This window comes from Bos taurus, chromosome 6 (genome assembly GCF_002263795.3).
Source record: "Bos taurus isolate L1 Dominette 01449 registration number 42190680 breed Hereford chromosome 6, ARS-UCD2.0, whole genome shotgun sequence".
NCBI classification, from domain to species: Eukaryota; Metazoa; Chordata; class Mammalia; order Artiodactyla; family Bovidae; genus Bos; species Bos taurus.
This window is the reverse complement of record NC_037333.1, coordinates 112,158,749-112,223,194: the sequence shown is the minus strand read 5'-3', so window position 1 is coordinate 112,223,194 and position 64,446 is coordinate 112,158,749. Positions and strand designations below refer to the sequence as shown.

The 64,446-nt window shown below is 46.5% G+C and overlaps 1 long non-coding RNA gene across 1 annotated transcript; it reads right to left on the bottom strand.

The window, feature by feature from the left end:
• Positions 1-18,348: 18,348 nt before the first annotated feature.
• Positions 18,349-39,211, bottom strand: LOC132345554 (uncharacterized). Its single transcript, XR_009494972.1, has 2 exons — positions 38,664-39,211; positions 18,349-32,146 (listed from the first exon to the last, which is right to left on the bottom strand). It is a non-coding gene; the product is annotated as an uncharacterized lncRNA (long non-coding RNA).
• Positions 39,212-64,446: the final 25,235 nt, after the last annotated feature.

The window sequence follows — 64,446 nt, the reverse complement described above, 5'->3', positions numbered from 1 at the left end:
GTTAACAGATACAAACTACTCTATGTAAAGTAGATAAGCAACAAGGCCTTTCTGCATAGCACAGGGACTGTATATTCAGTTCAGTTCAGTCGCTCAGTCGTGTCCAGCTCTTTGCGACCCCATGAATCGCAGCACACCAGGCCTCCCTGTCCATCACCAACTCCCGGAGTTCACCCAGACTCACGTCCATCGAGTCGGTGATGCCATCCAGCCATGTCATCCTCTGTCATCCCCTTCTCCTCCTGCCCCCAATCCCTCCCAGCATCAGAGTCTTTTCCAATGAGTCAACTCTTCGCATGAGGTGGTCAAAGTACTGGAGTTTCAGCTTTAGCATCATTCCTTCCAAAGAAATCCCAGGGCTGATCTCCTTCAGAATGGACTGGTTGGATCTCCTTGCAGTCCAAGGGATTCTCAAGAGTCTTCTCCAACACCACAGTTCAAAAGCATCCACTCTTCGGCGCTCAGCTTTCTTCACAATCCAAGTCTCACATCCATACATGACCACAGGAAAAACCATAGCCTTGACTAGACAGACCTTTGTTGGCAAAGTAATGTCTCTGCTTTTGAATATGCTATCTAGGTTGGTCACAACTTTCCTTCTAAGGAGTAAGCGTCTTTTAATTTCATGGCTTCAACAGAAAAAGTAAATACACATACCGAAAGCGGAGTGGATTACAGAGAAATGTTCATGGGCAGATTCTTATGTGTCCATGGACCTAGGGATGGTCACACTAAGTGACATAAGCCAGACAGAGAAAGACAAATACCATGTCAGACCACTTATATGTGGAAATATAAGTGGAAAGTAATACCCACGAACTTATTTGTGAAGCAGAAACAGACTTGGTGAAACAGCAAACAAACGCGTGGTTACCAAAGTGGAAATGGGGAGGGAAAACTTAGGAGTCTGAGATTAACATACACACTCTACTCCAATCCTTTGGCCATGTGATGCGAAGAACTGACTCCTTGGAAACGACCCTGATGCTGGAAAGACTGAAGGCGGGAGGAGAAGGGGATGACAGAGGATGAGCTGGTTGGATGGCATCACCGACGCAATGGACGTGAGTTTGAGTAAGCTCCAGGAGTTGGTGATGGACAGGGAAGCCTGGCGTGCTGCAGTCCATGGGGTCGCAAAGAGTCAGACACGACTGAGCCACTGAACAAGAACATACATACACAATAAGCAGTAAGGACCTGCTGTATGGCACAGCGAACTCCACTCAGTATCTTGTCATGACATATAATGGAAAAAAGAATCTGAAAATATATATATGTATCTGTATTCCTGATGTACTTAGCTGTACACTTGAAACTAGCCACGCTGTAAATTACGCTTCCATAAGAAAGTAAAATAAGGAATACCAGACTCTGGGTGGCCTGCAGAGGAACGTCCACCAGGAGTCCCCCCGTCTGTGAGCAGAGAGTGGACAGGGAGTCCAGGCGGTGGAGAGCGCGATGGAGACAGCAAGCGGGTTCTCATCAGCTGCTCCGCCTTCCGTGTTCACCCCCATCCCTGCCCCACAGAGCTCACCTCGGGCGGGCGACGGTGGACGTCAGCCCCGCGGGAAGGCAGAGAGAGACAGTGAGGGGATGGAGGTGGGGCTGTGTCTCCCCCGCGGCCCCATCTCCCGGGTCGCCAGGGCCCCTGCGCCTAAACCCGCCCCCGCCGCCTCCGGCCCCAGGAGCCTCGGACGTCCCGGGATGACCCGTGCGCGCGCGTGCTGTGGTCCTGGGCGCTGGCCCTCAGGCGCTGGGCCCCGTGAGCCCTGAGCAGCCCGGGTCCTTCCCCGATGCTGTGTCCTTGGCTGTCCTGTCGGCGTGCTTTCTGCTGGCCGCTCACCTGGTTCACGCGCAAGCAGCAGCGTCTGTGAGTCAAGGGGGCAGGAGGCAGCAAGATAGAAGGAGCATAAAAGTTTGATTTCAGGGAGGCGGGCGTGCAGGGCTTGAGGAGGGGGAAGAATCGCGGTGCGGGGGCGCTGTTCTTCCTTCTCTGCTGCACTGTTAGCCTCCTCATGCTGCACTTCGGCACAAATGATACAGAGTGATGCAATAAATTGACTCGTCAACTGATGCATCACTTTAGTTATTGATTCCCAAACGATGATGCAAAATGATATACGTGCAAAACTGATAACAATGATGTTTAAACGATAAGGCTCTTTAAAGGACAAGAAGGAATCAAAAATGACAAATTGGTAAGATGATTTTTAAATGATTTAAAAAATACAAAAAGAATAAAAGGAACTGGTAAGGGTAAGAACAACTTTCTAACACCATACACAAAAATACACTCAAAATGGATTAAAGATCTAAACGTAAGACCAGAAACTATAAAAGTCCTAGAGGAGAACATAGGCAAAACACTCTCTGACATAAATCACAGCAGGATCCTCTATGACCCGCCTCCCAGAGTAAAGGAAATAAAAGCAAAAATTAACAAATGGGACCTAATTAAACTTAAAAACTTTTGCACAACGAAGGAAACTATAAGCCAGGTGAAAAGACAGCCTTCAGAAAAGGAGGAAATAATAGCAAATGAAGCAACTGATGAAGAATTAATCTCAAAAATATACAAGCAGCTGCTGCAGCTCAATTCCAGAAAAATAAATGACCCAATCAAAAAACGGGCCAAAGAACTAAGCAGACATTTCTCCAAAGAAGACATACAGATGGCTAACAAACACATGAAAAGATGCTCAACATTACTCATTATCAGAGAAATACAAATCAAAACCACAATGAGGTACCATTTCACACCAGTCAGAATGGCTGCGATCCAAAAGTCTACAAGCAATAAATGCTGGAGAGGGTGTGGAGACAAGGGAACCCTCTTACACTGTTGGTGGGAATGCAAACTAGTACAGCCACTATGGAGAAGTGTGGAGATTCCTTGCAAAACTGGAAATAGAACTGCCTTATGATCCAGCAATCCCACTGCTGGTCATACACACTGAGGAAACCAGAAGGGAAAGAGACACGTGTACCCCAGTGTTCATCGCAGCACTGTTTATAATAGCCAGGACATGGAAGCAACCTAGATGTCCATCAGCAGATGAATGGATAAGCTGTGGTGCATATACACAATGGAGTATTACTCAGCCATTGAAAAGAATACATTTGAATTAGTTCTAATGAGGTGGATGAAACTGGAACCTATTATACAGAGTGAAGTAAGCCAGAAAGAAAAACACCAATACAGTATACTAACACATATATATGGAATTTAGAAAGATGGTAACGATGACCCTGTATGCGAGACCACAAAAGAGACACAGATGTATAGAACAGTCTTTTGGACTCTGTGGGAGAGGGAGAGGGTGGGATGATTTGGGAGAATGGCATTGAAAGTTGTATATTATCATATGTGAAACGAATCGCCAGTCCAGGTTCGACGCATGAGACAAGGTGCTCGGGGCTGGAGCACTGGGATGACCCAGAGGGATGGGATGGGGAGGGAGGAGGGAGGAGGGTTCAGGATGGGGAACACGTGTACACCCGTGGCAGATTCATGTCAATGTATGGCAAAACCAATACAATATTGTAAAGTAACTGCCTCCAATTAAAGAAATTAATTGTTTAAAAAAGAACAATTTTAAAATATTACTGTGACTCAAAATGATAAAAATGACAAAAAATATGGTTAGACTGTGAACTGGAATGATAAAAATATCAATACAAAAAGATGAAACAAACAATTAGCTGTTGCCAAACATGATTTAAAAATCAGAATCATTCAAAAATTAGTAAGATGACAAAAGACGCTAAAATGACATTAAAATGGTAATGATTTAAAGTGGAAAAAAAAACAAAAAAAGTTTAAAAATAATATATAAGACATAAAAATGATTTAAAAATAGGAATGGGGTCTTCCCTGGCGTTCAAGTGGTTAGCACTCTGAGCTTTCACTGTAGTTGCCAGGGGTTTTATCCCCGGTAGGGGAAGCAAGACCCCACAAGCCACGTGGTTGGCAAAAAAAAATTAGAAATAAATGAGTATTTAAAAAATAAAGATTTAATATGATAAAAATGACAAATGTTGATAAAATTATTTTTTAAAAAATGATTTGAAATGACAATACAAAGATTTAAAGGAATTTTTAAGCGATAAAATGACTGAAAATGATTATAATGAGAAAAAGACTGTAAAAAGATTTTGATAGAAATAGGCTTTAAAAATAGATTTAATACGATAAAAATGACAAATGTGACAAAACGATGTTTAAAAAGTAATTTGAAATGATGATACAGTAAAGATGAAAAGAAATGTTTAAGTGATAAAATGACTTTGAAAAATGATTATAATGAGAAAAATACTGTAGAACGATTTTTAAATAATTAAAAATAATAAAAATGCCAGACGGAGGGATGTATGTACACCGTGTGGCCGAGTCACATTTTGCTGTACAGCAGGAGCTAACACATATTAACAGAAGAGGGGAGACTGAGGGAACTGCGCGACATCATTTCATTCATATGAAGCTGAAAACTTGGAAACCTACGTGACCTGTTTAGGGCTCAATATATAAGTCATCACAGTAGCTCAGGCCACATTTTTAAAACATAACAGCATGAAGTAAAATCCTTACACATTATTAAGTGAAAGAAACACAATAAGAAATTCATGCTTACAAAGAAAAACTACATATCTCTTATTTGTAAAATGTATATGCTTCCCTCATTATAAGAGCATGTAAATAAAACCAAATACTAATTTTTTACTCAAAAAAATATTTTGAAAGGGTTGAGAAGCAGCAAATCTGCTCAATCCGTTTAGGCTTCAATAAACACGTGATCACAGTAGCTAAGGCAACACTTTTTAAAATATAACAGGATAGAGAGAAAAACCTAATGTATAGTTAAGTTAAAGGAACAGAATCAGAAATGCACGCTTACAAAGAAAAAGTATTGTCATATTTCTTATCTGTAAAATGTATATGCTTTCTTCACTGTAGTAGAATATAAATAAAACCAGATACACATTTTTTAATTAAAAGATAAATCAATAAAAATGAGTAAATGATGCTAAAATTTATAATCATCCCCCAATAAATAAAGCAAACAGAAATAGATACTAAAATGATTTTTAAGGGACTGAATTAGACATTTTGCATCCTGTATTCCTGTGGACAGTGATAGTCATATAATAATATTTATTACATTTATTATTAATATAATTATTAATATCACATATTAATAAATAATAAGCAATTACAGAGTAAACCCCCAAAAGAAGAGAAAATCACCCCCAGCTCAAGACTTACCTGCATTTCCTTTGAACAAGATAAAAAACACAAGGAGAGGCCGGGGAAATTCACTCACAGGGCAATCTCACAGTTGGTTTTTGTTAACACATGGTAATGTATCTGTTTCAATGCCACGCTCTCAAACCGTCACAGCCTCTCCTCCAAATCCACCAGAATTGAAAAAGACACATCTGTGCTTGAGCTCAGTCGTGTCTGACTCTGTGAGACCCCCCCCCTGACTGTAGCCCCCACTGGACTGCTCTGTGCATGGAGATTCCCCAAGGCAATCATACTGGACTGAGTTGCCATGCCCTCCTCCAGGGGATCTTCCCGACCCAGGGATCGAACCCTGGTCTTCTATCATTGCAGGAAGATTCTTTACCATTGGAGCCACCCGGGAAGCTGAAAAGAGAGACACGGCCTGCAACGTTCAATGCACCTCTGTTTGCAACAGCTGTGACGTGGAGGCAACTTTTTCTTTCTGTACACTTTTCTTAATACAGCTGCCTTTGCTCATGGGTGCTGAGTGGATGGAGTTTGACGTCCCAGTGTGCTTGCCTTTTTTTTTTTTCTCCTCTTGGGTATCTATCCAGGGCACGTTTGATTTTTCTAGGAGCTCTATGGATGGTCTTGGGCTGGGAGGTTTCCCAGGAGGCAGAATGTGGGCTGGGATTCAGCGGGTATTTGGGGAGGGGGCTGCAGACAGCCCAGGCAGCTCAGTGGGGCGGGTTAGACTTTACTGCTCAGGAAACGCAGCGTTCTGTAAAGCCAGTGGGAGCAGCTGGCCGTGGGGCCAGGGGACTCCTCGTCCACCTCCCCTGGGGGGCTGGTGGGCCTGGATTCCAATCTGCACTGACCTCCTGCTTCCACGGTAGCCAGTGGGCTTAAGGAGGTAGCTTCAGTCACCAAATTGACTGTCACTCACTCGTGTCTGCCTCTTTTCAGATCCCATGGACTGCAGCCCGCCAGGCCCCTCCGTCCATGGGGATTCTCCAGGCAAGGATACTGAAGTGGGGTGCCGCTTCCTCTTCCAGGTCATCTTCCCAGACCAGGGATTGAACCCAGGTCTCTCACACTGCAGGCAGATTTTTTACCGACTGACCCACTGGGGAAGCCCAGTCACCAAAGCCAGAGTCAAGTACAAACTGCCCCTTACCACAGATGCTGGCCATCTAACTTCACAAGGATTAGACCAAGTGTTGCTGCAGCTGTTGACCTTCCACACCCCCTGAAGGGACCTCAGGGCGGACAGTAGAAGGCCAGGTCCTCAGATAGATATTTTCAGGAGCCCATTCTTTCAGAAGCCAGTTCTCATATCTCCTCCTACCTAGAGAAGCCCTGAAACCATTAATAGTGATAACTATTCCTCGGGACTAGAAGAAGTCCCTGTTCAGGCACCACTTGTCGGGGTCCAGCCCCGGGGGATCCAGGGAAATTTGAAGGAGAGACGGCTTCCGCGATCAGGATACAATAGCTTTAATTAAATATTAATTAGAGATATAAAGAGTAATAGAATAAAGATAGCTCAGTAGGAAAATTCAGTGGAGAAAAGAGGCCGAATAACTTGCTTTATGTGGAAAGCTAATAAAATTCTAAGGCAAAGAATTTACATCACCTACGTAGGCCGCAGGTGTCCTCCCGTTCTCCCAAAGGAGAGGAGACACTAAGGCCTCCTCGGTCAGATCTTAGAAGCCCAGACATAATTAGTAGGCTTGACGAGCCTCCAAGTTTCAGATGCAGATTCAGCCAAAAGGTGAGAGAAAAAACGACATGGAGAGACCAGTCTTTTGAGGAACTGATCCCATTTTTTATTTTTTCAGGCTGTTTTTATACACTGAGATGTTATACAAAAGTCATGTGGGGTCAACAGTCCTGACTTTTATCAAAGTCAGGTGCTTCAAACAAATGCATACAGAGGTCTTAGGGGTGTTACATCATCTTCTGGCCAGGGGGCCTGCTGACAATTTATGACCCTCTCCTTGTGACAGCGGTCAGTCAACCAAAACACTTATTTTTCCAGGGGTGATTATTTTTAAAACAGATGCCACCTTCCGAAGGTACCAGATTAAGTTACATTCCTATAAGGTGGGGGTGTAGTGGGTTTTATTTAAAGAAAAAAATTGCTTAGCTTAAGGTCCAACGTGATTAATATCAAAGATTAATACTTATTTTTTCCATATATTCATTAATGTGTATAAAAACAGGGGATGTAGAGATTTAACAGTAAACATTGGCTCAACAAATAAAAAACCCTTCACCAATACAATTTTTAATCAGCCCACTATACTTATACTAATAGTTTTCTAACTTCTCTAAAAAACCTATTTTTAAAAGGTTTAAAACATCTCATGCCTCTCATGGTTGAGAGGCTGTGAACAATCACATGTGGCCGGACAAGCCTGTCAGGAAGGCTAGAGAACCTTCAGAGAAGTTTGTAGGTTAAAACACTCTTGTCATGCCCAGGAGTTTTGATTAACTGGAGCTCTAAGTTAACTCCTTCTCCGAAAGAGGTGGTGGGGGACAGCCCCCCGGAAAGTCAGAGGTGTAGGTGAGAGCACAAAGTAGTAAAGTAGGCAGACTCTGGTTTTGGGGGTAGGTGCTCGAAAATTTCCAAGGGGACTCCTGAGGCTCGATCCCACCTTTGCGTATGTCAAGCCTCCTTCCTCATGACCTTTGCCATGGGCGGAGGTCCTCACGCTAGCGCCCGACAGTCGATGAGATCAGCAGAAACCTTTTTGCAAAATATTACCCCTTTGATTGCACAAACTCCCCATTTGGCTTCCCTGGTAGCTCAGACGGTAGAGAATCCACCTGCAATGCAGGAGACACGCGTTCGATCCCTGGGTTGGGAAGATCCCTTGGAGAAGGGCATGGCAACCCACTCCAGTCTTCTTGCCTGGAGAATCCCATGGACAGAGGAGCCTGGCGGGCTGCAGTCCAGGGGATCGCAAAGAGTCAGACATGACAGAGTGACTAAACCACCCCCGTTTACCAAAATCACATCTGTATTAACTTTTCCCCTCCCTGCCTCTTTGGAGCAGTTTCTCAGAGCTGTCTGAGGTGCTGTCTCCCCGGCCGCAGTCCTCATTTCGTACCCAAGTCAAACTTAACTCACAGCTCTCACGTTGCACTTGTTTTTTTAAAGTCCATGCCAGGTCCTGGCAGCTGGGATCTGGGTGGCGAGGCTGGGGACCGGGGCTGAGGGGCACAGCAGGGCAGTGGACCTGAGAGGCATGAAGGCTCTGCAGACACGGGGAGGGGCTGGGTTGGCTCCTAGAGACAGCAGGTTCCCAGCGGGCTGGGCGAGCTTCCCACTGAGTCACGGAATGAGGTCGGAGCTGAGCTTCGCGTGCTGGGCTCTGACAGTCCTGCATGGCTCTCTCAAGCCTGCTGCTACGGACAGCTTCAGTTCAGTCCAGTAGCTCAGTCATGTCTGACTCTCTGCGACCCCATGGACCGCTACGGACAGCTTCAGTTCAGTCCAGTAGCTCAGTCATGTCTGACTCTCTGCGACCCCATGGACCGCAGCATGCCAGGCCTCCTTGTCCATCCCCAACTCCCGGAGCTTGCTCAAACTCACGTCCATCGGTCCAGGTCCCTTCAAAGTTCATATGTTGAAGCCCAAACCCCCAGAGCAGCTGTATGTGGGGCAAACAATACATTCAAGTGAAAAGAGGGAATGCCTCTTACACTGTTGGAGGGGTTGTAAATTGGTTGCAGCCACTATGCAGAACACGATGGAGGTTCCTTAAAAAACTGAAGACAGAACTACTGTGTGAGCCAGCCATCCCACTCCTGGGCAGGTACCCAGAGAAGAATCATAATTTGAAAAGACACATGCACCCTAGTGTTCATAGCAGCCAGGACATGGAAGCAACCCAAGTGTCCATCAACAGAGGAATGGACAAAGAAGATGTGGTACATTGACACAATGGAATATTACGCAGCCATGAAAAGGAATGAATGCCCTTTGCAGCAATGTGGATGGAACTAGAGATGATCATATGAAGTGAGGTCCAATAAGTCAGAGAGAGAAGCGGAAGTATTGCGTGACATCACTTATACGGGGAATCTAAGAAGAAATGGAGAAGGGAATGGCAACCCACTCCAGTATGCTTGCCTGGAGAACCCCATGGGCAGAGGAGCCCGGCGGGCTACAATTCATGGGGTCGCAACTAAGCCATCACCAAGAACAAATAATACAGATGAACTTACAAAAAAGAAACAGACTCACAGATGTAGAAAATGAACATATGGGGGTAAGGATATGGGGAAGGGATAGTCACGGAGTTTGGGATGGACATGGACACACTGCTGTATTTAACATGGAGAACCAGAAAGGACCTGCTGGACAGCACAGGGAACTCTGCTCAATCCTCTGTAATAACCTTACGGTTCCCAGGGGGGAAGGATGGGGAAGGGATAGTTAGGGAGTCTGGGATGGACATGGACACACTGCTGTGTTTAACATGGAGAACCAGCAAGGACCTGCTGGACAGCACAGGGAACTCTGCTCAATGTCATGTGGCAGCTTGGATGGGAGGGGAGTTTGGGCAGAATGGATCCATGTATACATATGGCTGAGTCCCTTTGCTGTCTACTTGCAACTGTCACAACATTTTTAAAATCAGCTGTACCCTAATATAAAATAAAACATCCACATAAAAAATAAATACAAGGATTGTGCTCCATCTTCTGAAATTTTTTCCAGTAGCATTTTCTGCAATGCTATTCCCTTAATCCCATTTTCTTTGGGCAGGATTAAATCCTTGCTGTTTGCAAGACTAATTTGAATTTTTGGCAGAAAGACCCAGATGTCTCTTTCTGGTCAACACTGAGCCGGCTTTGCACACAGCCCTTGCTAGGAGTCAATGCAGAGCCAGCTCTCCAGGCATTTCTGATGAGCCGTCCTGGCCACTGGAAGGTCAGTGACAGAACTGTTTCCATGTATTTCCCAGCTGGCATTTTGCATAAACATCCTACAAACTGAGGGTTTTGTTTCTCCAACAACATCAGCTCTGCGCTTTCTCAGAATTTCAGGGCCGTGTTCTGGGTCACAGATAGACTGCAGCTCGCCTTGGTGATATCAAGATGGTCCCTCCCAGGGTGTGGGGAGAAGGCAGTCCTCCTGCAGTGTTGTGGGAATCTAAACTGGTGCAGCCATGATGGAGAAAACCATGAAGGTTCCTCCAAAAACTAAAAACGGAGCTACAATATGGCCCAGCAATCCCACTTCTGGGCATATTTGTGGAGAAAACTATGGTTCAAAAAGACACATGCACCCCTATTTCCACAGCAGCACTATTTGCAATAGCCAGGACGTAGAAGTGACCTAAGTGTACACCAGTAGAGGAACGGATAAAGAAAATGTGGTACATATATACACAGTGCAATATTACGCAGTCATAAAAAAAGGACTAAATGGTGCCACTTGCAGCGATGTAGATGAGCCTAGACAGAGTCACAGTAAGTGAAGTACGTCAGACAGAGAAAGACAAATACACATTATCACTCATGTAGAATCTAAAATAAGACAAATCTACAAAACAGAAGCAAGCTCGTAGATATAGAGAACAAATATGATTACCAAAGGGGAAAGGGCTGAGGAAGAGGTAAATCAGGATTTGGGGATGAACAGAGACTTTATGTAGTGGAATGAACAATGCAATCAACGAGGACCGACTGGGGTTCCTAGGGGTCCAGTGGTTAAGACTCCTCACATCTACTTCAGGGCGCTGGGGTTCCATCCCTGGGCAGGGAACTAAGATCCCACCCACTGACAGTGAGCAAAAATGTTTGTTGCTTCAGTAGCTAAGTTGTGTCCATCTCTTTTGTGACCCCATGGACTGCAGCCCGCCAGGCTCCTCTGTCCATGGGATTCCCCAGGCAAGAATACTGGAGTGGGTTGCCATGCCCTCCTCCAGGGGATCTTCCCGACCCAGGGATCAAACCTGAGTCTGTTATGTCTCCTGCACTGGCAGCCTGGTTCTTTACCACTAGCATCACCAGGGAAGCCACAGGGAACAACAACAGTATTTTATAAAAACATGTAAGGAAAATAATCTGCAAACAATAACTGAGTCCCTCTGCTGGACACATGGAGCTAACACACGATTGCAAATCAACTATACTTCAACTGAAGAAAAGAACCTCTCCCTGGGACAGACACCACTGTCCAGCCCTGAGCCCTGAAAGGTAAAAGGCTTACTCACTCAGTTGTCTCTCTTTGCGACCCTGTGGAATGTATAGCCCACCAGGCTCCTCTGTCCATGGGACTCTCCAGGGAAGAAAACTGGAGTGAGTTGCCCTCCTCCAGGGGGTCTTCCAGACCCAGGGATTGAACCGGCGTCTACTGTATTGCAGGCAGATTCTTTGCTGTATAGTTCAAAAAATATAGAGAAAAGCTTGTCTCTGGGACAGAAACCACTCTCGAGCCCTGAGCCTTACTATCTCTGACAATCAGCATCTCGTTGTGTCAGAAAAATGCCCCGCGATGCTAGACTCACTCCTAGGATCACTGTTCCTCCTAGAGCTGTGTCTCCCAAGCCACATGCAAGGACTGTGAAATCCTGGCAGGGCAAGGCTGAAAGGCAGTGATGCCCCTGTGACACTGAGCTGTCCATGCTGACATCCAGCTGCACTCTGATGATGGCTCAACACTCACTTTCCCAGAAGGCTCTAAGACATGAGGGTCTGGAAGCTTTGATCTCATTTATCGGTGATGATCAAATTGGGATGAAGGATCAAAGAGGAAAGACCTCCCTTATTTGCTGGATGGATCTGGGCCAGAGGTGGAAAGAGGTGCACTTTGGAATATATTGGGTTTTTACAAAATCCTGTGTTAAGAGCTGTCCCAGACATCTCTCACGATAAGCCAACACTTTTCAAACATGTATCCTCAGCGATTTCACCTGATGCACCTTGATGGTTCTGGTCCAGGTCTGCCCTGGGAACCCACTGCTTTTATTCTTCCCGACATCGATCAAAAGCAAATCAGATTACGAAAATGGCTGAGCTGCCTGCAGAGTAGTTAGGATGGAGGGTTGGGCGTGTGTGCAGGAATGGGGAGGGGGACCGGGGGGTGGTTTACAGGGTCTGTGGAGCTTGAAGGCTGCAGCAGGATTCGGGCTGGCAGGAGGAGAAGGCTGAAAACAGCAGTGCTGGAAAATGGGGGGAATGTGACGTTGTCGCATGTAAAGGTCACCCCGAGGAGCGGTCCAGGGCTCGTGTCAGTCCTCAGAAAGCAGGGTTCTTGCATTTCCCTGCTCCCACACCCTGAGTTATGGTCCGTATCCTTGTGGTCCAGGGGGTGGATCCCCATTCCAGGGGCAAGTAGGGAGAAGACGAGGAGAGGAAAGGGCACGCTGCGTCTGTCTTTGAAGGACGGCTTCTGGCACGTGGTACGCGGATGGGAAGAGAGAGCCTTGCGTTGGAAGGTCTGTGTGTGAGTGACGGTGTCAGCTCCGCGACCGTGAGCGAGGCTCAACTTCTGTAACGCGATGATGGTGTCGGTGCTGCTGGTGATGACGGTGGAGGAGGTGACGGTGGACGTGATGACGCTGACGGTGGTGGTGGGGACGACGGTGAGCGTGACGGGGGGGACGACGGTGAGCGCGGTGCTGGTGGCAACGTGGAGGGCGGCGGTGAGCCTGCTGGTGACGGTGGCGATCATGATGTGAGTCATCACGGAGGTGACGATGCTGACGGAGGCGACGGTGGCCTCACTGATGGCGAACCTCGTGATGACGGCCGTGACGGCGCGGATGGGCAGGGTGACGGGGATGAAGATGGTGAGCGTCATGACGACGACGAGCGTCATGACGACACAGACGTCGTGACGTCATGACGTCATGATGGTGGGCGTCATGGCGGCGACGCTGACGACGATGGTGGTGAGGATGACGGCGGTGATAATGATGATGGTGGTGAATGTAATGGTGATAATACTGATGCCGGTGAGGCTGGTGATGGTGATGAAAGTGGTAATGGTTGTAAACGTTGATGATGGTGATGAACACGGCACAGCCACTATGCAGAAGAGTACAGAGGTTCTTCCAAACACTAAAAATCCATCAAGCAAGTCCGCTCCTGGACACACATGCAGAGGAAACGCTAATTCAAAACGATGCACGCACCCCACTGCTCACTGCAGCACTATTTACAACAGCCAGGACGTGGAAGCAACCCAAGTGTCCAGCGACAGACGATGGATCAAGGAGATGTGGTACATATACGCAATGGAATATTACGCAGCCATAAAAAGGGGAAGGAAGCCATGCCATTTGCAGCAGCATGCCTGCACCCAGGGATGATCCCACTGACTGAAGTGACTCAGAGGAAGGCAAATGTATCACTTATATGTAGACTCTAAAAAGCAGTACAAGTGAGCTGACTTACAAAACACAAACAGACTCACAGACATAGAAAACAAACTTATGGTCCCCAGAGGGGCAGGAGGGGGTGACTTTAGGACGTTGGATTTAGCAGATACACACTAGTATATGTAAAATAAACAACGACCTACTAGTAAAGCACAGGGAACTTTATTAATAATCGATAATGGAAAAGAACCAAAAAATATACGTATATATTCATGTATAGACTGAAGGTGGGAAGAGAAGGGGATGGCAGAGGATGAGATGTTTGCATGGCATCACCGACTCGATGGACATGAGTCTGAGTGAACTCCGGGAGTTGGTGATGGACAGGGAGGCCTGGCGTGCTGCGATTCATGGGGTCACAAAGATACGGAGACCACTGAGCGACTGGACTGAACTGATTCACATATAACTAAATCATTTTGCTGCACACCTGAGACTAAGAATATTTTAAGTGAACCATACTTCAAACAGGCCAGTGGGAGTTTGATATATGAAGCAGAGCACCCAAATCTGGTGCTCTCAGACAACCTGGAAGGGTGGGGTGGGAAGGGAGATGGGGGAAGTTAGGAGGGAGGGGACATGTGTATGCTTATGGCCGATTCATGCTGACGTACAGCAAAAACCATCACGATACTATAAAGCCCTTATTGTAAAATTAAAAATTAAAAAAAACTACTCATAAAGGCAGACAGAGAAGGAGAAATATCACATAAAATCCCTTATATGTGGACTGTAAAAATAAATGAGACAAATGAACTTACAAAACATAAAGAGACTCACAGACTTATTAGAGAACGAACTTACGGTTGCCAGCGGGGAAAGACACGGTAAATGGATAGGGAGTGTGGGCTGGACATGGACACACTGCTGTATTTCACGTGGAGAACCAGCAAGGACCTCCTGGGCAGCACAGGGAAGTCTGCTCAATACTCTGTAATAACCTTCTGGTCACCAGGGGGAAGGATGGGGGAAGGGATAGTCAGGGAGTCTGGGATGGACATGGACACACTGCTGTATTTAACATGGAGAACCAGCAAGGACCTGCTGTCCAGCACCGGGAACTCTGCTCAGTGTCACGTGGCAGCCTGGATGTGAGGGGAGTTTGGGGGAGAATGGAAGTGTGACATTGAGAGTGTTAGTCGGTCAGTCGTGTCCGACTCTTTGCGACCCCATGTAGCCCACCAGGCTCCTCCGTCCATGGGATTCTCCAGGCCAGAATATTGCAGCACCTACCCATTTCCTTCTCCCCCAATACAAAATAAAAAGTTCAAAAAACAAAAACAAACCCCACTCCTCAGCAAAGACTGACAAGTTCTGTTTCCCCAAACTCACGCTCACAGGAGACAGACTTGGTACCATTTTACTGCACATCCCGATGATCTCTGGCATCTGTTCATCACACCTTGGGGCTCCGGCAAGGGCTCATTTCTGTCTGCCCGGTGCCTGGCTGAGTGTCTGACGCCTCCGCCACGCTCCACAAAAGCCTTCAATGGTGAGATGGTGTCAGTGAGCCAGACCGCGGTGACGGGTGTCAAGGCGGAGAAGCGGAGATGGCAAAGTGAGAAGACACGGAGTCATCGGGAACCGGAGAAGCTCCGGGGGGGGGGGGAGGGGAGGAGAAGGCCAGACAAGCACACATACTCCTTCCGTGTATGCATGTGGCTCATCAAAGCCCCAGAGAGGGTGCTTCTCCCTACCCGCCTCCATCTCCGGGATGCTCAAAGTACCAGCCTCTCTGCTCAGACGTCCTCTGTACGCAACACGGGCCATCTCCGTCTCCAGCATCATCATAGACTGTTCTCGACACAGCAGGTGGACGCATCCCGTCTCCACCGTCCTGCTTCCAGAAACTCAGCCTGGGTTGTGAGCTGCACGCAGGCTGGGACAGGGGGCTCTAGCAGAGTAGGTACGGAGGTCGTTTGCTGTTCGGTCAGCAAGTCGTGATCGACTCTTCGCGACCGCCGAGGGCCGAAGCACACCAGGCTTCCCTGTCCCTTTGCCATCTCCCGGAGTTAGCCCAAATATCACACCTGACTCACTGGAAAAGACCCTGATGCTGGGAAAGATTACAGGCAGGAGAAGGGGGCGACAGAGGATGAGATGGTTGGATGGCATCACAGACTCGATGGGCGTGAACTTGGGCAAATTTGGGCAAAGTCCGGGGAGGTCACACAAGGACAGAAACTGGCCAAGGAGCGGGAGGAATTACCGAGCCAGCCCCGTCAAGGTGACTGGGGAGGGTAATATCGTGGTGATGTTATGAGAAACAGTGTAAATGATTTCCCAGGGTGATCTGGGGACAGGTGTGGGAGGTGGGGTATTTATACTCCGTGTGCATTGGCAGGGCTTCCCACGTGGTTCCGACGGTGAAGAATTTGCCTGCCAATGCTGGAGACCCAGGTTCCATCCCTGGGTCGGGAAGATCCCCTGGAGGAGAGCATGGCAACCCACTCCAGTATTCTTGCCTGGAGACACCCTGGATGGAGGAGCCTGGTGGGGCTACCCTCTATGGGGTCCCACTGAGTCGGACACGACTGAAGTGACTTAGCACGCACAGATCAAATCTGGACTTGACACAGGAATTCAGTTCAAGAAGCTCTTGCAGGCTTCTACTGACGAGGCATATCGTAAGCTGCTCTGAACAGAACTCGGGTCCTACCACACCATCTGGTGAGAGAACCACCTTCATTCTCACGGAGAGCCCCTGAGACTGCCCGCCAACTGCGGTCCCAAATGCCTGCAGCTGTCACAGTGAGGAACGCTTTACGTTCGAAAGGACAAGTGATAAATCGATTAGAAAAGATGCTATGTAAGCAGTAGTGCTGGAGAAGACTCTTGAGGGTCTCGTGGACAGCTAGGAGATCCAGCCAGTCCATTCTAAAGACATCAGGCCTGCATATTCACTGGAAGGACTGATGCTGAAGCTGAAACTCCAATACTTTGGCCCCCTGATGCGAAGAGCTGACTCATTGGAAAAGACCCTGCTGCTGGGAAAGATTGAAGGCAGGAGGAGAAGGGGACGACAGAGGATGAGATGGCTGGATGGTATCACCGACTCGATGGACATGAGTTTCAGTAAACTCCGGGAGTTGGTGATGGACAGGGAGGCCTGGTGTGCTGGAGTCCATGGGGTCACAAAGAGTCGGATACGACTGAAGGACAGAACAAGGAAAATGTTAAGTCACAACTCTCAGGCTGTGCTTTTTTTGTTTGCTTCAGTTGACACTTCCTAAGAGGAATATTAGTGAATGAGCATAGAACGCAAAAGAAAAAGAGGTTTGTGCCCGCTGCGGGGTATGCGGGCTTCTCCCCTTGCTTTGTGTGGTAAGCACCCTCCAGCCGTCTTTTGGGCATGGGTCCAGTGGGATCCAGGTAAGGGCTCCCCGTTTCCTTAGACTTAACAGTTAACATGTGCGGCTTGCACAGCTCTGGAGCCATCTGGAATCACAGCACCATTTCCCCGCCAGCTTCGAAGTCCGGGTTAGGCTTTCTTGGAGAGGTTTGGAAACAACGCCCGAAAGGCTTCCAAAGCAAACCTGCCCGGACACGCCCGTCCCCCTCGCCTCCTGCTGCAAGCAGCTCCCAGGAAACACAGAGAAATCTGTATTCGGACTGTTCTGTTTCTCCTCACAAGCACTTAAATCACCAACGTATATTCTATTAGGCAGCTACGCCTGAGTTGTTGCTTAGTCGTGTCCAAGTCTTTGCGACCCGATGGACTTCAGCCTGCCAGGCTCCTCTGTCCGTGGGATTCTCCAGGCAAGAATACTGGAGTGGGTTGCCATGCCCTCCTGCAGGGGATCTTCCCGACCCGGGGATCGAATACGTGTCTCCTGCATTGACAGACATGTTCTTTACCGCTGAGCCATTGGGGAACTCATAGCTTATGCGTGTATTTCTGTGAGATTTCTCTCTGCTAAAATGTCTAGGTGGGGTGTTTGTTTCCAGGGGCTGTTGTAATAAAACACCCCAAAGCTGGTAGTTTAAAACAGCAGGAATTGACACTTCCTGATGGTCCAGGAGTTAACAGTTCGCCTTTCAATGCAGGGGGAGTGCGACTTTGGGGAACTAAGATCTGACATGTTATGGAAGACAAAACAGCAGGAATTGATTCTATCTCAGTTTTGGAGCAATGTGTGAAGTCATATATATTTATTCTCTCTTAGTTTCTAAAATCATATATATATATTTATATGTTTTTATATAAATATAACCAAATGTATTCAATATACATAATTATACATGTCAGTTGCTCAGTCCTGTCTGACTCTCTGCAACCCCATGGACTGTAGCCCGCTAGGCTCCTCTGTCCATGGGATTCTCCAGATAAGAATACTGGAGTGGGTTGCTATGCCCTCCTCCAGGGGATCTTCCCGACCCAGGGATCGAACCCATGTCTCTTGCATTGGCAGGATTCTTTACCACTGGGCCACTGGGGAAACCCTATTATCCTATACAACTAATATAATTTAATTTTCATGTGCATTATTTTGGAAAATAGAGGAATAGGAAGTGGGATAAATATTAGAACTCTTCATTTATCTCTTCAGTTTATCTGTACCAGGTACATGGGCTCAGAACTCAGGTCTGGCCATGACCTGGTCCATATAAACCTAGATAGATTTCCATGCAGCCCACCAAATTCCGATTTGTTTTTCCTCCTTTGAATTTGGTCATGGCTCTGTGCCATCCGCAGTCGATTGAAAAAACAGAACGCACAACTCAAAAGTAGAAAAATCTGTTTTATTTAATGACTTTGTTGTTGCAGTTCAGTCGCCAAATCGTATCTGACTCTTGCCAGGCTTCCCTGTCCTTCACCATCTCCCGGGGTTTGTTCAAACTCAGGTCCATCGAGTCTGTGATGCCATCCAACCATCTCATCCTGTCGTCCCCTTCTCCTCCCGCCTTCAATCTTTCCCAGCATCAGGGTCTTTTCTAGTGAGTTGGCTCTTTGCATCAGGTGGGCAAAGGATTGGAGTTTCAGCATCAGTCCTTCCAATGAATATTTACGATGGATTTCCTTTACGATGCACTGGTTTGATCTCCTTTGGTGACTTTACTGAGGACTATAGCCTAGGAAACAGCCTCTCAGAGAGCTTGGAGGGTCTGTCCCAAAGAGGTATGGGAGGGGCCAGGATGTATACGAATTTTTGCAAAAACAGGCAAACCTAAAACGCATGTAATCGAAATCAAAAGATTACTGTGCAGGTCACAAAATAGCAACATCTCAAGTGAATGGGTTTAGGGCTTTTCTGTGTCTAGGAAGCTGCAAGAATCTGGGCTCATTGAAATCATTCCTTTGATGGGCACCTCAGCGCTCTGGGGCCAGTCTCCTGTTTTCTCCACCCTGAGTCCCCCGAGGGTGCACCCTTGGGGGCGGCTGCAGTGGCTGAGAGTCTGACCCCTGCAGCTTCCTTTCTTTACTGAAAAGGCAGGTGGCCTTTGTCTGTGCACAGAGCGAAGCCTCCAGCTTTGCTCTTCCATGCGCCACCCCCCCCTTCAAAACCAATGCAACTGAAATCGTTCTGTAGGCTTCCCTGGTGGTGGAGTGGATAAGAACCTGTCTGCCAATGCAGGGAAGGGACCCGGCTTCAATCACTGGTCCGGGAAGATCCCACAGGCCTCGGAGAAACTAAGCCCGTGTGCCACAACTACTGAGCCTGTGCTCTAGAGGCCCGAAAAAGCTGCAAACAGGAGAAGCCACCACAATGAAAAGCCCGTGCAAGACAACTAGAGAGAAGCCCACGCTCAACACCAATGAGAGAAAGCCCGCACTCAGCAATGAAGACCCAACGCAGCCCCGCAAAGAAAGGAATGCAATACAGAAATCGTTCTGCAGAAACAGGAGTGGAGGACATGCTGGAGCCCTCTGGTTGGTTGTCAATGGACTGGAGTGGAAGCTGGGTGCTATGAGGGGTTCTGTGTACCTGGACCTTGAGTGTCGGTGGGAATCTGTCTACCTAAGCTGAGTGCCCCTCCTGGCTACCTTGCTTCTGGCTTTTTACGCTGCAATATGTGCCGGGAGCAGGAGCTCCACCCGTGGCAAAGGTCATGAGGAAGGAGGCTGGGCATACGCAAAGGCGGGATTGAGCCTCAGGAGTCCCCCTGGAAATTCTCGAGCATCTACCCCCAAAACCAGAGTCTGCCTACTTTCTGCTTTGTGCTCTCACCTACACCTCTGACTTTACGGGGGGGCTGTCCCCCACTACCTCTCTCTGAAAAAAGAGTTAACTTATAGCTCCAGTTAATAATATTTCTGGGTGTGATAGTGTTTCAACCTACAAACTCCTTTGGAAGTCCTCTAGCCTGCCTGAATAGGTTTTTCCAGCCACATGTGATTGTTCAGAGCCTCCCAACTGTGAGAGGCAGGAGATGTTCTAAACTGTCTAAACACAGATTCCTTTGAGTAGTTAAAAGATTGATTAGAAATTGTATTGGTGAAGGGTTTTTCACTTGTTGGGCCAATGTTTGCTGCTAAGTCTCCATATCCCTTACCTGCTGTGTCCCTGGCAATATTTGTAACCTTGGACCCTTGAGTTAATTCTTTGTCTTGATATAGCCCACCACACCTTTGCTCCGTAGGAATGCAACTTTATCTAATGCTTCTGGAGGGTGGCGCTTGACTAATCACCTTTAGAGAAAAATAAGTTTTCTGAAGAAAGGGTCTTAAAATGTTAACAGGCCTCTTGGCCAGAAGATGACGCAAATCACCTAAACTTTTGCATATGATAAGTTTGCAGGAAGAAAGCCTGGCTTACTGCATGACTCTACCCCTTCCCCCATTATCCTCTATGCACAACTTAAGGTATAAAAACTACTTTGGAAAATAAAGTGCGGGCCTTGTTCACCCCCATGTCGTTTCTTCTCTCACCTTCTGGCTGAATTATTCAGCCTCTTTTTTCCACTGAATTTCCTCACTGAGCTATCCTTATTCTATTACTCTTTATATCTTTAATTAACGTTTAAATAAGCTGTTGTTTCCTGATCGCCGATTCCATCTCCCCTTCGAAACCCCTGACTCCACCAGGGCTGGACCCCGGCAAATATGAGTACGTTTGAATAGCGTGAAAGCGTGAGTTGCTCAGTCACGTCTGACTCTTTGCAACCCCATGGACTGTAGCCCCACCATGCTCCTCTGTCTGTGGGCAAGGATACTGGATTGGGTTGCTATGACCTCCTCCAGGGGATCTTCCTGACCCAGGGATTGAACCTGGGTCTCCTGCATTGCAGGCGGATTCTTTACTGTCTGAGCTACCAGCATTTGAATAGGAGTGAATAATTTTGTTGAAGCCTTGGGAGTCAGCACCCACGGGTCACAACATTATCTCATGTGGTGAATGAGCTTCTTGGCTCATGACAGGAAGCTAACATCCCAGAGACTCGCCGTGGCTGACCGCAACCTTCCCGAGTACCAGGCCTCCGGCTGTAGGGCCAACACCTTGCTTTGATGATACCTAAAGACTTACAGAAGCTCAGGTGATGAGGTCTCATAGAAACAAGACATCAAGAGACTTGTTTGTGCCCAGTTTGGGTCCTGGTTTTCTAAATGTGTCTGGGCTTCCCTGGTGGCTCAGCTGGTAAAGAATCCACCTGCAATGTGGGAGACCCGGGTTCGGTCCCTGGGTTGGGAAGATCGCCTGGAGAAGGGAATGGCTACCCACTCCAGTATTGTGGCTTGGAGAATCCCATGGACTGGGGTTCAAAAAGAGTTGGACACGACTCAGTGACTTTCACATCCCTTTCTAAATGTGAAGATCTGTTTGTTGTTGCTTAGTTACTAAGTCGTGTCTGACTGTGACCCCAGGGATTGCAGCCCACCGGGCTCCTCTGTCCATAGGATTCTCCGGGCAAGAATACTGGAGGGGGTTGCCATTTCCTTCTCGGGGAGATCTTCCTGACCCAGAGATTGAACCCATATCTCCTGCTTCCTGACGCAGAGTGAATGCACACCTCCTGCTTGGCAGGCGGATTCTTTACTGCTGAGCCACATGGGAACCCAAAGGTCTATACGTTGATGGTATCACTGCGGTTCATGGACCACCATCAATGGTTTCACCCGAGAGCTCGTTTAAAATGTGAAAACCTCAGTTCCACCCAGACCTGCTGGATTACAATCTGTATTTTCACAAGGTTCCCAGGGAATCAAGTACCCAGTCAAGTGTGAGAAGCCTCAAAGTCTCTCATATCTTTTGCCCTGATTGTCCAAAAATAACCAACTGATGAAAAGTATTTGTGCCCCGAAACGCACCAGGATGTCATCATATTTTTTCAGACTTTGTAAGGAAGGCTGAACCCTGCGTCCATGAGGATAAACAACAGGCAGTGAGGGGTATACCTTGAAGCAGCTCGAAAATGCCAGGTAGATGAGGCAGAAAGGTGGGGAAATTCTACCTAACATTTAGCTTGGCAAGGAAACTTTAGTCAGTGAGGCAGACCCCTGTCGAGTGAGGAAGGCACAGCTGTGAAGTTTCTGTTTGAGAGGTGTTAGCTCCTATCCCCAGGTAAGACTTTAGTCATTCTATCATGGGTCTCTCTCTCTTTCTTTCCCTGAATTGGGCGTAGATTCAGGCTGTGTGAATGGCCTGTGATGGCTGGTTTTATTGGTAAATGTGGCTGAGCTGCAGTCCCCAGAGGCAATCAAACATAATTCTGGATGTTTCTGTGAGTTTTTTTTTTTTTTTTTTGGTACAAGATGAATATTTTACTCAGTGAGCTCTGAGTAAAGCAGACTTCCCTCCTTGATGTGGGTGGGCCTCGTCTAGTCAGTTGAAGGCATCAATAGCCTAAGGGTTGATCTGCCCTGAGCAAAAAAAGGAATTCTGCCAGCAGATGGTCTCTGGGCTTCTTCAGCTGCAACATCAGCTCTTTCCTGGGGTCTTCAGCCTGCTGGTCTACCCTGAAGGTGATGGACTTGTCAGCTCCCACGACTGCATGAGCTAATTCCTTAAAAATAAAGCTTTCTTTGGAAATTAAGCCTGAATATTCACTGGAAGGACTGATGATAAATCTGAAGCTCCAATCCTTGAGCCACCTGATGCAAAGAGTTGATTCATTGGAAAAGACTCTGGTGCTGGGAAAGGTTGAAGGCAGGAGGAGAAGGGGATGACAGAGGATGAGATGGTTGGATTGCATCACCGACTTGATGGACGTGAGTTTGAGCAGGCTCTGGGAGTTGGTGATGGACAGGGAGGCCTGGCGTGCTGCGGTCCATGGGGTCGCAAAGAGTTGGATGCGACTCAGAAAATGAACAACAATAGGTAAAGATATAGACAGATGACTGATGGTAGGTAGATAATAGATACAGATAGGTAAACAGATGGAGGTATTGATATAGATGGACAGATGATTGATAGATATGGAGACAGATAATAGACATAGACAGATAGGTTGACAGAGATAGATAGATGATAGGCAGATGGATGGATGGATGGATGGATGACAGATATAGGTATAGGTACAGATACAGATAGATGGTTAATAGGTAGATACTATATATACAGATAAAATTATACATATTGATATAGATGAATAGACAATTGACGGATAATAGAGATAGATGTAGACAGTTAATACATAGATGGATGATACATAGATGATTGACAGGTAGATAATAGACATGGATGGATAGATGGGCAGACAGATATGATGGATGGATGGATAGATGGATATGATGGATGGATATATACATATGATGGATGGATGGATGGATAGATATGTGGGATGGATGGATGGATGGATAGATATGATGGATGGATGGATAGATGGATATGATGGATGGATGGATAGATAGATATGATGGATGGATGGATGGATGGATAGATAGACAGATACAATGGATGGATGGGTAGCCAAATAGATATGATTGATGGATGGATAGATATACAGACAGATATCACTGATGGATAGATGGATAGACAGACAAATAAATATTAAGGATGGATGGATAGACGCAGACAGATATGATTGATGGATGATGGATAGAGATATGATAGATAGATGGATAGATAGAGATAATATAATGCATGCATGGATGGATAGAGATGATGGATGGATGGATACATATGATGGATGCATGGATAGATATGACTGAGGGATGGATAGATGGATTGATATGATGGATGGATGGATAGATAGATATGATGGATGGATAGATATGACTGACGGATGGACGGGTGGATGGACACACAGGTAGATAAGTAGATACGATGGATGGATAGATAGATGGGTGAATGGATGGATCCTACCGACTGTGTTTCCCTGCAGAACCCTGGCAGACATAACACCCGCATCTACCACAGGCTGACATGAGGCAGTATACCTGAAGGGGTGACAGGTGACCCAACTGTCAGGATTCCAGCCCAGAACCACTCCCAGGTACAGCTAGAAGCTCAACATCTGTCACTTGGCAAGTTAGGACTAAAGGATTTTCCGGCTTAACACGGGCAATCAGCCACTGGGTGACCGAATGCCTGCCTTTTGCCCGAATTTCCTGTCTCTCTTTCCCCAGCTATTACTCTTCCCACACCCCTTCCTCCCCAACCCCAGACTCTTCCATGAATCCACCCTGAACCAGTCTGAACTTCTTCAGATTCTTAACAGAGGGGACCGGTATTCCTCCCTGGAATACCCTCCAGCTCGTGGCTGGCTATGTCCATGTCCCCTTCACGTGTTACGTTAGATGTCTCCAGATGGCCTCTTCTGACCTCTGAGTGCAGGGGAGTGATCTTGTAGACACCTGGACCCTTATTTCAAACATAAAAATCCATTGACTGATAATTCATTTTTCCAGAATTTTAAAGCAAGCAAAAGATGAGAACAAAATCAACCCACCGAAGATTCACTAGCCTTTTCAGGACAGGAAGAAAAAAAAAAACAAACCCTAAATAGAATACCTGGGACGTCCCTGGTGGCCCAGCAGTGAGGGATCTGCCTTCTCTCTGGGGGCTCAGATGGTAAAGAAGCTGCCCACGATGGCGGAGACCTCGTTTCGATCCCTAAGTCATCAAGATGCTCTGGAGGAGGGAAGATCCCCTGGAGGAGGGAACAGCAACCCATTCCAGCATTCCTGCCTGCAGAATCTCATGGACAGAGGAGCCTGGTGGGCTACAGTCCATGGGATCACAAGAGTTTGGACACGACTTAGCGACTAAACCACCAACAAAGAAAAAGAATGCCCGCCGATGTTTTCTCCTTATCCTTAATGTCTGACTTGTCTCACTTTTTCCAAGAACCCATCTTTCTCACAGATTAGAGGGAAAAGGAAATTGTAGAAGACCCACGTGGGTTAATTTCGTGTTTCAACTCGAGAAGTCATGGGCAGCCTGGATGTTTGAGTCAAGTTCATTCTGAATGTGTGATGCCTAAAGGCATCTGTCTCTCATCCCAGGGGGCTGTGGACGGGGGTCCAGGGCAAAGGAAGAGAAAGACATTACATTAGTGATGGTACCAAATGCAAGAATCTTGTCCTTTGGGGGTGGTGGGGGTTTAGTCGCTGACTCATGTTTGACCCTTGTGACCTCATGGGCTGTAGCCCACCAGGCTCCTCTCTCCAGGGAATTCTCCCGGCCACAATACTGGCGTGGGTGGCCATTTCCTTCTCCAGGGGATCTTCCTGACCCAGGGATCGAACCCATGTCTCCTGAATTGCAGGCAGTCTCCTGCATGGCAAGCAGATTCTTTTACCGCTGAGTCATGGTCCTATGGGGAGCATGCGATAACTGATCATTGTCTTCTGAATGTCCCCACTTTTCCTACGTTGGAACACAAAGGGACAAGCTTTCTGATCCTACGTGTCTGGGGAAACGTGTATATATAATGAAATAGCATCAATATTTCAAAATGTGAAACAGGTTGTCCAGTGATTTCAGAAGACATCAAGACAGGTTGTCCAATGAGCAGATGCAAAATATACTTCTACTGACTGTAATGGTTATGCCTTTTTAAGAAAAGATTTATTTTATTGTTTAATTTTTGGCTGTGGTGGGTCTTTATTTCTGCACAGGGGCTGTCTCTCATTGCAGAAAATGGGGAGGGCTACTCTCCAGCTGAGGGGCATGGACGTCTCATGGCGGTAACTTGCTGTGAAGCATGGGCTCCAGCCGTGTGGGCTTTAGTAATTCTGAATGAGCTTAGCTGCATTGTGGCAGGCAGGATCTAACTGGACCAGGGGTGGAAATCTGTGTCCCCTGCATTGCAAGGCAGATTCTTAACCACTGGACCACAGGGGAAGCCCCAATAGTTATGCTTTTAATAAAGCTGAATAGACATAAAGTGCATTCATACATGTGTCTATGTCTGTGTGTACGTGTGGTGATGGGCATGTATGTTTCTATATGTCTGTATGTGTTATACAAGAGACCTCACTTTGGCAACGAGAGGTCCATCTAGTGAAAGCTATGGTTTTTCCAGTGGTCATGCACGGATGTGAGAGTTGGACCATACAGAAGGCTGAGTGCCCAAGAATTGATGCTTTCTAAGTGTGGTGTTGGAGAAGACTCTTGAGAGTCCCTTGGACTGCACGGAGATCCAACCAGTCCATCCTAAAGCAAATCAGTCCTGAATATTCATTGGAAGGACTGATGCTGAAGCTGAAGTTCCACTGGCCATCTGATGGGAAGAACTGCCTCATTTGAAAAGACCCTGATGCTGGGAAAGATTGAAGGCAGGAGGAGAAGGGGACGGCAGAGAATGAGACGGTTGGATGGCATCACTGACTCAATGGACATGAGTTTGAGTAAACTCTGGGGGTTGGTGATGGACAGGGAAGCCTGGTGTGCTGCAGTCCATGGGGTCACAAAGAGTCAGACACGACTGAGTGACTGAACTGAACTCAAGCCTTTATCAAGGGTAGTAGAAAAGCTTTTGCATATTACAGATAAATATGTATAATATGTGTGCTGCGATTCATGGGGTCACAAAGAGTCGGACACGACTGAGCGATTGAACTGAACTGAACTGATATGTTTTAGAAAACTTATAAATTTTTGCCTAACTAAAAACTCAAGACATTTTGATTCCACTCATTTGATTTAGTATGAATAGAATGCCAGATTTCTCATTAAAAATAGCTTTGCAGCAAGCAACAGAGGTTTAGTGTATAGCACAGGGAACTATAGGCAATATCTTATAATAACTTATGATGGAAAATAATTTCAAAAATAATATATGTGTGTATTTGTACAACTGAATCACCTGGCTGGGCACCTGAATCATTGTAAGTCAACTGCACTTCAATAATACGTATCTATTTTACAAAACAAACAGAAAAAAGCACAGCTTGGCTTGCCTGAAAATGGTGCTCCCCAAAGTCCCGTGAAGGTCACAGCACCTGCCATCCCGGTGGAAACCAGAGACAGGATCTAAGTCATAACGACCTGCACTAAGAAGATGCAAGCTCTGTCAGGGAGGCGGCCCCACAGAAGAGACAGCGCTGGGCACAAAGCGACGGGGCTGCCGTGTGCCAGCCTGCATGGGTGGGACTGGGAATTCCACCCCTGGGCTGGTTGTACACGCCGGGTACCAAATGGGGATGCAAGTGGGTTTTCCGTTAAGTTCTGAAGACGAGCTCTGATCCCAGAGATGCTGTGACTACTGGAGTCCCCGGCCTCCAGGATCCAATGCCTGATGCTCTGAGCTGACGTCCTAACAACAGAAATACAGTGCATGGAAGAAATGCCATGTGCTTGAATCCCAAAACCATCCCCCAACTCCCCGATCTGCGGAAACGTTCATCTGCTGTGAAACTGGTCCCTGACGCCAAAATAAGGTTGGGGACCTCGGCTTTAAAGCATCATCAAGCCAAAAAGCTCCCCGGGGCTCCGTAACTGCAGTCACTGAGGTCAGGACAGCTGTGCAGGGGTGAAGGAAGAAATTGCCAAGCTGTGCCGAGTCCCATCTGGACAAGAGTCCGGTCCTAATGAGAAATGGAGTTTGGTGGCAAGGTGCCCCATGTTTAAACCGTCTTCTCAATGGTTTGTCACAAGCCTTCCCTTCGAGTATCTCTTCCATGGCAAAGAAAAACTCTAGACTTTTCTCCTGGACGAGCTCTAAATATAGACCCACGTGCGTCATCTCGAAGGTGCATGTCTTTGGAGGTGACCTCTTGGCTTGTTGTTCCGGGACATGATGGACCTCAGGGTTGGAGATTTTTTTTTTTAATTTGTTTTTAATTGGAGGACAACTGCTTTACAGTGTTGTGTTTCCAGGAGAATTCTTTGAGGACAGGAAGAATACCCCCTCCTTTTGTGTGGCTTTGGGTTTTTCTGTTTATTTTGTGGAAAGTGTGTTTTTGTTCCTTATCTCTGCTAAGTCTGGCAAAGCACAGAAGATGCAGGGGTGAGCCTCTGCGGGGTATGAGCTGTGCGAGCGTGGACAGGTCCCGAAGCCGCTCAGAGGAGGCGACGGGTCACACAGTCATCGTGAGGGTCCACCGAGCTTGTGCAGGGAAACTTCCTACAGCCAGACCCCACCCTCAGTACCGTTTACATGGAGGACCCTTGTCAGTGATACTGGCGTGGAAACCACTGTACGAGCACAGAGACTACTGCAGCTGGTGCTAGAGCAGTCACTTCTACAACGGTCAGCTTGACGACTACAACGGTAACAGTTACCGTGACGACTAGTGCTATGGCTGGTACAAGAGTGACCACTGCTACAATGACTATGCCAACTGGTACTAGAGCAGTCACTACTACAACCGTCAGCTTGACGACTACGACGGTAACAGTTACCGTGATGACTACTGCTATGGCTGGTATCATAGTGACTACTGTTACAACGACTATGCCAACTGGTACTAGAGCAATGACCACTACAACCGTCAGCTTTACGACTACAACCGTAACAGTTACCATGACGACTACTGCTATGACTGGTACAAGAGTGACCACTGCGACAACGACTATGCCAACTAGTACTAGTACAGTTACTACTACAACTGTTAGCTTTATGACTACAACCGTAACAGTTACCGTGATGACTGGCCTAGTGAAATTACTACTCTAACTGTTAGCTTTATGACTACACTTGTAACATTTCCCATGACAGCTACTGCTATGACTGTTATCATAGTAACTACTCGACTACGCCAGCTGGTACTAGTGCAGTGACTACTACTACTCTTAGCTTTCCGACTACAATGGTAACAGTTGTCATGACGACCACTGCTATGGCTGGTATCATAGTGACTACTGTTACAACGACTATGCCAACTGGTAGTAGAGCAATGACTACTACAACCGTCAGCTTGACGACTACAACGGTAACAGTTACCGTGACGACTAGTGCTATGGCTGGTACAAGAGTGACCACTTCGACAATGACTATGCCAACTAGTACTAGTACAGTTACTACTACAACCATCAGCTTTACGACTACAACCGTAAGTTACCATGACGACCAGTGCTATGAGTGGTATCATAGTGACTACTGTTACAATGACTGCCAACTAGGCCTAGTGAAATTACTACTCTAACTGTTAGCTTTATGACTACAACTATAACATTTCCCATGACAGCTACTGCTATGACTGGTATCATAGTAACTACTCGACTACGCCAGCTGGCACTAGTTCAATGACTACTACTACTCTTAGCTTTCCGACTACAATGGTAGCAGTTGCCATGACGACCACTGCTATGACTGGTATCATAGTAACTACTCGACTACGCCAGCTGGTACTAGTGCAATGACTACTACAACTCTTAGCTTTCCGACTACAATGGTAGCAGTTGCCATGACGACCACTGCTATGACTGGTATCATAGTAACGACTGTTACAACTAAGCCAACCAGTCCTAGTGTGATTACCACTATAATGATACGATTAGCTTTACTACGACAACTGTAACATTTACAGCAACTGCTACTGGTCCTGGTCCACCCAGTACTACTGCTGCAATGAGCATGGCCAAGAGCCCCACTATACTTACAAATCTTACTACCACAACTGTGATACTTACTGCTACATCAATTGCTGCTACCGCTGCTGCCGCTGTGATGATTACTACTACTACAGTGACTGCATAATTTGTACTACTACAACTGCCACTACTATCATTCCAAGTACAGCAATTCCAATGACAACAATGACAACTACTACAGTTATTGCTAGTGCTACAACTTACGCTACAGCAAATGATACTACGGTGGCCATGAGTATTAGACACTACTGTAGTAGACGTGACTTTCACAACTCTACTTTTTGCCACTGCTACACCTAAAGCTACAACAATTAGCACGGCTCCAACTGTTACTATCCCCACTTCCTATTACAACCACAACTTCGTCAATTGCTACTGCTACAGAAACCACTATTACAACCACTACCACAACTATTGCGTTTGCTCCTACAGTTGTAACCATTACGATAACTAACGTGCTTATAAAAGCTACTAAAAACATTCCTCGTGCTGCAACTGCGACAGCATTTGTTGTTTTTGTGAAGTGGCTCAGTCGTGTCCGACTCTTTGCGACCCCGTGGACTGTAGACCCCTGCCAGGCTCCTCCGTCCGTGGGATTTCCCAGGCAAGAATACTGGAATGGGTGGCCATTTCCTTCTCCAGAGGATCTTCCCGACCCAGGGATCGAACCTGGGTCTCACGCTTTGCAGGCAGACGCTTTTACCGTCCGAGCCACCAGGGAAGTGACAGCGTGAGTACTAATACAGTTACTACTACACGTACTGGGCTTTCCATGACAACTGTAACATCTCCCACTATGACCACTACTAACAACGTTACTGCTGCTACGATTGTGAGCACGGCTACAATGACTACAGAAATCAGGACTACTGCAATTACTGCTCCAACTATTATGGTTACTCCTGCTACAGTAATATTGACTGCTCTAACGACTATTGCTGCTTCTACAAGGATTACTGCCGCTACAGTAACTATAGCAATTAGTACTAGTACAACTGTTACTATCACCACTACAAGCACAGCATTTGTGGTGACTAAGACAACGATGACCACCAAAATTACTGCTGTGCTATGGCTATAACAACTGCTACCCCAGATACTACTGTGATTATCACAATTGCTGTGATAATAAACTTTTGCTACTGCTACACCTACTGCTGTCACAATTAGTGCTGCTACAGCTATAACTATCGCAACTCCTGTTACTCCCCTAACGACAGCAATGGCTACTGTGACAAAAACGTCTATTACAACCACTACTGCAATTATTACTCCTTCAACAACAATTGTTACGATTGTACCGCTACAACCACTAGTGCAACCATCACACTTACCAGGAGTGCAATTATAACAGTTACTACAACTACAAACACTACTACAATTATTACTAGTGCGACAACTGCAATTACTATAAGTAGTAGTATTGTAATTACCATGATAACTGTCAGATTTACTACAATTTGGGCTTCCCTGGAAGCTCAGTGCTAAAGAATCTATCTGCCAATGAAGGAGATGCAGAAAATAGTAGGTTCAATCCCTGGGTGGGGAAGATCCCCTGGAGGAGGGCACGACAACCCACTCCAATATTCTTGCCTAGAAAACTCCATAGACAGAGGAGCCTGGTGGGCTACATTCCACAGGGTCACAAAGACTCGGACAGGACTGAATCGACTTAGCATGCATCACAATAGTGCAAAAGAGACTTTTGATGGATCCAGACTCACCTCCCAAGTTGGCATGGGCAAGAGAGCATTTATAGCCAACGAGCAAGTGGGGGTCAGCGGATGGAGAAATCACTGGTTGGGGATTGTGCCTCAACTGACCTCACAGGTTTCCCGCTGAGGGCTGGGCAGGGTGATGAGATACCATTTGGGGTTGGTGGAGAACGAGGAACTCGATCAGATATTGAGACAAACTGATACAGATGCGGACTCTTCCACCCGTATGAACTGTGTGACTTGCGGGACACCTGACTCAGGCATTCTGCCTCAGTGTTCTCAGGTATAATTAACGGCCAGGGACTTCCCTGGTGGTCCAGTGGTGAAGACTCTGCTTGCCAATGCAGGGGACACAGGTCCCATCCCTGGTCTGGGAAGATCCCACATGCCGAGGGGCAGCTAAGCCTGTGCGCCCCAACCACAGAAGCCCACATGTGCCCCAACTACAGAAGCCCACGTGCGCTAGTGGCTCACAACAACAGAAGCCACTGCAACGAGAAGGCCGTACACGGCAACTACAGCGTAGCCACCACTCTCCTTTGCAACTAGAGAAAAGCCGGCACAGCAGGACAGACTCAGCACGGCCAAAAATACATAAAAATTATTTTTTAAAAAGTTCTTGAGAGAGGAAATCCTGAGTTCTCATCACAAGGGAAAAAAAAAAAAATATATATATATATAAAGAATCATGTCTTCCCACAAAGTAGTTCATGGAATGCACACAAATGTTAGTCACATGGACAAGCACACTCAGCAGGAGCTGATTCACCGATTCTAGAGATGGCGTGCGAATTTAGTCTCTTGCCGATTTGGATCACTCCACTTCCATTTTTGGGCTATCCACAAGGGCTGTCCGTAAAGTCAAGGGACTCTCCCGAGTTTCTGAAATTATGAAAAGGATAAAAACATTTCAGTAGAGGCATGGATGGTTGGAACTCTTTCCCAAACTGTAATTTTTTTTATTTTTGTAGTACATGCCAGTTAAGGGGATTTTAGCAAATACTGTAATGATGATGATGATGATGATGATGATGATTTTACTTATTTATTTGGTTGTGCTATGTCTTACTTGCAGCATGTGGAATATAACCCCCTGACCAGGGATAAAACCTGGGCTCCCAGGTATTGGGAGTGCGGAGCGTTACCCACTGGAGCACCAAGGAAGTCTCCGAATACTTTCATTCTTAAAATGGATTTCAATTCCACATTTTCATGTGAGAAGACCTGCCCCTCTTTCTGTTGTTTTTAGTCATCAAGTTGTGCCCAAGTCTTCGCAATCCCATGTACTGCAGCCCGCCAGGCTCCTCTGTCCATGGGATTCTCCAGGCAAGAATTCTGGACTGGGTTGCCATTTCTTTCTCCTGGGGTCTTCCTGACCCAGGAATAGAACCCCCATCTCCTGCTTAGCACGTAGACTCTTTACCACTGAGCCACCTGGGAAGTTCCATCCCACTTTTCAAGGCCACTAATTTACAGAGGAAAGTATCAAAGACATAATGATCAACTTTTTTTGATTTTTGTCCCTCAGAGAAGAATATGCAAACTATTTTGTCATTATTAGAAAATCCTATTAAAGACATTTTATCCGCGTTCCAGGGCTTGAAGGATCTGAAGGCAAGGATGACTTGGCTGTGACCTGATTATTGCAAAAATTTAGTAAATCATAATCTGTTTCGCTTCCTGTTTTTTTGATATTTTTTGAAGTGTGGATTAAGAACCAAACCCTCTTTACTCTTTCTAACTGCTCTGTAGGCAAAAAATTTGCATAATGCAAAGAATGTTCGATTTAGGGCATAAATCTATTTGGCTGTATATTCATTTGTTTATTTAGAAACTGGTTGCCTCTCTACACCCCAAGTCTGTAGCACTGGATGGTTGCTGACTGCAATACACTGCTGTTCATTCACTAAGTTATATCCGACTCTTTGCAACCCCATGGACTGCAGCACGCCAGGCCTGCCTGTCCATCACCAACTCCCGGAGTTTACTCAAGCTCATGTCCATCGAGTCAGTGATGGCACCCAACCATCTCATCCTCTGTTGTCCCCTTCTCCTCCCGCCTTCAATCTCTCCCAGCATCAGGGTCTTTTCCAAAGAGCTGGCTCTTCACCTCAGGTGGCCAAAGGATTGGAGCTTCAGCTTCAACATCAGTCCTTCCAATGAATATCCAGAACCGATTTCCTTTAGGATGGACTGGTTGGATCTCCTTGCAGTCCAAGGGACTCTCAAGAGTCTTCTCCAGCACCGCAGTTCAAAAGCATCAATTCTTTGGCACTCAGTCTTCTTTATGGTCCAACTCTCACGTTCATACATGACCACTGGGAAAACCATGGCTTTGATTATACGCACGTTTGTTAGCAAAGTGAGGTGTCTGTTTTTAACACGCTGTCTAGGTTTGTCTTCGCTTTCCTTCCAAGGAGCAAGCGTCTTAATTTCATGGCTGCAGTCACCATCCACAGTGATAGTGAGTACAATACTGTGAATTGTATGAACTGTACTGAAATTTATTTGAAAACTACTTTGGAAGTAAAAGATAATTCTACAGTACCTTCACTGTGGAATTTTTAATAATGATTTTTTTCCCCCTCATCAATGCTTGGCAGTCCAATATCATTGTGTCATTTCTTGCAGCTGAGATGAAATGAAGCCAAACCAATATTGGTTCTTCTGCTACTCTTTTCTTTCCATGAGCACTTGTAGAGGTTTTTTTTTTTTTTTAAGCGTTTGGACAGTGCTACCAGAACATGTGTAGAATTGGTTTTCTTTCAAATTTTCACTGAGAACTCAGCATGTAGTCGTTTTTCTATTGCTTGGCTTGCAACATTCATCTTTCATCATTTCTATAGTTAGTGTTTCTGGTCGATATAGCCCATATTCCTTTGTAGGAAATCCGGTTTCCAGTTTGGCTTTGGTGAGTGTTCTCAGTGTCTCTAAGTTGATGTTTTATCCCCATAAGCATTTTCAACTCTCCGCTGCATGCTGGAAACATTTTTTTTTTTCCGCCTCAGTTTTCTATTTCACCAAAAATTGATTTCTCACCATACAAACTGCCTGCATTCACACTTTAAACTCTGAGGTTACGTTTATCTATTTCGTGCACACTATTGCATCTCTGCTTATTTCTCAGGATCAAATACCCCAATTTTCTCTGAATCCCAAAGGTTTTTAAATCACATTTTTGTTACGAAAATCTTTTCTTCTCACAGTTGGAATATACTCAGCTTACAGTGTTGTGTTGGTTTTGGGTTTATAGCAAAGTGACTCTATTACACATACATTTCTCAGATTCTTTTCCCTTATACATTATTACAAGACACTGAATATAATTTCTTGTTCTATATAGAAAGACCTTGTTAGTTGGTCAGTAGTGTCCAACCTTTGTGACCCCATGGACAGTAGCCATTCAAGGTTCCTCTGTCCATGGGATTCTCCAGGCAGCAATACTGGAGTGGGTTGCCATTCCCTTCTCCAGGGGATCTTCCCAACGCAGGGACTGAACCTGGGTCTCCTGCATTGCAGGCAGATTTATCATCTGAGCAACCAGGGAAGCCCCTATATTTATCGGTGTGTATTATCTATCTTACATACAGTAGTGTGTATATCAGAGAAGGCAATGGCACCCCACACCAGTACTCTTGCCTGGGAAACCCCATGGATGGAGGAGCCTGGTAGGCTGCAGTCCATGGGGTCGCTAGGAGTCGGACACGACTGAGCGACTTCACTTTCACTTTTCACTTTCATGCATTGGAGAAGGAAACGGCAACCCACTCCAGTGTTCTTGCCTGGAGAATCCCAGGGACGGGGAGCCTGGTGGGCTGCCATCTATGGGGTCACCCAGAGTCGGACACGACTGAAGCGACTTAGCAGCAGCAGCAGCAGTGTGTATATGTCAATCCCAAACTCCAAATTTACCCCTTCCTCCTTTTTTCCTTCTTTTTCAATTATTCTTGTTTGTATTTTATTTGGTTTTGGGTCAGGAAGATCCCCAGGAGAACAGAATGGCCACCTACTCCAGTATTCCTACCTGGAGCATCCCATGGACAGAGGAGCCTGATGGGCTACAGTCCATGGGGTGTCAAGAGTCAGAGATGACTGAGCGACTGACACTTCTTTTTGCTTTCCTACTTAGCAATATGTATAGCAAAGTGTCTTCTGTAATTTTGGTATCAGAGTGCCGCCTAGACCATTTATTTAAGGCATGGATGACATTGACTTGTCCCTCTTTGAAACCCTTATTAGAGATTTTAATTGGAGATTGAATGTGAAGGAGGGAGTTACCGTCTGGATTAAAATTTGCTCTATGAAATCAGCCTTGGGGGATGGACTGTTACTCAGGGAGAGGAGCAGAAGGAAGACATCCTGGTTGGGGGTGGGAGAGGGCGAGATTCTGCTGATAGAGACGGGAGGCAGGTGAGACCGGTCACCCCGTCCCCCTCGTCACCCCCTCCCTCATCCATCTAACAAACTGCTCACTTGAGACGCAGGTCCTGGGAGGTGCAGACAGACTCCCAGCGGGGACAGTTCTTGCTCCCACGGAACCTCTATTGCAATAGGAGGAATCAGCAGTGAATAACAATAATAAGGGGCTTCCCTGGCAGCTCAGCAGTGAAGAATTCCCCTGCCAGTGTCAGAGACCCGGGTTTGACCCCTGGGTGGGGAAGATCCCCTGGAGGAGGGCATGGCAACCCACTGCAGTATCCTTGCCTGGAGAATCCCATGGACAGAGGAGCCTGTTGTGGCTACAGTCCACAGGGTCGCAGAAGAGTCGGACACAACTCAGCAACTAAACAACAACAACAAAAAGAAATTAAAGGCTAAAGAATGTGATGTGTGTATTAAGGAATTAAAAAGATGGTGAGAAAGGTCCCTGTGAATGGAAAGGTCAGGGGCGACCTAAGGGGGTGATATTCATCTTTAAAAAAAATTTTTTTTTATTGGAGAATAATTGCTTTACAATGTGTTGGCTTTTGCTGAACAATGAAGTGAACAGCCGTACGTGTACAGATACCCCTCCCTCCTAAGCCTCCCCCCGCCCCATCCACCCCTCTAGGTCATCACAGAGCAGCGAGCTGAGCTCCCCGAGCTACGAAGCACCTTCCCACTAGCTGTCGATTTTACACACGCTTGTGTATAGATGGGGAAACAATGAAACAGTGACCGACTTTATTTTCTTTGGCTCCAAAATTACTGCAGATGCTGACTGCACCCATGAAATTAAAAAACACTTACTCCTTGGATGAAAAGCTATGACAACCTAGATAGCATTTTAAAAAGCAGAGACATTACTTTGGCAACAAAGGTCCATGTAGTCAGAGCTATGGTTTTTCCAGTGGTCATGTATGGATGTGAGAGTTGGACTGTGAAGAAAGCTGAGTGCCGAAAAATGGATGGTTTTGAACTGTGGTGTTGGAGAAGACTCTTGAGAGTCCCTTGGACTGCAAGGAGATCCAACCAGTCCATCCTAAAGGAAATTGGTTCTGAATATTCATTGGAAGGACTGAGGCTGAAACTCCAATACTCTGTCCACCTGATGGGAAGAACTGACTCATTGGAAAAGACCCTGATGCTGGGAAAGATTGAGGGCAGGAGGAGATGGGGACGACAGAGGATGAGATGGTTGGATGGCATCACCGACTTGATGGACATGACTTTGAGCAAGCTCCAGGAGATTGTGAAGGACTGGGAAGCCTGGCGTGCTGTGGTCCATGGGGTCACAAAGAGTCGGACACGACTTAGCCACTGACCAACAACAAAAGTTAGGATGCCTAGGACACTCAAGGCTCTGGTCCACATGCACGATGGCGGCTGGGTCTCAGCTGGTGGCTGCCAGGGTGGTGACAAGTGGACACACAGCAACCGTATGTGATGGTCAGAACTGGCAAGGCTTGGAAACGTATTGAGTCTGGTGGAGAAGGAAGAATCAAGCTTCCGTCTTGTTTTGACCAGCTGAACGATGCTATTTACAAGGATAGGAAAGTCTGCATTGTACGGACCAAACGGTGTCCCTCACCTAAAATTCGTACGTTGAAGGCCTTGACCCTCAGTGCAATGGTGTTAGAAGCTGGGCGGTGATGAGATGTAGATGACCTCTTGAGGGTGGGGCTCCCATGATCGCCTTGGAGAAGGACATGGCAAACCCAGTCCAGTATTCGTGCCTGGAGAATCCCATGAACAGAGGAGCCTGGTGGGCTACAGTCCAGTGGGTCTTAAGAGTCTAACACAACGGACAGACTTCACACATACACACACATAAGGAGAGAAAGAGACCACATCTCTCTTCTCTGCACCACGTGAGGATGTGGTGAGAAGGCAGCCACGTGCCTACCAGGAAGAGAGCCTGCGTCGGGACTTTATCAGCCCACGCTGTGATCTTGAACTTCCAGAGCTTCCAGAACTGTGAGAGAATGAATTCCTGTCATTTAGCCTGGTCTCTGACGTTTTGTTACAGCATCTGGAGCTAAGGCACTGAGTCTGGTGGACTTTTGCTGGTCTTGCCTCTTCCAAAGTCCACACAGTTGCCTTTGTTTTGGGGAACTAACCCTCTTTTTCTATGCAGAGCGTTCTTCCATCACCAATGACGTTAGTCACGGATGGGTTACGGTGGATGACTCCGGTTTTCTGACCAGCTTTTGTTCGGAAAATGGGATTGGGACTGTTCATCCCAATTTGTTCCCACTGTTTAGTCGCTACCTCATGTCTGACTCTTTTGTAACCCCACGGACTAGGCTGCTGGGCTCCTCTGTCCATGGAATTCTCCAGGTAGCAATACTAGAGTGGATACCCATGCCCTTCTCCAAAGGGATCTTCCCAACCCAGGGATCGAACCTAGGTCTGTTGCGTTGCAGGCAGATTCTTTACCAGCTGAGCCACCAGGGAAGCCCAAGAATACAGGAGTGGGTTGCCTGTCCCTTCTCCAGGGGAATCTTCCTGACTCAGGAATCGAACTGAGGCCTCCTGCATTGCAGGCGGATTCCTTACCAGTTGAACTATCAGGGAAACCCCCAACCTCCACACAAAGGGGCTTTTTCTAAACCTGTTAAAATAATGCCACACATGTGCTGGTGACCACTGGTGCCTGATGCTTCTGTTACGTCGAGAAAAGAAGTGAGGATGAGGTGAATGGACCAGGTCAATCAACAGGATGTTCCCCTCACCTGCAGACCCCGCCCGTGTGAAGGTGGACTTGCTGAAGTTGTCTAATCGCCACGTGGGTTCATTCAGGGAATCTCCCTGCATGTGAACTGCCGTATCTGAATACTGAAGAGGCAACCTCCACTGTGAAATACCCCGGCTCTGAGACACACCAGAGACCTCAGTGGCACTTAACCCTGAACCGCTTTCTGCAGCCTCATGAGACCCATACCCAGGGTGGGGGAAGTGATCATGCTTCTGCACTCACCTGCTGTCCTGTTATTTCAGCTGCACACAGACACGTGCTGCCTGATTCAGACAGGTTTCCAGGGTCAGAGTATTACGTGTTTCACCTACGGACCATTGGGTTGAAATCCAATAGAAGAGTTAGCAGAGTCGATCGTGTTCGATATTTTAACCAGCTGTTAAGATCCATATTTTCCCCTGAAGGTCGAGTTTCTCTTGCACTTGGAAGAGAATTCTGCCTTCTAGCTGGCAGAATTCACCTTCTTTTAAATGTGGTGTGTGTGTGTGTGTGTGTATATGTATATATTTATAGGAGGTATAAGAGACGTGGGTTCAATCCCTGGGTAGGGAACATCCCCTGGAGAAGGAAATGGCAAGTTCCTTCTAGTTGGCAGAATTTACCTTCTTATAAATGTGCTGTGTGTGTGTGTGTGTGTGTGCATGTGTATATATATATGTGTGTGTGTATGTGTATGTGTATATGTGTGTGTCTGTGTGTGTATATGTGTGTGTGTATATTTGTGTGTATGTGTGTGTATATATGTGTATGTGTGTGTATATGTGTGTGTATATTTGTGTATGTGTGTGTATATATGTGTATGTGTGTATATGTGTGTGTATATATGTGTGTGTGTGTATATGTGTGTGTGTGTGTGTGTGTGTGTGTGTATGTGTGTGTGTGTATGTGCTGTGTGTGTGTGTGTGTATATGTGTGTGTGTGTGTGCTGAGTCACTCAGTCCTGTCCGACTCTCTGGGACCCCATGGACTGTAGCCCACTAGGCTCCTCCGTCCATGGGATTTCCTAGGCAAGAATCCTGGAGTGAGTTGCCATTTCCTCCTCCAGGGGATCTTCCTGATTCAGGGATCAAACCCATTTTTCCTGTGGCTTCTGCACTGGCAGGCAGATTCTTTATCACTGAGCCATCTGGGAAGCCCCGAGTGTGTGTGTATAAATATAAGCATAGAGACAGACAGACAGTGGTGTATTATTTAGCCATAAGAAAAACATGAAATAGTGCCATTTGGAACAATACGGATAGCCTTAGACAGTGTCATACTGAGTGAAGTAAGCCAGACAGCAAAAGACAAATATCATGTGGTATCACTTACATGTGGATCTATTTCTGTTTTGTACATAAGTTCATTTTTTGTCATTTTAGGTCCCACATGTAAGTGATACCACATGAACTTATGTACAAAACAGAAATAGATCCACTGACTAAAAAACAAACTTAGGGTTACCACGGACCTTGGTGGGCTGCCGTCTATGGGGTCTGATAGTCGGACACGACTGAAGCGACTTAGCAGCAGCAGCAGCAGCAGGGTTACCAAAGGGGAAGCAGGGGAGGGAATAAATTAGGACGTTGGGATTAGCATACAGACAGTACTGTATATAAAGTAGATAAGCAAGAAGGACCTACTGAATGGCACAGTATCGAGTCAATATTCTGTAACAACCTATAAGGGAAAAGACTCTTAGGATACACATTGTATGTATGTATGTGTGTGTGTGTATACACACAGGCGTGAGAGATGCAGGTCTGATCCCTGGGGTGGGGAAGAGCCCCTGGTGAAGGGATGGCAGCCCACTCCAGGGTTCTTGCCTGGAGAATAGATGCACAAAGGAATCTGGCGGGCTACGGTCCATGGGGCCGCAAAGCCCTGGACACAACTGATGGTGACTTAGCAGGCATGCATGTGTATATGTATGTATATGTATATAAAGCTAAATCCCTTTACCGTACATCTGGAACAAATACCACACTGTCAATCAACTCTACCTCAATTAATAAAAAAAAAAAAACAACAGACAAAGCATTAAAAAAAAAAAAGAAGAAGCCATCATCCTTTAAAGGGCATTTCTGATGAGGTCAGGCCCACCACCACCCCTCTCCTTTTGATGGGCTCAACTTCACCCACTGCAACATGGTCACGGGGCGGGGGGTGGGGGCTGACACCCGCCGTGCTCACACTCCAGGGGAGGAGATTATACAGGGTGTGCGCACTGGGGAACAGACATCTTGAGGCCGCTTCAGAATCCTGCCTCCCACTGCTCCCTCCTACACAGCCTCTGCCTCCAGGGCCGCAGCGTGCCTCCTGGTGAACACACCTGAGATCTGACAGGGGCCTCATCAGATTTCCTGGGCAATTTCCGGTCCACTCACAGGGATATCCTGCCTGGTCTGTAAAGGGGTTCCACATACTCAATTGGGGAGGCAAGGTTGCACAGAGCAGTCGAATTTTCATGACATTGGATTGCTCTATGTTTGCAAAACAGTGCTTGCCTGGTGGCTCGGGGGGGCAAGGAATCTGTCTGAAGGGCAGGAGTCCCAGGCTCAATCCCTGGATCAGAAATATCCCCTGGACAAGGGCATGCTTCGCAACTCACTCCAGGACTCTTGCCTGGAGAATCCAATGGACAGACCAGCCTGGTGGGCTATAGTCCATCGGCTCTCAAAGACTCTTTATTTTTTTTCCTCCCCAGACTAGTTTCAAAATATCCCTTATAACACAACACGAGTCTGTGTTAGGTTTAGAAAAGCATGTCTCCTCGGTTTCTCCCCACTGTGGGCTCAAGAATTGAGTCCCGACCATCTGCCCTGTTCCCCCCAAAACATACTCTTCCAATTACGAGGCCATTTTCTCTGCTTTCTCCCGAGAAGAAACAAGAGCCCGTCAATGCATTTGGCCGACTGGCACGAAGAAATCCTCATTTACCCGTCACAGCTTGGCAAGCTGTACGTCACTCAGTGGAAGCTGGCTGTACTGGCTTCTGCCCACCTGCTGGGCAGCCTCACGGAGGCTCTGAGGAACATGGGATCCACTTAAGGCTGACTTTTCTAGGAAAGACTGAGTCTCTGCCTTCTAGGAACTAGCCAGTGAGCTCCGAAGAACTTGGACAGCTTTATTGAGCCATTTTGAGTCCCCTCCCCACTTCTGTAAAACACACACACACACACACACACAAACTTACTGTGGTGAACCATTTATAAAATAAAATATATAATTTTCACCATTTAAAAACATACAGTTCAGTAGCATTAAGTACATTCACAGGGTTCTGGAACTCACAGCACCACCCATCTCCAGGACTCACTGTTCTCGGAAAATGGAAAGGGTTGCGGTTAAACTGTAGCCCCATAGCCCCCGTCAACCAGCATCTTCCTGTCCTTTAAATCTGACTTCTCCAGGGAGCACACGAGTGGAACCATATAGTATGTGCCCCCTGCGTCTGGTTTATTTCACTGAGCATAATTCCGAGATGGCTCAGCAGTAAACAACACGCCTGCCAATGCAGGAGGTGAGGGTTGGATCCCTGGGTCGGAAAGACCCCCTGGAGGAGGGCGTGGCCACCCGCTCCAGTATTCTCGCCAGGAGAATCCCGTGGACAGAGGAGCCTGGCGGGCTGCAGTCCGTGGAGTCGCTGGGCTGGACACGACTGAGCGACTGAACAATCACAAAGTTCTCGAGGTTCCTCCACATCGTTAGCCTCTGCCGGAATTTCCTTCCTCTTTAAATGTAAAACCCTATCACTTGTGTCTGACTCTTTCCAGTCCCACAGACTGTATGTAACCCACCAGGCTCCTCTATCCATGGGATTCTCCAGGCAAGAATACTGGAGTGGGTGGCGGGGTCTCCCACATTGCAAGCAAATTCTTTATCATCTGAGCCACCAGGAAAGCCTGTTTAAAGGCTGAGTAATATTCCCTTTATGGGTGGATCACCTTTTCCTTATAAATTCATCCCTCCTTGGAATCTTGGTTTATTGGCACACTTCAGCAGTTGTGAACGGCACTGCTATGAACACAGGTGTGCAAATCTTTCTATAAGACCCTGCTTTTTGTTTTACTGCAGGCTCAGTACGCTCTCTGTTTTGGGATGGAGTCGATACGGCTCAAAAGGAGAACGTGGAGTTCATATCTCCTCACAGGGCCTCATCTCAGCACAGAGGCCCAGCTGCACCCAACTGCCCACAAGCCACACCACTGGACGCCTCAGGACAGACAACCAGCAAGACAGAACGATGTACACCAAGACGCAATGACTGAGAAATATGTTAAGATGAAAGAACATGGTCAAAACCTACAAGACCAAATCCATGCAGAGAAAATAGGTAATTTTCTACCTGAAAAAGCATTCACAGGACTGCTACTGAATTAACCAAAATTTCACAAATAGAATGGAGGGGTTTTGGAGAACATATAAGAAATGTCTCAAAGGACCTAGAAGAAAAAGAGAAAAACAGTGATGAACAGCACAATAACTGCAATGAAAAAAATATACTGAAAGGAACCAACAGCGGAATAACTGAGGCAGAAGAACAGGTAAGTGAGCTGGAAGAGAGAAAGATTCTGTATTCTTCTCAGGAGAATATGCTTGTCCTCGGAACATTCTTCTGAGGAGCAGAATACAGGAAAAAGAATGAAGAGAAATGAGGAGAGCCTCAGAGACGCCCAGGACGACATTCAAACGCACCAACACTCAAATGATAGGGGTCCCAGAAGGAGGAGAGAAAGGGTCTGAGAACATACTTGAAGAGATTATGGTTGAAAGCTTCCCTAACATGAGAGAGGAAATAGCTACCCAAGTCCAGAAGTGCTGAGAGGCCCACAGAGCATAAACCCAAAGAAAAAAGCGCTCAGACGCATATTAATCGAACTAACAAAAATGAAATTCAAAGGAAAAAAATATTAAAAGCAGCAAGGGAAAAACAGCCACACACAAAGCGATCTCCGTAAGTTTACCAGCTGATTTTTCGGCAGAAACTGTAGGCTAGAAGCGACTGGCAGGAAGCATTTAAACTGATGAAAGGGAGTAACCAACAAGCAAGATGACTCTACCCCAGCAAGGGTCTCTAAGTCAGAGTCCACAGAGAAACAAAAAGCTTCCCGGACCAGCAAACGCTCAGAGAATTCAGCTCCACCAGAGCAGCTTTATAAAACTCTCTGCGACCCCCGTGGACTATATCGAGTCCATGGGATGCTCCAGGCCGAATACTGGAGTGGGGACCCTTTCCCTTCTCCAGGCGATCTTCCCAACCCAGGGATCCAACCCAGGTCTCCCGCATTGCAGGCGGATTCTTCACTAGCTGAGCCACCACGGAAGCCCATGTGCATATCCAGATATTGCTAAGGGGACAGGCATACATATATATGTATATGTGAGTATGTGTGTGTGTGTATATGTACATGTATATGTGTATGTATATGTGCGTGTGTGTGTATATGTGTGGGTGTATCTCCAACAGTAATAGGCAACGTTCAAAGACACAGCACGGAAAGAGCAAGCTACTCCTGCAAGTATTGGAAAATTGCTCCAATTTAAATGCCCCCAAAAGGCAGAAGATCCACCTTTAGGAAAACTTGGTCAATGCATCTCAGAGAAAAGGGTGACGACCAGCCAACACCCACGACAGAGCTCCCCCTGTGCTCCATCTTGAACCCGTCCAAGAGCTCCCCCCATGCACCATCTTCAATCCGTCCAAGAGCTCCCCCCGTGCGCCATCTTGAATCCGTCCAAGAGCTCCCCCCGTGCGCCATCTTGAATCCGTCCAAGAGCTCCCCTACCCCGTACGCCATCTTGAATCCGTCCAAGAGCCCCCCTACCCCGTACGCCATCTTGAATCCGTCCAAGAGCTCCCCCCGTGCGCCATCTTGAATCCGTCCAAGAGCTCCCTACCCCCCGTACGCCATCTTGAATCCGTCCAAGAGCTCCCCTACCCCGTACGCCATCTTGAATCCGTCCAAGAGCTCCCCCGTGCGCCATCTTGAATCCGTCCAAGAGCTCCCCCCGTGCGCCATCTTGAATCCGTCCAAGAGCTCCCCTACCCCGTACGCCATCTTGAATCCGTCCAAGAGCTCCCCCCGTGCGCCATCTTGAACCCGTCCAAGAGCCTCCCCCCCATGCACCATCTTCAATCCGTCCAAGAGCTCCCCTGGTGCGCCATCTTGAACCCTTCCAAGAGTTTCCCCCGTGCGCCATCTTGAACCCTCCCAAGAGCTCCCCCCGTGCGCCATCTTGAATCCTTCCAAGCGCTCTGCCTGGGTGCCATTCTGAATCCGTCCAGGAGCTCCTCCCCTCCCCCCCCGTGCGCCATTTTGAATCCATCAAGAGCTCCCCCCGTGCACCATCTTCAATCCGTCCAAGAGCTCCCCTGGTGCGCCATCTTGAACCCGCCCAAGAGCTCCTCCCATGCGCCATCTTGAATCCTTCCAAGAGCTCGCCGCACCCCCGCCGTGCACCATCTTGATCCATCCAAGAGCTCCCCCTGTTCGCCATCTTGAAACCTGTCCAAGAGCTTTACAGACAAGCAAATGCTAAGATAATTCAGCACCACCAAACCAGCTTTATAAAACTCTTTGCAACCCCATGGACTGTAGGAGATTCTCCAGGCCAGAATACTGGAGTGGGTAGCCTTTCCTTCTGCAGGGGATCTTCCCAACCCAGGGGTCTAACCCAGGGTCTCCTGCATTGCAGGAGGATTCTCTACCAGCTGAGCTGCCAAGAGAAGCCCAAGAATGTTTTATAAAACAACAGATGCTGGAAGAAGTTCTCTATGCAGAAAATACAAGAAAAAGATCTACAAAAATAAGCATAAAACAATTAAGAAAACAGCAATAAGTACATCAGATCAGATCAGTCGCTCAGTCGTGTCCGACTCTTCGCGACCCCATGAATCCCAGCATGCCAGGCCTCCCTGTCCATCACCAACTCCTGGAGTTCACTGAGACTCACGTCCATCGAGTCAGTGATGCCATCCAGCCATCTCATCCTCTGTCGTCCCCTTCTCCTCTTGCCCCCAATCCCTCCCAGCATCAGAGTCTTTTCCAATGAGTCAACTCTTCGCATGAGGTGGCCCAAGTACTGGAGTTTCAGCTTTAGCATCATTCCTTCCAAAGAAATCCCAGGGCTGATCTCCTTCAGAATGGACTGGTTGGATCTCCTTGCAGTCCAAGGGACTCTCAAGAGCCTTCTCCAATACCACAGCGCAAAAGCATCAATTCTTTGGTGCTCAGCCTTCTTCACAGTCCAACTCTCACATCCATACATGACCACAGGAAAAACCATAGCCTTGACTAGACGGACCTTTGTTGGCAAAGTAATGTCTCTGCTTTTCAACATGCTATCTAGGTTGGTCATAACTTTCCTTCCAAGGAGTAAGCGTCTTTTAATTTCATGGCTGCAGTCACCATCTGCAGTGATTTTGGAGCCCCCCAAAATAAAGTCTGACACTGTTTCCCCTGTTTCCCAACTATTTCCCATGAAAATGGTGGGACCGGATGCCATGATCTTCGTTTTCTGAATGTTGAGCTTTAAGCCAACTTTTTCACTCTCCACTTTCACTTTCATCAGGAGGCTTTTTAGTTGCTCTTCACTTTCTGCCATAAGGGTGGTATCATCTGCATATCTGAGGTTATTGATATTTCTCCCGGCAATCTTGATTCCAGCTTGTGCTTCTTCCAGTCCAGCGTTTCTCATGATGCACTCTGCATATAAGTTAAATAAACAAGGTGACAATATACAGCCTTGACGAACTCCTTTTCCTATTTGGAACCAGTCTGTTGTTCCATGTCCAGTTCTAACTGTTGCTTCCTGACCTGCGTACAAATTTCTCAAGAGGCAGATCAGGTGGTCTGGTATTCCCATCTTTTCAGAATTTTCCACAGTTTATTGTGATCCACACAGTCAAAGGCTTTGGCATAGTCAATAAAGCAGAAATAGATGTTTTTGTGGAACTCTCTTGCTTTTTTCATGATCCAGCGGCTGTTGGCAATTTGATCTCTGGTTCCTCTGCCTTTTCTAAAACCAGCTTGAACATCTAGAAGTTCACGGTTCACATATTGCTGAAGCCTGGCTTGGAGAATTTTGAGCATTACTTTACTAGCGTGTGAGATGACTGCAACTGTGCGGTAGTTTGAGCATTCTTTGGCATTGCCTTTCTTTGGGATTGGAATGAAAACTGACCTTTTCCAGTCCTGTGGCCACTGCTGAGTTTTCCAAATTTGCTGGCATATTGAGTGTAGCACTTTCACAGCATCATCTTTCAAGATTTGAAAGAGCTTAACTGGAATTCCATCACCTCCACTAGCTTTGTTGGTAGTGCTGCTTTCTAAGGCCCACTTGACTTCACATTCCAGGATGTCTGGCTCTAGGTGAGTGATCACACCAACGTGATTATCTTGGTCGTGAAGATCTTTTTTGTACAGTTCTTCTGTGTATTCTTGCCATCTCTTCTTAATATCTTCTGCTTCTGTTAGGTCGATACCATTTCTGTCCTTTATCGAGCCCATCTTTGCATGAAATGTTCCTTTGGTATCTCTGATTTTCTTGAAGAGATCTCTAGTCTTTCCCATTCTGTTGTTTTCCTCTATTTCTTTGCATTGATCACTGAAGAAGGCTTTCTTATCTCTTCTTGCTATTCTTTGGAACTCTGCATTCAGATGTTTATATCTTTCATTTTCTCCTTTGCTTTTCGCTTCTCTTCTTTTCACAGCTATTTGTAAGGCCTCCCCAGACAGCCATTTTGCTTTTTTGCATTTCTTTTCTGTGGGAATGGTCTTGATCCCTGTCTCCTGTACAGTGTCACGAACCTCATTCCATAGTTCATCAGGCACTCCATCTATCAGATCTAGGCCCTTAAACCTATTTCTCATTTCCACTGTATAATCATAAGGGATTACCTTAAAGGTAAATGGATTAAATGCCCCAGTCTAGACACTAGACTGGCTGAATGGATACAAAAAATGGATACAAAACATATATATGCTTCCTACAAGAGACTCATCTCAGAACTACAGACCAAAAGTGAGGAGATGGAAAAGATATTCCATACAAATGGAAATCAAAAGAAAGCTGCAGTAGCAATACTCATATCAGATAAAGTAAACTTTAAAATCAACCCGATTACAAAAGAGAAGGAAGGGCACTACATAAAGAACAAGGGGTTATTCTAAGAAGAAGATATAATAGTTATAAATATTTATGGCCCCAACATATTAACATATATTCAATACAAAAAGCAAATGCTAACAGCCATAAAAGGGGACGTCAACAGTAACACAATTATAGTGGGGGGACTCTAACATCCCATTTACACCAATGAACTCATCATTCAGGCAGAAAATAGAGAAATACAAGCTTTAAATGATGCAATAGACGTGACAGATTTAGTCAACGTGAGTCAGTCAGTCATGTCCAGCTCTTTGCGCCTCCATGGACTGTAACCCACCAGGTTTCTCTGTCCATGGGACGTCCCAGGCAAGAATACTGGAGTGGGTTGCCATTTAGTTCTCCACAGACAGATTAATTGATATTTATAGACATTCCACCCGAAAGCAGCAGAATATATTTTCTTCTCAAGCGCACAGAGAACATTCTGCAGGATAGATGGCATCTTAGGTCACAAATCAAGCCTCGGTAAATTTAAGAAAACTGAAATCACGTCAAGCATTTTTTTCCAACCACAATCCTATGAGATTAGAAATCAATTACAGGGGGGAAATTATAAAAAACAGAAACACATGGAGGCTAAATAATACTTAATAACAAAAAGATCATTGAAGAAATCAGAGGAAATTTAAAAAATACCTAGAAACAAATGACAACAAAACCATGATGACCCAAAACCTATGGGATGCAGCACAAGCAGCTCTAAGCGTAAGTTTATAGCAATTCAGTCTCACCTCGAGGAACAGGGAAAACCTCACATAAACAATCTAACCGCAAACCTAAAGCTACTAGAAAGTGAAGAACAAACAAAATCCAAAGTTAGTAGAGGGAAGAAATCATAAAGCCCAGAATAGAAATAAATGAAATAGAGACAAAGGAAACAATAGCAAAGATCGATGGGAGTAAAAGCTGGTTCCTTGAGAAGATAAACAGAATTAATAAACCCTTTAGCCAGACTCATCAAGAAAATAAAGGGAGAAGATTCAAATCAACAAAGTTAGAAGTGCAAAAGGAGAAGTTACAGCTGACACCACAGAAATACGAAGAATCCTAACAGACGACTGCAAACAACTGTATACCGATACAACGTACAACTGGAAGAAATGGAGCGATTCTCAGACAGATACAGCTTGTACAAACACACCAATCACAAGAAATGAAATTATAACTGTTCTAAAAGAAAAGAAAAAAAAACAAAAACCTTGCAACAAAGGTACAGGACCTGATGGCTTCAGAGGCAAATTCTATCAAGCACTTAGAGAAGAGCTAACACCTGTCTGTTTCTGCTTTATGGACTATGCCAAAGCCTTTGACTGTGTGGATCACCACAAACTGTGGAATATTCTTAAAGAGGTAGGAATACCAGACCATTCGACCTGCCTCTTGTGAAATCTGTATGCAGGTCAGGAAGCAACAGTTAGAACTGCACATGGAACAACAGACTGGTTCCAAATAGGAAAAGGAGGACGTCAAGGCTGTATACTGTCACCCTGCTTATTTAACTTATATGCAGAGTACATCATGAGAAACGCTGGACTGGAAGAAGCACAAGCTGGAATCAAGATTGCTGGGAGAAATATCAATGACCTCAGATATGCAGATGACACCACCCTTATGGCAGAAAGTGAAGAGGAACTAAAAAGCCTCTTGATGAAAGTGAAAGAGGAGAGTGAAAAAGCTGGCTTAAAGCTCAACATTCAGAAAACTAAGATCATGGCATCTGGTCCCATCACTTCATGGGAAACAGATGGGGAAACAGTGGAAACAGTGGCAGACTTTATTTTGGGGGGCTCCAAAATCACTGCAGATGGTGATTGCAGCCATGAAATTAAAAGATGCTTGCTCCTTGGAAGAAAAGCTATGACCAACTTAGACAGCTTATTAAAAGCAGACACAATACTTTGCCAACAAAGTATAATTATTATAATGACTTGTAATATGGAATTCTCCAGGCAAGAATACTCGAGTGGGTTGCCATGTCCTTCTCCAGGGGATCTTCCTGACCAGGAATCAAACCCGTAGTCTCTTAAGATCTCCTGTATTTGCATGCAGGTTCCTTACCACTATCGCCACCTGGGAAACCCCAACAATATATTAGTACCTGATATTAATACAACAATGTTTTATTTATTAATTTTAAATTAATAATTAATTGCTAATCAATTTTATTAATACAACAATACTTTATGGTGTATTCCTCAATATGCAAGTTGACAGGAAATGCCAGCCTGGTTTGATTACAACCCAAATGGACTTTTCAGCTTCAATTAGGGATTGGAGAAGGGCATGGCAACCCACTCCGTATTCTTGCCTGGAGAATCCCCTGGACAGAAGAGCCTGGTGGGCTGCAGTTCATGGGGTCACAAAGAGTCAGACACGACTGACTAAGACTTGGTGTAGGAGTTTTCTGCACGGATTTAATGACCTGGAAATGGGCCTCATCTCCTGTTTTTCTACTGCACTCAGACTCATGTCGGCTGTCAGCGGGGATCTTCCCCTCCATGTGACACCAGGGTGATGGGGAGCGGCTGTTTACAACTGTCTAGTGCTGTTCTGGGTGGGTGCAAATGCAGAACTGAGCCCCACAGCTCCCGGAAAATGAACCCTGTGTCCGCCAACCTCATTTACAACCAGAACAGCGTGCCAACTGCCTACTGCAAGTTCCCTGAGTGTGAATGTGGTGCAGGCCGGCACAAACTTGTGTGCAGATTTTAAAAGGAAATGAGATGAAACGCAGAAAAACCCTGAAGAGCCCTAGACAGCTCTCCAGAACAGAATCTGAGCTGCATAGCTCGGAGGAGGCAGCATATTAGCTTCAAGAGGGCTGTGTATTACATAGAGAACAAAGAATATTTGGATTTTTCCACATAGGAGCATAGATATGAAGGGCCCTTCAGAGAATGAATGAAATCCCATCAACCATTTGAAAAACAAAAAAGAAGAAATTCAGCCAATTTGTTAGAGCCATGTTTATACTCCCAGGAAACCACAAATCCCATAATAATACAGCTTGCATCTTTCACTAAGAAGTAACATTCCGTTAACTTATTTGCATAATTAAGACACATTGTTGGATCTGAAGAGATGAACCAGAAATCCAGAACTCCGGAATAAAAGCAGAACGTCCCAATCCACTGTACAGTCAGTGAAGTTTTTAACGGGTAAGTCCTCTTGCCCCAACGGTCTATATGATGAGATATACAGTGTGCAAATATTTTTTCACGCATTCTGCAGAGATACAGAAAATGTCTCTTTGCTGTATTCATTGTTTCCCTTGCTATGCAGAAGTCGTGTTTTTTTTTTTTAATTGGTGCAAACCCATTTGTGTATTTATTTGCTTCTGTTGCTAAAGTTTTCATATCCGTTCTGTGAGGTCATTGCTGCTGCCTCTGTCAAGAAACCCTTTTAATGTGTTTTCGGTGTTTGAGGGTTTTCATATGGAGTGCTGAAGCTTTTACTGCATTTTGAGTTAATTTTTTAAAAACACTTTTGTCATATACAGCCTGCTGTATTCAAAATGGAGAACCAGCAAGGACCTGCTGTCCAGCACAGGGAGCTCTGCTCAGTACTCTGTAATCACCTTATGGTTCCCAGGGGGGAAGGATGGGGGAAGGGATAGTCAGGGAGTCTGGGATGGACAAGGACACACGGCTGTGTTTCACATGGAGAACCAGCAAGGACCTGCTGGACAGCACAGGGAGCTCTGCTCCATGTCACGTGGCAGCCTGGCTGGGAGGGGAGTTTGGGGAACAGTGGTTACATGCATATGCCTGAGTCCCTTTGCTGTCCACCTGAAGCCATCACTAAGTTTCAGGGATGGTTTGAAATTGGCTATGGAAAACTGGGAAGTCTTGCAGTCCTGTCTGACTCTTTGCAACTATACTGTCCATGGGATTCTCCAGGCCAGAAAACTGCAGTGGGTTGCCAATGCCCTCCTCCAGGGGATCTTCCCCACCCAGGGGTCAAACCCGTGTCTCCTGCATCGGCAGGCGGGATTCTTTATCCTCTGAGCCACCCGGACGCGCCGTCCCTCATCGATAGCTCACGGCTGACTGGGGAGCTGCAGGAATTCAGGAAGCACTTGGGAACCCTTCAGCAAGCCCGTGGCCACGGCCCGGTTGTCAGTCTGTTCTTTCTTAGTGCTTCCGTCTCCTTATCCTTCCGGGGAGGTTCTCGATTCTTCCGTGGAATTTATACTAACGTGTGAGTGTCTCTGTTTCCCCTTTTTCTCCTCTTTGCTTCTGTCTTCTCTCTCACTCCCACACAACCTATAAAACATGCAGACGAGCACACAGGGATGCTCACATACAGCTGATTTAAATGTTGTGATGGTTTCAGGCGTCCAGCAAAGCGATTCAGTTATACATGTTACTGTTTTAGTCACTAGGTCGTGTCCGACTCTTTTGTGACCCGCCATGGACTGTAGCCCACCAGTCTCCTCTGTCCATGGGATTCTCCAGGCAAGGATACTTGAGTGGGTTGCCATTTCCCAACTCCAGGGGATCTTCCCGACCCACGGATTGAACCCACGTCTCCTGCATCAGCAGGTCGATTCTTTATCCACTGAGCCAACAGGAAAGCCCTCAGTTATAGATATATGTGCACATCTGTTTGTTTCTACAGTCGTTTCCATTATAGGTTATTACACGATTCCCCTTCACTTTTAAACCTGGTCCTTGGGGGTCCCAGTCCTGGGTGGGGAGGGTCTCCTGTGAGCTCCCCCGTCCAGCTATGGGACTCAGGGGGAAGGGTCACAAATGCCCACCGTGGTTTCCCAACATCCTCACAGCAAAATGCGGAGACCGCTGTCTCCTGACCCTCATGGGTCCTCCCGTCCAGGTCCTCTCTGACTTTAGCTGAGTGCTTGATGGTTTCTGTCTGTTTCGGGTTGTTTTATTTTCTGTTCCCCAGCCCGGGATGGATTCCGTGGCCCCTGCAGTGGAAGTGTGGAGCCATAACCACTGGACCGCTCGGGAAGTCTCTGTCTTTAAATCCGGAATGATATGCCACGGTGTGTACACACAGAACAGGGCGTGTTGATGAACGTTCCGGAGCTAAGAAGCCCTCAAGATCCCAGTGGGCGTCTGAGCTTTGACAGAAGACTTCCCTGATGGCTCAGACAGTAAAGCATCTGTCTGCAGTGCGGGAGACCCGGGTTTGATCCCTGGGTCGGGAAGCTCCCCTGCAGAAGGAAACGGCAATCCACTCCAGTACTATTGCCTGGAAAATCCCATTGACAGAGGAGCCTGGTAGGCTACAGTCCATGGAGTTGCAAAGAGTCAGACACGACTGAGCGACTTCACTTTCCCCTTTATCCAGTACATTCTTTCTGGAAGAGTCCCTCATCCTTCACTTCAATTGTCTGCCCTCACTTGACTCTTTCTTCTCATTCAGAACTCAGACTACATACTTTTTAAATAGGGAAGCCCCTTATCTATTCCGTATCTAGCTAGCTATCAGATCTACCTACTTGTCATATCTATCAATCCATCCATCTACCCACCCACCCCTCCATCCATCCATCCATCATATCTATTAATCATGTCTATCTATCCATCCCCCCACCCCTCCATCCATCCATATGTATCTATCTGTCCATCCATCCAGCCATCCACCACCTAAAGGAGATCAGTCCTGGGTGTTCATTGGAAGGACTGATGTTGAAGCTGAAACTCCAGTCCTTTGGCCACCTGATGCAAAGAGCTGATGCACTGGAAAAGACCCTGAAGCTGGGAAAGATTGAGGGCAGGAGGAGAAGGGGACGACAGAGGATGAGATGGCTGGATGGCATCACTGACTCAATGGACATGAGTTTGAGCAAACTCTGGGAGTTGGTGATGGACAGGGAGGCCTGGCGTGCTGCGGTCCCACGGGGTCACAAAGAGTCGGACACGACTGAGTGGCTGAACAAGGATGTACCCCCGGTTGCAATCACACACAGAGCCACGCGGTGGCCACTTCCACAGCACAGCCTTGGCCTGCATCCGAGGGCCTGGAGAGACTTGGACTTGGCGTCGGATACACTGGCACTCTGGGCTGCTGGCAAATGGCAGTGACATCCGGGTGAGGAGGGAAGGGGAACAGAGGCTGCTGTTCCAACATCAGTGGGTGTTTAAAATTCGGAAATGTATTTGCCAGGGGGGAGGGCAGGCATTTCTTCCTGAGGACCGGCAACTGCAGGCGTGGATGAGCTCCATTATTATCGCCGACTCAGGGGTGAGGGGTGCGAACTGCTGGGGGCGTGGGAAGCACCGGGGGTGGTGGGGAACGCAGGGGAGGGCAGCATGCGCTGCCCAGATGAGCCCTGGGGTACGACAACAGCCTTGCCGTGCCAGGGAGATCCTTTCCTGGAAGTCGGCCGGCATTTCTCTAACATCGATCATCTCCGCTAAGTTGCACATACTGTGTAGTGCTGCTGGGGGGTGTCATTACAGATAATCGGCGGCCTCTGATGAGCTGAAGGTTTTGGAGGATGTCAACGGAAGATGAGATCACGGAAATGTGGTATCTGACTCTGAATGATACAAAATGCAGACTGCAGAGCCAAGACGGCAACAAAGAGAGAGCTTTCGTTCGCATAGGAGATCCCGGAACCAAATCTAACTTTGCCAAACAAATGAGCAAATCTGTCTAGGTAAAGCAATGTTGGTTTTCCCCCCTCTCCTAAGGATGTATGCTGTTGTTCAGTCACTCAGTTGTGTCCGACTCTGCGACCTCTGCTGGACTGCAGCACGCCAGGCCTCCCTGTCCATCACCATCTCCCGGAGCTTGCCCAAACTCATGTCCATGGAGACGGTGATGCCATCCAACCATCTCATCCTCTGTCATCCCCTTCTCCTCCTGCCCTGAGTTTTCCCAGCATCAGGGTCTTTTCCAATGAGTCAGTTCTTCGCATCAGATGGCCAAAGGATTGGAGTTTCAGCTTCAGCATCAATCCTTCCAATGAACACCCAGGACTGATCCCCTTTAGGATGGTCTGGTTGGATCTCCTTGCAGTCCAAGGGACTCTCAAGAGTCTTCTCCAACACCACAGTTCAAAAGCATCGATTCTTCGGCGCTCGGCTTTCTTCCTAGTCCAACTCTCACATCCATACATGACCACTGGAAAAACCACAGCCTTGACTAGACGGACCTTTGTTGGCAAAGTAACGTCTCTGCTTTTTAATATGCTGTCTAGGTCTGTTATAGCTTTTCTTCCAAGGAGCAAGTATCTTTTAATTTCATGGCTGCAGTCACCATCTGCAGTGATTTTGGAGCCCAGGGAAATAAAATCTGTCACTTTTTCTATTGTTTCCCCATCTATTTGCCGTGAAGTGACGTGACTGGATATCTTGATCTTAATATTTTGCATGTTGAGAATTAAGCCAACTTTTAGCAAACGCAACTGTGTCATATTCAAGTCAACCCACTCATTAAAGGAAAATCTGTATATGGAATTAAAACCAATATACAGATTAGTCCAAGAAAGCAAAGTTAAAAATTTCACAACCAAGATTTTGGCAAACTCTCCATGACTCAGATTGTTTGAGGTACGTCCATTATTTTTATATTCTCCTCCATTTCTCAAATCTGTCCACTCAAAAAAAAAAGCATCTTGAAGGCTTATCCGTGAACAACTAGGCGTGATATATGAGGATTTTTTTGTTCTTTGTGGCTAATCTTATATTGAAAAGAATGTTCAAACTGCCTAAATCCAGTAACTTCAGATAAAGCGACGTTTAAATTAAAAAATGTTTTGCTAAGATCCGGGATTATGTTTTTGGGCTCCAACATCACCACAGATGGTGACTGCAGCCATGAAATTAAAAGACACTTGCTCCTTGGAAGAAAAGTTATGACCAACCCAGACAGCATATTCAAAAGCAGAGACATTACTTTGCCGACAAAGGTCCGTCTAGTGAAGGCTATGGTTTTTCCAGTAGTCATGTATGGATGTGAGACTTGGACTATAAAAAAAGCTGAGCACCAAAGAATTGATGCTTTTGAACTGTGGCAAATTCTTCTATCATTTTCTCCCCAGATCTTCAGTCAGTCAGTTCAGTTGCTCAGTCGAGTCTGACTTTTGGCGACCCCATGGACTGCAACACGCCAGGCCTCTCTGTCCATCACCACCTCCCAGAGTTTACTCAAATTCATGTCCATCGAGTCAGTGATGCCATCCAACCGTCTCATCCTCTGACGTCTCCTTCTCCTCCCACCTTCAATCTCTCCCAGCATCAGGGTTTTTCCAATGAGCCAGCTCTTCCCAGCAGTTGGCCAAAGGATTGCAGTTTCAGCTTCAGCATCAGTCCTTCCAATGAACAGTCAGGACTGATTTCCTTTAGGATGGACTGGATGGATCTCCTTGCAGCCCAAGGGACTCTCAAGAGTCTTCTCCAGCATCAGGGCTCGAGATTCCCAATGGATGGAATCTTGGGCAAATGCCAGGCTCTGTACTTCTTAGTTTATTCAGCAGGAGACCCTCATGTGCTGAGTTACACTGTAGCGGTTATCATGCAACGGGAATACACAGACATATACATACAGACGCCCACATTCATGTACATAGCTGCACAGAGGCTCTGTTATTTTGCAGGATGCTTCTGCTTCATTTCTTTCTGTGTTGAATACACTCCTAAAGTGTATCCAGTTCAGAACTAGAGAAAGTCAGTGGTGTGGAAAGTTGATGGTGTGCAAAGACCATGCCTCAGTGAGTAAGACTCAAAGTCCAGTGTCTTTTCCTTCTTCTCTTTTTATTACTGTCTTTTTAGGTTTGAAACTGTGTGAGTTATCAAAAACCACGCCTTCTGCCCACAGAGCCTGTGTGTGTGTGTGTGTGTGTTAGTTGCTCAGTCATGCCCGACTCTCTGTGACCCCACAGACAGTAGCCCGTCAGGCTCCTCTGTCCATGGGATTCTCCAGGCAAGAACACTGGGGTGGGTGGCCATTTGCAGATTTATGTTAATATCTTAATGGGCAAAAGGAGAAGAAGGTGGCAGAGGATAAGACAGTTAGAGGGCATCACCAACTCAATGGACATGAGTTTGAGCAAACTCCAGGAGCTGGTGATGGACAGGGAAGCCTGGCGTGCCGCACTCCATGGGGTCGCACAGAGTCGGACACGACTGAGCCACTGGACAACACCAATAACAGATCTGGAAGAAAACAGTTAAGTTTTAGGAACGCCTCTGAATGCATTGAAAATGTTGGATCGTGGATGATATTTCCAGTGGGTTTCTAATCAAATCCATAAAGTCTGCTTTGGCTGTTTGTTGGCAAGCTGCATGTGATGCTTCCTCAGCAAGACGGGATGTTTGGAGGCTGAACCTGGGGATCTGTGTTATTCCTCAAGGATGTGTGAGTTTCACTTGGTCACATGTCACATTCACCCTAGCTTAAAGGCAGCCCTGGGCCCAAATGTATACACACTGATCTCAGCTTGCCTGGCGGAGTAGACTGCTAACCCGTTTCTGAGGTTTCATTCACCATCCTGTTATCCGTAAAACGTAAAGGCTGGACTCGGTCATGCTTCTGGTTCTTGTCAGATCTGCCATTCTTTTCCCCTTCCTTTCCTCCTTTTCTTTATTCTCAATAAACAGCATTGCACTCTTCTTAAATAGGTGCTAGCTATCAGGGCAATTTGGAGAAGGCAATGGCACCCCACTCCAGTACTCTTGCCTGGAAAATCCCATGGATGGAGGAGCCTGGTAGGCTGCAGTCCATGGGGTCTCGAAGAGTCGGACACGACTGAGCGACTTCCCTTTCACTTTTCACTTTCACGCATTGGAGAAGGAAATGGCAACCCACTCCAGTGTTCTTGCCTGGAGAATCCCAGGGACAGGGGAGCCTGTTGGGCTGCCGTCTATGGGGTCGCACAGAGTCGGACACGACTGAAGCGACTTAGCAGCAGCAGCAGCATCAGGGCAATTGACCCTTAAGCGTGCCTATATGCATGTCTTGGAGATGTTGCTAAAATGTGGATTCTGCTTGAGTAATTTGGGGTGCACGCATGGGCGCTTAGTCGCTCAGGCATGTCCGAGTCTTTGCAACCCCGTGGACTGTAACCCGCCAGGCTCCTCTGTGCATGGGATTCTCCAGGCAAGAACACTGGAGTGGGTCACCATGCCCTCCTCCAGGGGAATCTTCCTGACGGAGCGATTGAACCTGAGCCTCCTGCATCGGCAGGACAGTTCTTTACCACTGAGCCACTTGGGAAGCCCCCCTGGACAACTGGGGCTCCACGCTTCTGGCAAGGCGACAGACGGCATGAGGCCGGGTTAACTGTTTCTTTTTATATTTCAGCTTCCTTTTAAAAAACGATTTAACTAATTTAATTCTCTCTGTAATCTTGTGAGACCATTTTTCAAGCGGAGAATGCAGTGACATCAAGTACCTTCCCACTGTTGCGGAAGCGTTCTTGGTGTTCGTGTTCAGAACATTTTTCATCCTCCCAAACTGAAACTTAAAAAAAAAATTTTTTTTTTAGATTAACTTTTTCATGGTGAATAAAAATAACACGTGATGGACAAAAACATATTCACAGGACAGGAAACTTCGGGTAGGGAAAGAATGCAATAATATTGTAATTGGGTAATAGGAGATACCACTAACATTACAGATACTTTCGTCTTAAAAATCCTAGGTAGTAGAAACAGCCTAGAAGGTGAATAAAACATGAACTGTGTCTCACCGCAGCCAACACCAAGCATGAGTCAGACTTTCTCTGTTATTATGAAACACTCCAAAGTGGTTAAGACTCAGAATTCTTTGTCATAAATATTTTTCAAGGATGGCATAGTCACTTCTAGAAATACATTGTTTATGCACACAATGCTTTTTACAGAGAGACTAAAATTTTCCTGTTCACTAGAGCATCGCATCCCAAACTTTTCAGCCCTAGGGTCCACTTTCACGGGAGACCATTTTTCCACAGACCATGGCTGGGGTGAGTTCAGTTCAGTCGCTTAGTCGTGTCCGACTCTGCGACCCCGTGGGCTGTGGCACGCCAGGCCTCCCTGTCCATCACCAACTCCCAGAGCTTGCCTAAAGTCATGTCCATGGAGTTGGTGATGCCATCCAACCATCTCATCCTCTGTCATCTCCTTCTCCTCCTGCCTTCAATCTTTCCCAGCATCAGGGTCTTTTCTAAGGACTCAGTTCTTCGCATCAGGTGGCCAAAGTTTCAGCTTCAGCATCAGTCCTTCCAGTGAATATTCAAGAATGATTTCCTTTAGGTGGTGGTGGGGGTGGGGTGGGGATAGTTGCGGGATGATTCAAGCACACTACATTATTTTGCACTTTATTGCTAATCTAATGTCGCTGCTCATCTGACAGGACATATTTGTCCCCAGCCTGGAGGTTGGGGAGCCCTGCACCAGAGTCCCTGGGGAACCCAAAACACTTCCCTTTGCCCTAACCCTCAAGAGATTTTAATTCAATGGCCAGGGAAGATAATACAGGTATTGGGATTTTTGCAAGCTCTCTGGATTCTAAAGCCTGCAGCCCAGTTTCAGAACGACTGCTTCTCGGGGTCAAGTGAGATTCTAAAACTCTCCCTGGGGTCATCTCATAAAACCCAGAGCCTAGAATTATTATTATTATTTTTTTCAAAAGCAAATGTATTTTCTGTTGTCTCTCCAGCAAGCAGGAATGAACAAATTCAGATGGCCCTGTCCTTGGCCGCAGTGAACGGCTTTTGCCAGTGACTGAATGACAACAAGGGCGTTTGCTGTCTGCCTCTCGGGAGACTGAACCCCGAGCTGCTGCAGCTTCTGACCTTCGACACCCCAAGAAGGAGTTCACGGTGGACAGCGAGGCACTCTGTGGCCCAGGGAACCTGGAGGAACAGGTCTTGGTGTTATTCTTCAGTCGCTCAGTCGTGTCCGACTCTCTGCGGCCCCCTGGACTGCAGCACGCCAGGCTTCCCTGTCCATCACCAACTCCCGGAGTTTGCTCAAACTCAAGCCCATCGAGTCGGTGATGGACCTGGAAATTTACGCTCCATGTCCCGGAGAGTTGACTGTCTACGTAAATTACCTATCTGAGTTTCTTCTCCTTCAAGGAAGATTTATCTATCCTCCCCATTATGGATTTATCTAATCACTTATTTATGTCCGCAGAAATGAATGGTTATTTGTTTTATACTTTGGGTTGTAATCCAACCTTCCTTTATTTATTCTGTTGCACGCAAAAAAAAGTATCAATCACGACTCCCAAAACCCCACTGCACATTGCATAAGCCATTCTGGATTTTTACAGCTCAGGACTGTGATGGGGGAAAAAAAAAGACAACGGGGATAGATTCCACAGTGTCCCACAGCCTCTATGCAGTGCTCCGTAATTAAAATAGGATGGGACATTGTTTGTCATTTATACTGAAATAATAATAAGGAAAAAAATATAAACCATGCTGTGACAAACTGAGTCAGTGGGAACACATCTGATAAACAGTATTATCATGGGAACTTTCTAACACTCACGGTTAAGATCAGACTCTAAGAATGTTGGTGATGAAACAAAGACATATAACAGAAATATCTCCAAGACATCGAAAAAAAATTAGCTCTGGACATATTAGACAACCAAGAGTGAAAAAAAATTAAATAATAAGAATTAAAAAAAAAACAAAAAACAGGTTTTCTAACTCTTCTGGGTAGAACAGAAGTCACTGCCTTGAGCTTTCTCTGATGAGTGAATTCAGTTGCAAATTTACCAAAGACTGAGTTATTTTATAAGAAACCTCTTAACCTACCAGGAAAAAAAAAAAAAAACTCACTCCAAGAATCAGATTGGAATCTATGTAAATAGAAACATGCTTTCATGTTTCGTGGTTTAGTTGCTAAGTTGTGTCCGACTCTTTGCCACCCCATGGACTGTAGCCCGCCAGGCTCCTCTTCCCTGGGATTCTCCAGGCAAGGATATTACACTGGGTGGCCATGCCCTCCTCCAGGGGATCTTCCCAACCCAGGGATCGAAGCCACGTGTCCTGCATTGCAGGAAGATTCTTTACTGACTGAGATACATTTTTTTTTAATTGAAGTGTAGTTGGTTTACAATATCGTGTTCATTTCTGCTGAGCAACATCAAAACAAACCATGCAGTCAAAAAACATGAAGAAAACCTAAATAGACATTTCTTCAAAGAAGACACACAGATGGCCAAGAGACACATGAGACGATGTTGAACACCAGTGAACATTAGAGAAACGGAAACCAAAACTCCAATTAGGTTATCACCTCACACCAGCCAGCATGGCCATCACCAAAAAAATCTACAAACAGTGAATGCTGGAGAGGGTGTGGAGAAAAGGGAACGCTCCTACACTGTTGGTGGGAATGGAAATCGGGAAACCATTATGGAGAACGGTATGGAGATTCCTTAAAAAACTAAAAACAGGACTATGACGTGACTCTGCAATCCCACTCCTGGGCATACACCCACCCGGAGAAAATCATGAGCCGGAAGGATACGTGCACCCCAGTGTTCACTGCAGCCAGGATGTGGAAGCAACCTACGTGTCCACCAACAGAAGAATGGATAAAGAAGATGTGGTACATTTACACAACGGAATACTACGCGGCCACGAAAAGACTGAAAGCATGCCATTGGCGGCAGCATGGTTGCACCTAGAAACGATCACACTAAATGAAGTAAGCCACAGAGAGAAGGAGAAATACCACGTGATGTCACCGATACGTGGAATCTACTTTCAGAAGAGGATACAAATGGACGATCTAAATGGGAAGGCAATCCAAAGAGGAGGGGGTCGGTGTGTCCGTACAGCGGATTCACTTTGTTGACGGCAGAAAGTAACACGGCACTGTAAAACATCTATACTCCAATAAATTTGTTTTTTAATGATACCAATGAACTTATTTGTGAAACAGAAAGACACTCACAGAGACAGAAAACAAACTTATGGTGACCAAACGGGAACGGGCAGAGGAGGGGAAAATTAGCAGTTTGGGATTAAAAGATACACACTGTGCTTAGTCGCTCAATCGTGTCCAACTCTGAGACCCCATGGACTGTAGCCCGCCAGGCTCCTCTGCCCATGGGGATTCTCCAGGCAAGAATACTGGAGAGGGTTGCCATGCCCTCCTCCAGGGGATCTTCCCAACCCAGGGATTGAACCTGGGTCTCCTGCATTGCAGGGGGATCCTTTATGGTCTGAACCACCAGGCCTCCCTGTCCATCACCAACTCCCGGAGTTTACTCAAACTCATGTCCATCAAGTCAGTGACGCCATCCAACCATCTCATCCTCTGTCATCCCCTTCTCCTCCCGCCTTCAATCTTTTTCAGCCTCAAGGTCTTTTCCAATTAGTTACATCTTTGAATCAAGCTCCAGAGGATTGGAGCTTCAGCTTTAGCATCAGTCCTTCCAATGAACACTCAGGACTGATTTCCTTTAGGATGGACTGGTTGGATCTCCTTGCAGTGCAAGGAACTCTCAAGAGTCTTCTCCAACACCACAGTTCGAAAGTATCCATTCTTCAGCACCTACTATTCTTTATGGTCCAACTCTCACATCCATACATGACTACTGGGAAAACCATAGCTTTGACTAGATGGATGTTTGTTATTGCCCGTGAGCATCTCTGCTGGATGAGATCAAAGGGTTGCTGGCATCATCAAAGGTCTTCTCTCTTTTAACAAGTTAGCCTTGCTTCCCAGTGATCTTCATGCATCTTCACTTCCATCCAAAGGAGGCGATGTGGAAAATGCTTTCCTGTCCGCAAAGCTCACTGGACACACGCCCAGACCAGCTTTACTCAGGTTACTGAGGAAAGGAGGAAATGGACACAGAATTCTTTCTGACGGTGGCCAGGGATGAAGTTGGGATCTGAAACCTCCAGACAAGAGCCAGCGGTCGATGCGTGAAACCAGCAAAATCAGACAGACTGAGCAAGTCTAATCGAATCCTTCCCCCCAGCAACAAAACAAATAAAAAATCACCAAGGAAGCAACAGTGAGCAAAATACAGCCATGAATTATCTTTAGGAGAGAATCCTCATAAAGCCTCATGTTTTAAGATGATATTAAGATGACTTTAAGATGATTTTAAGATACTTTTAAGATGATATTAAGACAAGCCTCATATTTTAAGATGATAAATGCAAAGAAAGAGTTTATTTTTAGAAAAAACTAGGGTAAGTTTCCTTGGAGATATGCCGTGGGTACCACCTTGGGGAAACGAACACCCCTGGCAACAAACATCGAGACTCCTGCACGCACATGTCCGGCCGGGCATGGAGAACAAACTCAGAACCAAATGCTTCGTCTCCGACCTCCACACTTGCGCGGATGATGAGACTCAACTCGCAAGGGCTTTGTCTCACTGGGGAGGCGTCGACCAACAGCTAAAATTACGGGTTTCCGCAGGCCCGGTGTTGTGCTCTATTTTTTTTTTTGCTTCTGGGAGATGAGGGATAGGCGTGCATAAATTAACCCAAAGGTTCATGGCAGACAATAATTAGCCACGGGCTCAGTGGAAATAGTAGGGGCCTGATGGCACGTGTCACAGAACATACAATTTTCTCTCCATCTAGCGCAGAGAACGCCTTGATTCACACTGCTGCTCCACTGTTGCGTCAGTCATGATGAGACGCAAAATCTACACCACCCCCTCCACCAAAAAAAAAGGAAAAGACACCAAACAAGAAAAGCTGGGCGTTGATTACATGTCCAGACGCATACCTGTTTGCACGGCCACCTCTTATTATTTCCGCGCGATGGGGATTTCGGTCTCTGGGTTAATTGATGGCGGGGAGGTGGACCTTCTTACTTCCAGGCTCTCCTTTAATACAAGAGCCCTGAAAAATGTGTAAAAGCGGTTTAGTCCCTGCAGGCTGAGCAGTTCTTGGATACACTGATCAGTCTACGGGTTTCACTTGAAATTAATAAGAAAATGTGTCCATTGAGAACATTTGTTGTTCAGTCACTGAGTTGTGTGTGATTCTTTGCGACCCCATGGACTGCAGGATGCCAGGCTTCCCTGTCCTTCACTGTCTCCCGGAGCTTGCTCAAACTCATGTCCATTGAGTAGTGATGCCATCCAGCCATCTCATCCTCTGTCGTCCCCTTCTCCTCCCGCCCTCAATTTTTCCCAGCATCAGGGAAAGTGAGTCAGCTCTTCACCTCAGGTGGCCACAGTATTGGAGCTTCAGCTTCAGCATAAGTCCTCCCAGTGAATATTTGGGTTAATTTCCTTTAGGATGGTCTGCTTTGATCTCTTTGCTGTCCACGAGACTCTCAAGAGTCTTCTCCAGCACCATAGTTCAAAAGTACACATTCTTTGGCACTCAGCTTTCTTTGCAAAGGCTATAAGTAGCTTTCCCAGGTGGCTCAGATGTAAAGAAGCTGCCTGCAATGCAAGGGACCCGGGTTTGATCCCTAAGTCATGACAATCCCCTGGGGGAGGGCCATGGCAACCCACTCCAGTGCTCTTGTCTGCAGAATCCCGTGGACAGAGGAGCCTGTGAACTAGAGTCCATGGGGTCGCAAACAGTCGGACACGGCTGAAATGACTTGGCACAGCACCGCAGTGCCTAACATTAACCTCGCCTTTCCGTGTGTATTCTTCTTCTGATGTAGTGAACCCTGCTATCTGCTGCATTGATTTTCATGTTATTTGCAACCATATTCATATCACTTTGGAGTCTCTTTGCCTTGTACTACTTTTTTTTTCCTTTTTTAAAATTTAAAGATACATTTGTATTGGGGTATAACTGCTCTACGATGCTGTTAGTGTCTGCTGTACAGCAGCTGAACCAGCCATATGTCTACATAGATCCCCTCCCTCTGGAGCCTCCGTCCCCCCACCCAGCCCTCTAGGTCATCACAGAGCCCCGAGCCGAGCTCCCTGTGCTACGGAG